Genomic DNA, 67179 nt, shown 5'->3' with positions numbered 1-67179 from the left:
TCAATCCTGAAACCCCTTGGGATGGTGGATTTGCTTTTAAACCACAGATAACTGTGCCTAATAAAATGACACCTTTACAAAAGGGAGTTCGTATGGCACAATTGCAGGGGAATGAAGATGCTTTAGTTCTCCCTGTGGCTATAACTCAAATCCCACCAGATCCTCAATTTCCACAAGGAAGAATACATTATGATTATAATGCCATAGCATTTAAAACCATAAAGGAGATAAAACAGGCATGTACCCAATATGGAACTGATTCTCCTTATACCATGGGACTAATTCAGGGACTTTCACAAGCTGAACAGTTAATTTCTTATGATTGGGAAATGATAGCCAGAACTTGCCTATCCACCTCATAATTTTTACAATTTAGGACCTGGTGGCAAGATGAGGCAAATCAACAAGCTTGCCAAAATGCAACAGCAAACCCACCAGTTGATATAACACTGGATCAATTAATGGGTAGTGGGGCACATTTTGGCATTCAAGCTCAGTTACAATGATGATCAATTACTCACTCAAGTGAGAATGATATGTTTAAAAGCCTGGGAGAGACTAAATCCACCCAGACAAGCCTTAATTTCATTTACCCAAATTAAATAATCAAATGGGGGACCTTATGTAGATTTTATTGCCAGGCTACATCAAAATTTAAATAAAACAGTCTCACAACCTGGTTTGAGAGATATGCTGATACAAGTTCTTGCTTATGACAATGCTAACTCAGAATGTAAAAAGGCGATTCAGCCTCTCAAAGGACATGGTGCCCCTCTAGAAGAATATCTTAAAAGTTTGCTGGTATACCTGTGGCAGATTCATTTTGATATTTGGCAAAACTAATACAATTATGTAAAGTTTAAAAATAAAATAAAATAAAAAAGTTTGCTGGGATATTGAGTCAGAACCATATAAAATGCAACTTCTGGCTCAAGCATTGTCTAAGGCTAATAAAAAGACAGATATGAAATGTCACCAATGTGAAAAATTAGGACACATTAAAATAGACTGTAAAGGAAGAAGAAGGTAGTCAGTTGATAAATTATACTATTGGCTCTGATGCCACTCCTATTTGTATTGGTTTTGGAAGTATATGTCTTAAAACAGGATATCAAAAGTGGCTGTCAGTTGTCAAAGAATCAAATGAGGATAAGACGTCCCTCTTTCTGTTAACTGCCCTTACTTTTTTAGAAAAAGAAGAAACCTCCAGCATGATGAATCCACCTGACCTTCCTGATTGTGTTCCTGAAATTAGCCATGGTATTGAAAATTGGTTAAGATGGAAATTATGTAAAGGATCAAAAGGTGACTTATTATTAAATGTTGCAGAAAGCTCCATTATCAATTTGGGACCCTGCTTCTGCTGCTGCTGCTGCTGCTAAGTTGCTTCAGTCGTGTCTGACTCTGTGCGACCCCAGAGACGGCAGCCCACCAGGCTTCCCCGTCCCTGGGATTCTCCAGGCAAGAACACTGGAGTGGGTTGCCATTTCCTGAGGAACCCCTAAATGTATAGAATCTAAAAAGTCTTCCCCATGGGTATATAATGAAAAGACAATTAGTACTTATGGTAGTCAACCCCTCATATGGCACGGGGTAGGATTAGCTCCCCCTGTGCCTCGTCTAGATCATTATCCTAGTTATGATGAATTATGGAAAATACCCATGGCATTAAAAGAACTAATTGCTTGGAAGGGACAATATACTGCATATATTTTAAATAACCCAAAAGCTACCTTTAATTTTACAAAAAACTCTACCCACACTATTCAGACTTGTGTAAGAATTCCTTTTGTTTTTATGATCAGACAAGCAAAATATGATTCCAATTTGGGATTAGTAACATGTATTAACTGTTCATTTCATACATGTATAAATAATACCATTCCTTTTGATGAAAGTTGGCAGAGTATTTACATTCTTAAAACCAGAACTGGCATATGGGTTCCGGTTGATTTACAACAACCTTGACAAGAAAGCCCTACGTTATATGTTATTTAAGAAATATTGAAAAATCTTAAACATGTTAAACATTTTCTGGGATTACTAATTGCTGCCATCTTAGACATTATTGCTATTACCACTATTGCAGCCATAGCTGGAATGGCTCTTCATAAATCTGTACAAACAGTTCATTTTGTACAAAAATGACATAAAGATGCTGATGTCCTTTGGACCACTCAACAAAAAACTGATGGAAAGTTGGCCTCCCAAGTGGCCAACCTTCAACAATCTGTTATTTTTTTAGGAGATCAATTAGTCAGTTTACAAAAACAGGTGAGACTAAGATGTGATTGGAACTATACTTCCTTTTGTGTAACGGCTTTCAAATACAATAAGACACAATTCAATTGGGATAAAGTTAAACAACAACTATTGAACCAAGGTAATATTTCTGTAGATATTCAAGATCTACAACAAGATATATTAAAAGCTTTTAATAAATATCTTGATGTAATTTCTGGATCATATTTTCTTGATACTGTTGCTGATAATCTTTCTTCTTTTAATCCCTTAAAACAGATCAAGACATTTGGATACCGAATTGCTCTGGTTATGGGAGTGCCATTAATTATGTATTTGTGTTTCTGTATAGTCTGGAGAAGAACGATCAAGTGACAAAGAAGCCAACAACAGCAACTAGCATTTCTCACCATTTCTCATCACGTGCAAAATCAAAAAGGGGGAGATGTAGGAGACAGGAAGAATAAAAGAAAAGCAAGCCCCGGCAAGGGCCACAAAAGAAATTTCTAATTATTGACAAACTGGATGCTATAAGGCATGAGACTCTTGGAACAAGTCCAGAGGGAACAGTTCATAATCTTGAAAACAAGATATGATCCTGGGGTCAGAAAACTGACCCCAGACTGTTTCTCAACTGGCATCTCAGAGTCACATGTTTTACGTTATGTGGTGGAAAATCTATACATAAGAATATTAGTCTTAGTTACTGATTTGTTATTTTTAATATAAATTTATTTATTTTAATTGGAGGTTAATTACTTTACAATATTGTATTGGTTTTGCCATACATCAACATGAATCCACCACAGGTGTACACGTGTTCCCCATCCTGAACCCCCCTCCCTCCTCCCTCCCCATACCATCCCTCTGGGTCGTCCCAGTGCACCAGCCCCAAGCATCCAGTATCATGCATGGATATTGATTACTGTTTCCTAATTACTCAATGGTTAATGATCATTTTGTTCTTGGGCCCTGAAGGCCACATGAGTTATAGTTTAACTCCCCGCTTATTATTTCTTTCACGGCTGAAAGTATAATAAAGCTGGCTTGGATTCAGTTTTGGCACCTTCACCTTGGAACGATGTAGGTCCCTGATCTTCACTTTTCTCTGAATTCTTGTGTCCCGTTTCTCATTCTCTTGCCATATCACGCTTCCGAAAACCCTGCTTGTTGAGCTGGTCTCGACACTGCCTCTTCCAGCAACATGACTTAACAACTGAAGGTAAAGATACACAAAACCGAGTTGATGCAGCGAGATGTCTCATCACTCACTGGACAGGATCCCAGATCAAAAAATTTCCTCCTCCCATCTTCCCCCAGTTGCCACCTCCACACACACTCAGGGCAGATGGCAGTCTCTCCAGCCTCCAAGTCAGAGCTGACCAGGAGCAACAACCCATTTATCACAGACTTTCCCTGAGTAGCCTGGAATGCCCACAAGCCCTGGTGGGGCTGAACAGCTTGGGGTGGGGGTTGGGCCCCCAGACCAGGAGGCAGAGGCCCTGGGTCACTGTTATCCCACACCCACCCCTTGGGGTCTGCAATCACAGGACTCCTGGCCCTCACCCACCAAGGGCACTAAACTGGAAGAGAAGGCCTACGGGGCCAGCTGACAAAGGCTTGATTACTATGCCCAGAGTTGTACTGCCTCTGAGATGAGGTTTCAAACCCGGAAAACACTGGTGGTCTCTTCCCCTCACCATCTCTGCAGGACAGGAAAACCAGGAAGCGACAGACACAGGGGCCATAGGTTGACTCCAGGACAAGGCCTGACCCGACACCTGACAGTCCCACAGCACCCGTTCTCCCCAGGAGGCCAGGCCATGTGTGACGGGGACACAGCGAGCTCATCTCTAACACACTCGCAGAGCCAGCTCTGACATAGAGCCAGGGCTGCATAAACAACCAAGGCCCCTTAACCGCACTCAGTTTCAAACCTGGGCAAGAGACACAAACTCCATGCTACCCACTAATCCACAGGCCCCAGTGGACTTAAGCTGGTGAACATGGAGTCTCACACACATGTGGATTTTTTTTCTTCTTCTTTTCCTTTGATTTAAAAACACAGTTCAGTGTTGGCTGGAGGAGGGTGTCCCTCTGGCAAAGTCATGAATGTTCCCCACAGAGTGGTTCTTTTCTAGAGAGCCAGCAAGTGCCCAGTATCTGTCCAGATTTCTAGTTATCACCTGCTGGCCTCTGTAACCCACAGATGCTGACGGACCAAGTACACTACAAGCTCTTGATTAAATCATGCCTTTCTGTTTAGAGAGGTGTCTGAAATGTGTCAACAAATGAAGGATTGAGCTCATTAGTCCACAAAGCTTGTTCTGAGAAACACTAGTCCCCAGAGATAGTCTACTAAAAGACATTTCCAAGGACAAGTAAAGTTGGGGATTGCGGTCCACAATGTCCTTCCCCTGGAGACACAGGACACATCAGCATACTAAGACACAGAGAGAAAGTCTGACAGTAAGAAAACCCAGTGAAAATGCCTGCTTTGTTTTGTTTTCCAAACTCACCAGACTGTTGAACCTCCTGTGGCCTAGCACTGGCTGTCTCTTTATGGCTGTTGTTTCCAGGGAGACACTGAGGGCCCCGATCTAGCATGCAGCTGCCCAGGTTACTCACCTCGAGCTAAGCCAACAGGAGTCGAACTAGACATCTACATTCTATCCTGAATCTGGGGTCTTTCTTGAAAGTCACTCTTCAGGTTGGCCTCTGGAATGGCCAGGTCACGCAGAGCTACCCTTCTCAGTGATGGTGTCCCCAGCACCTACCTCCTGACTGATCGACTGTCTCAGCTTCTGCAAACTGGAGGCAGATTTCTGCAAACCTGGCTGTGGCAGCAACTCTGGTGGCTGAGAGGCCATAACACTGGAACTGGACAAAGGCAGGACAGACGTGAGGATCAGACAGGCCATGGCTCAGGGTCCCTCCACATTCTGACCTCCTCTGGCGGATAAAAATACCTCCCCTCAGCAGACTCCTAGGCTGGCCAAGAGAATGAGAAACTGGACAACATGTGAGGTCTGCTCAGTGACCCCTAACAGGACAGCCAGTCCTCTGCCTTCCTTCACAGCCTTCTGCTTGCAAAGACTGAAAGCTCACTGTGAACAGCAAACAGGTGGACAACAAAGTGACGGAGGATCTGCCATGAGGGCGGCTACAACAGTGGTGGAAGGGGCCCCGATTCTCACTCCTGACCAAGGGTTCACAGCTCCTCGGACCGACCACTCTGAAACAGGAGACTTTCTTTTAACCTTCTTTTGGTTTATGAAAAAAAAAATACATGCTCAAGGTAAAAATAAACACATACAACACAGAATGCGTCACCATCTCATCCTCCAGAGAGAAACTCAAGCAGATTTTTTTCTACACATCAGCATAGTATTTTTTTAACACAAATGGGGTAACACCACACATACACCTCAGTAACTTGTGTTTTACTCAATCCCTGACATCTTTCTATGACAACACATGTGGATCCACCACTTTCTTCTAATGACACAGGTGGATGGCCAATCTCCAGATTCTCTTCCATGACAGATAAAACCACAACGAACTTTTCTGTGTATTTCTCTGTGCACACTGTGTGTAAGCAGTCCCACAATCTAAGTTTTCAGAAGCCAGACAGCTGGATTGAAATACTTTTAAAGTTTATAAGATTCTGTGGGGCTGCCCTCCAGCAAAGGTGCCTTATTTTTTGAGTGATGAACACAAAAGAGTTCTGAAGGAAGGTTTCTGCTGACTTGAGGCCACCCAGTCACTCTTTCTTTTCAACCTTCTATCCGACAAGCTTCAAGGAGGGCAGCGAGCCCCTGGCCAAAATTCCACCCAGTGCTGGTGGCTCATATGTAAGCCGAAGCCAAATTCTATGCAAATTCAAGGTTACTCAACCCAGTCCTCACCACGCATGAAGGCCAGGGACGCTCCTCTCACATCACCTTCTACCTGAAATAGATGCTTCCATGTGACATCACTTCTGGGTTCTCCAAACACGGAGTCCCAGCAGGTGAGGTCCCCCCACTCAGCCACCTCCCTGACCACCAGGGAGGGGAAAGCAGAGACACAGTGCCGGCATCTGCTGCCACCACCAACCCTCTTCACCTCTTGCTGGCAAACAAGCTTAAGCACACCGGCTTCGTTCAAGTTGCCTGATGCTATGCCGACAGTGCGTTAAGACTGGATAAAAGGAGGGAGCAAGGTTTTGTCCTCCCTCCAGAACTAGCAGTGGCAGAGGCATCTCACTGCTTACACGGAAACATGTAGCATCAGTTTCATTAGAGGCTGCAGTGTCTGTGACTGACAGGAATGATGACAGTAACACTGACATCTGCCATCCACCAGGCCCTGTGCCAGGCCCTGTGCCAAGCACATGACCATGTCCTCTCATCCATTTCCTGTAGACACCCCTGGAGCCAAGGGTTATTTGTACTTCACAGGAGGACACACTGATGGCCAGAAGTCAATGGTTTCCCAGCTTCCACAAGGCTAATAAACAGCCTGGCTAGAAATCACACAGCAGTGTCTGATTCTACAAGTCACACTATACCATGAATCATGATGATCCCTACACAGACTGTTAGGAAATGTTTATAATTTTTGGTTATTACCAATCAATCACCTGGCTGAATTATCTGTTCATTCTCTACATCTTGTCTGAAGGAACTGGAGGAAGCTTTGGGCCATTTTCAATTAGAGAAAAGGACCCTGGTTGGCAGGCCATGATCTGGACCACCTTTACGTTCTGGGTCCAGAGTATCAGCAGCCGGACCTCAGGGACACAGGGCACAAAGGTGGACGAGGCCAGACTGCTTTGGGCCATTTTCAATTAGAGTTTTAAAAAGACCCTGGTTGGCAGGCCATGATCTGGACCATCTTTACGTTCTGGGTCCAGAGTATCAGCAGCCGGACCTCAGGGACACAGGGCACAAAGGTGGACGAGGCCAGACTGCTCCATTTCCACTGTCTTCATATGGCCTCTGTGTGTGTTCACATGGCTTTCTTATAAACGTACCAGTCATTGGATTACGGCTACCATAAACAGTGTGAACTCATCTTAACTAATCACATCTGCAAAACCCTAATTCCAAATCAAGTCACATCCACAGGTTCCAGGGGTTGGGATGTCAACATCTTTTTCTGGGGGACACAATCCAACCCACAGCCACCCTCCACCACTTCCCACTTCACTCTGAGCACAAGCCCTCAGCATGTCCCCTGAGGCCTCCACATCCAGTCCCTGTCAGCTCTTGGGCCCTGTCCTGCTGCTGTCCTCTTCACCCACTATGCTCCAGCCACACTGGTCTCCTCACATGCCCAAACCTCCCTCAAGTCTTCACTCCGTCTCTGCTTCACAATGAAGCCGACCCCGACCACACAGTTGAAAATGGAAAACCACTCCTCCAAGCACTCCCTCTTCTGCTAAACTTCCAGCCAGGGATCTCACCACCTTTCCATAGGCTACCTAGTGTAGTTGTTTTTTCGTTTCTTGACAGTCTCTCCCGGTTGGACTGGAACCTCCATGGAGGACTGGAACTGTGTCCAGCAAAAAATGTTCCTTGAGTTACCGAATAAACAGAACTACTATACAAAATGTAGTAAAATATCCTTGTAAGATAGGAGTGGGGAAGTACTTCCTAAATATTGTTTCAAGCCCATAACAGATTAATATCAAGAATATACCAATATTTTTAATAATCTGCTTATCATCAACAAGATAACTACAATTCTTAGCTGTGGAAATGTGGAAAGGATACAAATAGCCTACTTATAGGAGATAAAATCCCCAAAGGTGGCAGAATATGGTAGGAGTTCAGATGGGTGCAGCATGCCAGGAAGCAGCCTGGTACAACTGAATCCAATAAAGCGTGCGTATCCGTGAACTCCAGCATTTCTGCTCCTGGGAAACTGTAACCAGTCCCCTCAGTGGGGGTGTATGAGGGTGTCCTCATCGTATCGCCTGTGGAGGCGGGAGTCAGAGCCACCTAGACATCCCACTGACTGTCCTTCTGCCCTAATGTCTGACCCTCAGGTGAGTCTGCTCAATTTATGAGTTTCCACTTGTGTATGGACGACAGCAGAAGTCAACAAGCTAGACCTTTGCTCAGTACATTTGTTGGGCTTTCCTTTCATATGTCTGACCAGAGTGTCCACATCTACTGTACGTACCCATGTGACTCTGGTTCTGCCCTGACATGGTATTCTCCAGGGATGATGGCAAAAACCTATTAATATCTGCTAAATCTACAACTAAAACCATTAACAGTGTGTGCTCATGGCTCCCCTTTTGTAGCACCCACAGGGGATCCTGGGACAGTGAGCTCATTTAGTCATCTCTAAGGTGCGTGTGAGGCTTTACTTCCCACTTAGCTTTTGTATAGGATCCCTAACCCAGTGCTGCACTGCCCTTAACATGGAGAAGCTGGCCTGCTCTCCTCTCATCATGTTGAGTTTATTTATGTATTTTTGTCTGTGCTTAGTGTTTGTTGATGCACACGGGCTTTCTCTACAGTGGCCAATAGTGGCCAGTGGCATCTACACTTCAGTTACTGAGCACAGGCTTCTCATCATGGTGTCTTCTCTTACTGCAGAACATGGGCTCTAGAGCACAGGCTCAGTACTTATGGGGCATGGGCTCAGTTACTCCGTGGCATGTTGGATCTTCCCAGACCAGGCATCGAACCATGTTCCTTGCATTGGCAGGTGGATTCCCGTCCACTGAACCCCCAGGGAAGTCCTCCTCATGTTTTATCTTGCTCTGTCCTGAACTGTAACCACTTCTCTAACCTCTGTTTTCTCCTGGATTAAAAGTATATGTGTATATGCGTGTATGGGCTCAATCATGTCTGACCCTTTGCAGCCCATGGACTGGAACCCACCTGGCTCCTCCGTCCATGGGGTTTTCCAGACAAGAATACTGGAGTGGCTTCCCATTTCCTTCTCCAGGGGATCTTGCCCACCCAGGGATTGAACTTGTGTCTGTTGTGTCTCTTGTGTTGGTAGGCAGATTCTTTACCCCTAGCGCCACCTGTCTTTCAAAAGCCTGAAAGAAAGTCTGTGGCTTTATAAACTGGGCAGCCTGAATCATTTCCTCTACAAGGAGTTCACTGACACAATCCATTCATGCCTGCTGCAAGTCCTTTTTCACTCCTTTCAAAGCGGTACAGCTTAGCATCTGCAGCCTTTGACACACCCCACTTGACATGTGTTTCAACCTAAATATCAGCTTTATTAGTGATAAAACTGATTGGGAAGAATATGGGTTTGGCTTTTGAGCCAAGTCAAGTTGCTGACTTCCTCCAGACTGGCTGAGACCTGGGGATGGCTGCCCTCAGGGAAATATGAACCCCGAGGATTGAGGATTGATACACCTTCCCAGGCTGCTGCCTCCCATGATCAGCTTCATTCTCTGTCACACTCTGACATGTGTGACAGACCCATTTTCTTCCATACATATTATCTCAGATTTGCTTTCTCATACTGAGTCAGACTATGTGTCACATGCACCCTTTCTGTAATATTCCTGTGTCACTATATAATGCTTTTCCCATCACATTTATTCTTTCTCACACCCGATCTCTTCTAGATTCTGACACTCTGTGTGCCACACACTCACGCTGTCATGGTATCTGTGAGAGAGTTAACTTAGGTTGCTAGGGAGACCAAGGTTCTTTAAGGAGGAGGTGAATAAGAACATTCTTTGGTTTTCACATTCTTTTTCCTTAGATACAGAAGCGTGGTAGGCAGCAGAATCTCTTGCTCAAGGAAGGATATACTTTTTTGAGCTCAGAACCTATGTTATGGGAGAAGGTCTGGGTAAAACTTCCATGGCCTTGAGCTCTGGGTTAACCCATTTCTTCTGGTTAATATCCTGCAAATGTCATCCCAGGATGTATGTTACGGGAAATGGTCTGGGCAAAATTTTCATAGCCTTAAGACATTCTTTCATCTGTTCTCAGAAGCTAGCAGAAAAGTATATAATGCTCTGCTTAAACTAGAGAATACTGGTGTGCGTTCCCATTTCCTTCTCCCGGGGATCTTCCCCACCCAGGGATTGAACCTGTGTCTGTTGCCTGTCTTGCACTGGCAGGCATATTCTTTACCACTAGTGCCACCTGTCCTTTGAAAGCCTGAAACGAAGTGCGTGGCTTTTCAAATTGGACCACCTGAACCACAGATACTATTTCTGTCCCATTCTGATATCTATGTTAGAATCTTTTTCTATCATTATCACTTTAATAAAATTTCTACTACACAAAGCTCTGAGTGACTGAAACTGTGTTTCTTTGTCTGGGAATTAAATTGTGTCTCTTGGTTCCAGAATTAAATATTCTCCTTTGGAGACCACAAATCTGGCGGCACCATTCACCATTCACTGTACACATTAAGTTATCACCTATTATCTTGGGGGCTCGTTACCTCTATACTATCATCTGCATCTTAATCTCTTCCTGTCATACTCTGTCCTTTGAAATTCCTGTCCCAAATACACATTCCCTCTGTCACACTCACTCAAAACCATTCACCTGTCACAGTGGTAAACTCTCTGAGAAACTCATTCTATCATACACTGTCTTTCCTTCATGCTTCTGTCACTGTCTTGTCACACATATTATTTGTCATTGGCATCATCATTTTCCTTTGCAGATCTCAGGATTCAGACCCAACTTAAGTCCCACGCTTGATGGAGCACTGCAGTCAACAGTTTTGAGAAATGGAGAAGCCAAAATGCACAAGACTTTGAGCCGCTGGTGTTGGTGAATGAGTGGGTGTGTGTGATTTGTGTGGAAGAGAGTTGCATACCAACATGTCTGAAAACTGACTTGATGGATGAACACATGGAAAGCACATGCATGGACTGTAGCAAGTGTTAGCTATCACTATGGATGAAGTGCACAGGTACAGATGTGGAGTAGGCAGAGGGAGGACGCTAGTGGGTCATGTGTCTTGGCCTCTTGCCCTCTACTCCATCGTAATCTAGTGAGCCCCCTTCTACAGCACTACTATCCTTACAAATGTCCCCCACAACCTGACAGTGGGCCCCTGAGGGAGAGATGTGTCCAGGCTCCCTGCTGGGGTCCTCTTGGCTGCAGAGCAGGGGACAGACACAGGCAGTAGACCATGTCTTCACACACCCTGAAACTGACTGGGAGCCAGAATCGACAGAAACTTGGAGGGTGGGAAGGTGGGACAGGGATGCCCCACCCACAGGGAAGGGTCAGCCACTGCTGGAGCCTCTCCCCTTCCACTACGGGTTGGGGAAGGCTGCTGGCCTTGGATTTGAAGGGCCAAGAGGACTCTCCAGCCAGGCGGAAGGGCTCCGAGGCCAGATTGAAGTACAACCCCTGATGCAGTCACCCCCTGTGGCGCCAGTGGTCCCTGGCAGATGTCCCCCAAGCCCAGACAGTGCTGCCCCAGCCCCGTCGTCACTCCTGGCTGTACCTTGCCTGTTGACTGGACCCCCTTCCAGACCAAGAAGCAGATCAGCACCCAGCAGGCCAGCAGAAACAGGGTCACCTCCCAGTTGAGGGCCCCTGGCACCTCCAGCCCTCTGGAGAGCCACAAGTCTGTTCCTGGAGAGGTAAAGCCCATGAGCATTGTGCAAGCAGAGGGCAAGAGATTGGGCAGTGTCTAGAGGCACATGGCTCTTCCCTCAGCCCTTGAGTCTAGCCAGTTCCTCCGGTGTTTTTGAAGGTCCCAGGGCATGCCCACAGCCTGGAATCCCTGCAGTCTGTGTGCCTGGACCCCCAGGCGGCCCAGCCTCATGCCATCCTCAGTGGGCCCAACAGCAGTCCCTACATCCCTCCCCAGGCAGGCAGGCACAGCCCGCTCTGCATCCCTAGTCTCAGGACTCCACGGCCGAGTCCCAGTGCACACCCATGTGCATGTACCTTTCTGCCGGCTGACTGCTGAAGATGCTGGCCAGCTCCAAATTTCCATCATCTCCTGTCTCAAGCAGCTTTTCCTGTTGCTTGGGACCAACCAGTTACAGGGTACTTTGTGCCCCTGTTTATCCCTAAGCCTAGGCCAAGAAAGAGCACCTAAGGTTAACCTAGGCAGTGCATCCTTCCCCAGGGCACTGATTCCTACACTGATTGCTGATTTATTATGGGGGCCTAACTGTTTGCTTATACTGGCCTTTGGGCACTCTTGGCCCTGCTGTTTTCCTCTGGCTGGAGGAGGAAGGTGTTTCAATATTTCTTATCAGATCAGATCAGATCAGTCGCTCAGTTGTGTCCGACTCTTTGTGACCCCATGAATCCCAGCACACCAGGCCTCCCTGTCCATCACCAACTCCTGGAATTCACCCAAACTCATATCCATCGAGTTGGTGATGCCATCCAGCCATCTCATCCTCTGTCGTCCCCTTCTCCTCTTGCTCCCAATCCCTCCCAGCATCAGAGTCTTTTCCAATGAGTCAACTCTTCACATGAGGTGGCCAAAGTACTGGAGTTTCAGCTTTAGCATCATTCCTTCCAAAGAAATCCCAGGGCTGATCTCCTTCAGAATGGACTGGTTGGATCTCCTTGCAGTCCAAGGGACTCTCAAGAGTCTTCTCCAACACCACAGTTCAAAAGCATCAATTCTTCGGTGCTCAGCTTTCTTCACAGTCCAACTCTCACATCCATACATGACCACAGGAAAAACCATAGCCTTGACTAGACGGACCTTTGTTGGCAAAGTAATGTCTCTGCTTTTCAATATGCTATCTAGGTTGGTCATAACTTTCTTTCCAAGGAGTAAGCATCTTTTAATTTCATGGCTGCAGTCACCATCTGCAGTGATTTTGGAGCCCCAAAAAATAAAGTCTGACACTGTTTCCACTGTTTCCCCATCTATTTCCCATGAAGTGATGGGACCAGATGCCATGATCTTCGTTTTCTGAATGTTGAGCTTTAAGCCAACTTTTTCACTCTCCTTTTCACTTTCATCAGGAGGCTTTTGAGTTCCTCTTCACTTTCTGCCATAAGGGTGGTATCATCTGCATATCTGAGGTTATTGATATTTCTCCCGGCAATCTTGATGCCAGCTTGTGTTTCTTCCAGTCCAGTGTTTCTCCTGATGTACTCTGCATATAAGTTAAATAAACAGGGTGACAATATACAGCCTTGACATGCTCCTTTTCCTATTTGGAACCAGTCTGTTGTTCCATGTCCAGTTCTAACTGTTGCTTCCTGACCTGCATACAAATTTCTCAAAAGGCAGATCAGGTGGTCTGGTATTCCCATCTCTTTCAGAATTTCCCACAGTTTATTGTGATCCACACAGTCAAAGGCTTTGGCATAGTCAATAAAGCAGAAATATATGTTTTTCTGGAACTCTTGCTTTTTCCATGATCCAGCAGATGTTGGCAATTTGATCTCTGTTTCCTCTGCCTTTTCATTCTGTGTCTGAATATATTTTCAAATACTGCACTTCCACAGTTTGCTGCCTTTGTCCTTGGTTTCAAGGGAATGTTCTGGGCTTCAGATAGTCTAGTAGTACAATGTAATTGAAAACAATTGACAAAATGGAAGAAAATTAAAATGTATTATATCTTGTCATGCATCATTAACTGCTGTCAGTATTTTGGAACATTTTCTTAGTTTTATAGTGGCATATATATGTGTGTGTGTATATATATATATAATTAACTTTTTCAAGGTCAGGATTAACTTTTTCATGAACTATTTTTATTTAACATATAAGCTTTTTCTAAAATTTCTTCAAAAACAAGTACTTGGATGCATATAAGAAGTTCTATAATGTAAGTGTTAAACATTTAATGTTTCCATTTTTCCCTATTAATGATTAAGTGCAATTCTTCTGTATAAGTCTCTGCCTGACTGGTTATGTCCTCAAGATAGATTGCAAAGGGTAGAATAACTGAGTTAAAATTCACTTTTCTGTTGATTTTTTTAAAAGTCTATTGGTCTAGAGTAGGTGGTTGCTACTCAAAAGTGTGCCCTCCCAGCAAAATTCTAGTTTGCCCACCACCACTTACCAGTAGGTCTGATTCCTCCCAAAGTAAAAAACTTAGCTTGCAGAAGATCAAACGACTCAGAAACACTAGAACTGTAACTTTATGGCCTACTGATCTTCTTTCAGATCAATGTAGAAAAGCTTGGGGACAATTAGTTAAGTCTTTGGGGGAGGATTTAACTCCCATCAATGTTTAGTGTATCTTGCTACCTCACCAAATTTTCTTATAGTTTTAGTAGTTCTGTGAGCTACATTGTATTTTCTACATATATGATCAGGTTATCCCCTGGAGAAGGGGGAAAGGCTATCTACTCCAGTATTCTGGCCTGGAGAATTACATGGATTGTATAGTCCATGGGGTTGTAAAGAACAGTATGAAAAGACAAAAAGATAGGACACTGAAAGATGAAATCCCCAGGTGGGTAGGTGCCCAATATGTTACTGGAATTCAATGGAGAAACAACTCCAGAAGGAATGAAGAGAAGGTGCTAGGGCAAAAAAAGATAAAAGAAAAACACCCAGTTGTGGATGTGACTGGGGATGGAAGCAAGGCCTGATGCTGTAAAGAACAATATTGCATAGGAACTTGAAATATTAGGTCCATGAATCAAGGCAAATTAGTTCAGTTCAGTCGCTCAGTTGTGTCCGACTCTTTGCAACCCCATGAATTGCAGCACACCAGGCCTCCCTGTCCCTCACCAACTCCCGGAGTTCAATCAGACTTATGTCCATCGAGTCGGTGATGCCATCCAGCCATCTTATCCTCTATTGTCCCCTTTTCCTCCTCCCCCCAATGCCTCCCAGCATCAGAGTCTTTTCCAATGAGCCAACTCTTCACATGAGGTGGCCAAAGTACTGGAGTTTCAGCTTTAGCATCATTCCTTCCAAAGAAATCCCAGGGCTGATCTCCTTCAGAATGGACTGGTTGGATCTCCTTGCAGGCCAAGGGACTCTCAAGAGTCTTCTCCAACACCACAGTTCAAAAGCATCAATTCTTTGGCGCTCAGCTTTCTTCACAATCCAACTCTCACATCCATACATGACCACAGGAAAAACCATAGCCTTGACTAGACGAACCTTTGTTGGCAAAGTAATGTCTCTGCTTTTGAATATGCTATCTAGATTGGTCATAACTTTCCTTCCAAGGAGTAAGCATCTTTTAATTTCATGGCTGCAATCATCATCTGCAGTGATTTTGGAGCCCCCAAAAATAAAGTCTGACACTGTTTCCACTGTTTCCCCATCTATTTCCCATGAAGTGATGGGACCAGATGCCATGATCTTCGTTTTCTGAATGTTGAGCTTTAAGTCAACTTTTTCACTCTTCACTTTCACTTTCATCAAGAGGCTTTTTAGTTCCTCTTCACTTTCTGCCATAAGGGTGGTGTCATCTGCATATCTGAGGTTATTGATATTTCTCCTGGCAATCTTGATTCCAGCCTGTGCTTCTTCCAGCCCAGCATTTCTCATGATGTACTCTGCATATAAGTTAAATAAGCAGGGTGACAATATACAGCCTTGACGTACTCCTTTTCCTATTTGGAACCCGTCTGTTGTTCCATGTCCAGTTCTAACTGTTGCTTCCTGACCTGCATACAAATTTCTCAAGAGGCAGGTTAGGTGGTCTGGTATTCCCATCTCCTTCAGAATTTTCCACAGTTTTTTGTGATCCACACAGTCAAAGGCTTTGGCATAGTCAATAAAGCAGAAATATATGTTTTTCTGGAACTCTTGCTTTTTCCATGATCCAGTGGATGTTGGCAATTTGATCTCTGGTTCCTCTGCCTTTTCTAAAACCAGCTTGAACATCAGGAAGTTCATGGTTCACGTATTGCTTAAGCCTGGCTTGGAGAATTTTGAGCATTACTTTGCTAGCATGTGAGATGAGTGCAATTGTGTGGTAGTTTGAGCATCCTTTGGCATTGCCTTTCTTTGGGATTGGAATGAAAACTGACCTTTTCCAGTCCTGTGGCCACTGCTGAGTTTTCCAAATTTTCTGGCATATTGAGTGCAGCACTTTCACAGCATCATCTTTCAGGATTTGAAATAGCTCAACTGGAATTCCATCACCTCCACTAGCTTTGTTCGTAGTGATGCTTTCTAAGGCCCACTTGACTTCACATTCCAGGATGTCTGGCTCTGGGTGAGTGATTTTTGCATTTCTTTTTCTTGGGAATGGTCTTCTCATGTACAATGACTCGAAACTCCATCCAGAGTTCATCAGGCACTCTCTCCATTGAATCTAGTCCCTTGAATCTATTTGTCACTTCTACTGTATGATCATTAGGGATTTAATTTCGGTCGTACCTGAGTGGTCTAGTGGCTTTCCCCACTTTCTTCAATTTAAGTCTGAATTTGGTAATAAGGGGCTCATAATCTGAGCCACAGTCAGCTCCCGGTCTTGTTTTTCCTGACTGTATAGACTTCTCCATCTTTGGCTGTAAAGAATATAATTGATTTGATTTCTGTGTTGGCCATCTTAGTGATGTCCACGTGTAGAGTCTTCTCTTGTGTTGTTGGAAGAGAGTGTTCGCTGTGACCAGTGTGTTCTCTTGGCAAAACTCTATTAGCCTGTGCCCTGCTTCATTCTGTATTCCAAGGCCAACTTTGCCCGTTTCTCCAGGTGTTTCTTGACTTCTTAACGTTTACATTCCAGTTCTCCATAATGAAAAGGACATCTTTTTGGGGTGTTATTTCTAAAATGTCTCAAAATTCTCCAAGCCAGACTTCAGCTGGTTTTTTGAAAAGGCAGAGGAACCAGAGATCAAATTGCCAACATCCACTGAATCAATGAAAAGAGTTTAAAAGAAAATTACAGAGACACATTGATTTCTTCTTTATTGACTCTGCCAAAGATTTTGACTTTGTGGATCACAAAAAAAAAAAAAAAAAAACCTGTAGGAAATACTGAAAGAGGTGGGAATACCAGACAACCTGACCTACCTCTTTAGAAATCTATATCAGGTCAGGAAGTAACAGTTAGAACTGGATATGGAACCATAGACTGAAACCAAATCAGGAACGGAGTATGTCAAAGCTGTATATTGTCACCCTGCTAATTTCACTTATATGCACAGTACATCATGAGAAATGCTGTGCTGGATGAAGCACAAGCTGGAATCAAGATTGTTGGGAGAAATATCAATAACCTCAGATATGCAGAAGACACCAGACTTATGGCAGAAACTGAAGAAGAACTAAACAGCCTCTTGATGAAAGTGAAAGAGGAGAATGAAAAAGCTGGCTTAAAGCACAACATTCTGAAAACGAAGATCACGGCATCCGGTCCCATCACTTCATGGCATATAGATGGAGAAACAGTGGCAGACCTTATTTTGGGGTCTCCAAAATCACTTCAGAAGGTGACTGCAGCCCTGAAATTAAAAGATGCTTACTCCTTGGAAGGAAAGTTATGACCAACCTAGACAGCATAATAAAGCAAACATTACTTTGCCAAAAACGTTCCATCTAGTCAAGGCTATGGTTTTTCCAGTAATCATGTATGGGTGTGAGTTGGACTATAAGGAAAGCTGAACACAGAGGAAGTGATCTTTTTGAACTGTGGTGTTGGAGAGGACTCATGAGAGTCACTTGAACTGCAAGGAGATCCAACCAGTCCATCCTAAAGGAGATCACTCCTTAGTGTTCACTGGAAGGACTGATGTTGAAGCTGAAACTGCAGTACTTTGGCCATCTGATGCGAAGATATGACTCATTTGAAAAGATCCTGATGCTGGGAAAGATTGAGGGCAGGAGGAGAAGGGGACGACAAAGGATGAGATGGTTGGGTGCCATCACCAAATCAATGGACATGAGTTTGGGGAAACCCCAGGTGTCTGTGATGGACAGGGAGGCCTAGTATTCTGTGGTCCATGGGGTTGCAACGAGTTGGACACGACTCAGAGACTGAACTTAACTGAAATTAAATGGAAACATTTTCCATGTACACGGATTGGAAGACTTAATATTGTTGACAGTACTCACAAAGTGGTCTACAGACAATGCAATCCTCATCAAAATCTCAACATCATTTTTTGCATAAATGGAAAATCTCATCCAAAAATTCATAGGGAACTGCACGGGACACCAACTTCATGGTGCTTTGTTATTCTGCCCCAAACTTCAATACTATGAGTTCCTCCATGTCCCTCCAGGGAGCCTACCTAATTGGGACAGCTGACCACTACTTTGGAGAGAAAATAATGCTAGATTCAGATGTCATTTATCACCAAATATATTCCTAATAGATTATAAAATGGAAAGCCCTAGAAGTTATTTTGAATGAACGTTTTCATAATTTTATAATAGGCAGGGCTGTTGGTTAAAAACAAATTTCAGACAGCATAATGAAAAAAAGATCACTTAAATCATATAAATTTAAATTGCTTTAACTTGTACATATAAAAAGACCATGTACAAAGATTCAATGAAGGAATGTGGAGGGAATGTGTTTTCCAATTATGACCAAGATTCGATATTTTAATCATGTAAAGAGCACTTAACCATCAGTATGAAAAATATTACTGCCCCAAATAGAACACTGGTAAACAATATGAATGGGCACTTCTCAAAGAAGAGATACCATTGGCCAAATGCCCAGATATTGTTCAATTACATTAAAATCGAAAGGAAAGTGGACTTGTATTGAGTTGTGACTTGAGTGACTAGATGGGCAAAGATGTACAAGATTGAATTTATTCCATTTGCAGTGGGATGTATGAAAATGATCACTGTCACACACAATTGCTTAGGATGTGAATGGATGCAACATTTTGGGGGGCATTTTGTTAATATGTATCAAATATTTTAAAGGGGCTTACTCTTTATCCCAACAATTCCTCTCCTAGAAAATCTAGTGCAGAAAAACAACAATACTAGGATATTCATTTTGGCATTGTTCATAATACTAAAAAATGAGAAACATCATGAAGGTATATATATATATATATATATATATACCTTCATGATATATATATATATATACACATATATATATACACACACACATATATATGGTACTGGTTAAAATAGCCATGGTATTTAAATTTGTGGATTTTCATATAGCCTGCTGCCCTTACCCTGCCTCCTGTGTGTTTGTATAGAGAAGCTTTAGAAGCACAAACAAGTGTAAGAAGCCATCATATTAAAGCTCCTCCACGAGGAAGAGAAGGCTGCAAGGAGTAGCTGCAGTGGAGCACAAGAAGCCACCAATAGGCCTACTCCGTCCATGGACGATGCAGAAAGGGGAGGTCTCCGGAGCGTGAAAGTCAGCTGAGCCAGTGGCCCCCTGACACCTGGGGTCTGATGTACACTCTATGTCTCCCCCACCATAGGTTTGAAAGAACCCCACAAAAAGAAGATGAAAGGTTTGCCAGAACCCGCCTCTAACCCTCGGGTGTCTGTCCTGGCACCTACCTGTTGAGTCCCCAGTGCCGAGTCTACTCGACTACAAGTCTTCTTGTGTCACCTGGGCTTGGCATGATAGGGTCCATGAGCCTGGTCAGAGGAGTCAGCTGCTCAGAGCCTGACTAACCCTGTTGGGTGTCACAGACACAGCTGCACTTGGGACCTGACACAGGAGAATACCAGGGGACCCAGACACCCTGTTGAGGCTCCTCTTGGATGCATGGCCAGTTTTGCTTCAGACTTTCTCTATTTCACCCTGTGCTTTTCACATGGTTGCCTTCAGGGCCTTATTGCTGCAATGGAGACTCAGAGGTTCAGCCATGACAAACCTTGTTCACCCACCTCTCACCACGAATATTCTGAGAATGAAGCCAGGAGCACACTAGAGCATTGATCCACTGAAGCAGGAGAGCAAAATCTGTGGGCATGAGGCAGGTGAAGGTAGCAATGAGAGTTCGGGAGTGCTGTTGGAAGAATGAATACCAAGGACCTTCAGGGATTCCTAGGAACTTTGGAGGGCAATTGTCAGAAGTACCAGGTAGAAACAAATGATGTAATTGCCCTTGGGAAGGAGAAATGTTTTCCTTTTTCCAGTGTGTTCCTCCCAACCCACAGGAAAGGCAGGGATTTAAAGTGAACTATATTTAGAAAAGGTGTTTCCCATTGTAAGCACTGGTTTCAAAAGTCACTGAGAGATCCCTTGTGGTGGGCCCATCCTTTACCATCCAACAAAGAGAGAAAACATCCCTCCTTCTCATATACCTGTTTGTTCAGTGATCAGAATTTAGTGACGAAGAAAAAAAGAGGCCAGTTGTGTGTTCCTATTGTAGTAGAGGACTGTTGTTGTTCAATCACTGAGTCATGTCCGACTCTGGGATCCCATGGACTGCAGCACGCCATGCTTCCAAATCCTTCACCATCTCCGAGAATTTGCTCAAACTCATGTCTATTGTGTCAGTGACTCCACCCAACCACCTCATCCTCTGTCAGCCCCTTCTTCTCCTGCCCTCAATCTTTGCAGCATCAGCATCTTTTCCAATTGGTCAGCTGTTTGCATCAGGTGGCCAAAGTATTAGAGCTTAAGTTTCAGCATCAATTCTTCCAATGTATCTTTAGGGTTGATTTCCTTTAGGATTGACTGGTTTGATCTCCTTGCTATCCAAGGAACTCCCAAGAGTCTTCTCCAACACCACAGTTCAAACATGTCAGTTCTTTGGCACTCAGGCTTCTTTACAGTCCTACACTTGCATCTGTACATGGCTGCTGGAAAAACCATAGCTTTAACAATACAGACCTTTGTTGGCAAAGTGATGTCTCTGCCTTTTAATATACTGTCTAGTTTTATCATAGCTTTCCTTCCAGGGAGCAAGGGTCTTTTAATTTCATGTCTGCAGTTACCATCCACAGTGTTTTTTAAGCCCGGAAAATAAAATCTGTTAGTGCTTCCACTTTTCCCCTTCTATTTTCCATGAAATGATGGGAGGGCTGTTCATCCCATACATCCGTTCATCCAGTGGTTCTCAAAGTGGTCCACAGGCTAGCATTTTCAGCATCATTGTATTGAATCTCATTCAGTAACAACAGGGAGTTTTCTGGCATTTTAAATTGTCCCATTCCTGCTCCCTTATCGTCAACTTTGGAGTCGCATTGAAAACCAAGGTCTTGTGCATTGCAAGCGGACTCTTAACTAACTGAGCTATGAGGGAAAACTGTATATCCCCACTAAAACTTGGACACAAATGTTCATAGTACTTTTATTCAAAGTACATATTCAGACACACATTGGATGATCCATTTATATAAAAAGCAACCACATCTAGAGTGAAACACCTCTAGGTTGCTGCAGGTTGGGTGTGACGGGAAAGGACAACCACAGGGATGATAACATTCTGTATGTTACTCTGGTGCTGGCTGCATGGGCACACACGATTTTCTCAAATCACCAAGGAACACACTTTAAATGGATGCAGTTCATTGTATGTGCTGTATTCTTAGCACGGTTGATAAAGCAGCTGCTTCCCACGCGACTTTGGGAGGCGGACAACAGGCTGTCCAAAGCTGAAGTGTTGGAGGAAGTGATAGAAAGAATCAAAATGTTGGGGATGTGTTGATGGTCTTTCTACTTTCAGAGAAGTCCTACAAAGAAAGAGGAACTCGGGCTAAGTGGGTGGTCTCCAAGCAGAGCTGGGAAGGGATGCAGTTCTTATAATGGTGATGCTTTCTGCCTGAGATCTGAAACCTTTGGTGATTGAGAGTCCAATAAATCAGAAACCTACAGGTGGAGAAAGCTTACCACCTCTGAAGGTTGAATGCCAGCAATTTGAAAAGGTGGCTTGGAATCAGTCTCCTGAGGAGGAGATGAGACTATGCAAACCAACCAAGCAGTGGAGGCCAACTTAAATGTGTTTCACCTGGATCTAAGCACACTATTTCATATGGCCTCAAGACAGCTCCTGGTCATTGTTAGAGAGGGGCAGAGGCCAATACAGAGACCAGTAAACAAAAGTCTTCAGGCTTAAGAACTCTCTAGATTCCCTGATAGCTCAGTTGGTATAGAATTCACCTGCAATGCAGGAGACCCTGGTTAGACTCCTGGGTCAGGAATATCCGTTGGAGAGGGGAAAGGCTACCCACTCCAGTATGCTTGGGTTTTCCTGGTGGCTCAGCTGGTAAAGAATCTGCGTGCAGTGTGGGAGACCTGGGTTCGATGCCTGGCTTGGAAAGGTACCCTGGAGGACATGGGAACCCACTCCAGCTTTCTTGCCTGGAGAATCCCTATGGAAAGAGGAGCCTGGTGGGCCACAGTCCATGGGGTCACAAAGAGTTGGACACGACTGAACTACTAAGCACAGCACATTAGGAACAATGTTTGGGAATAAATTTTCCAATTTAGGGGTGTTCCTAAGATGGAGGAATAGGATGGGGAATCCACTTTGTCCCACACAAATTCATTGAAATATCATTTGAATGCTGAGCAACTTACAACAAACAGCTTCTGAACCCTGGTGGAGGACACTAGGTACCCAGAAAGGCAGTTCATTCTCTTCCAAAGGAGGTAGGACAAAATATAAAAGTCAAAAAGAGAGGCAAAATGGTTAGGAATGGAGACCCATCCTGGGGAGGGTGTCGTGAAGGAGGAGAAGTTTCCAAACAGCAGGAATCCCTCTCACTGGCAGGTCTCTGGGAGTTTGGGAATCTCAGAGGGCAACATAACCAGGAGAGAGGAAAAAAAAAACACAGAGAATATGCACTTAAGCACAACTACCAACAGAGAAGTACCCCAGATGCTCACATCCACCACCTGTGAGTGGGAGCTGGACAGGAAGTCACTGACTGAGTGCTTAGGGTAAGGACTCGGCCTGAATGCCCTGATGACAACCTGAGGGAGCTATCGTGAGCTAGCAACCCAAACTCTGGGATAGCCAGACAAAGTTAAAACAAAAAAAAAAGAGAGAGAGAGAGACACAGAGAACTTTCCTGGGAAGATCTGTGACCTAATGAGCAGCCTGGCCTGCTCACAGAACAAAGAACTGAGTGAATACCAGAGGAGAGCTAGCAGCACTGGACTGGCTCCTTGCCCGCTGGAGGCAGAGAGACATGTGGATGACAGCCAGAGCCAGAAGGCAAGGGGCAATCTCAGTCTCAGAGATGGCATCCTCCACCAAACTGTGAGTAGGTTTCCAGTTGCTAACCACGTCTTCCTGGGATCCTGGATGTTTGACATCTGCCACGGGGGCCAGAGCCTGAGATCAGCTCTGCAGAAGAGACACTGCTGCGGCTGCTGCTAAGTCGCTTCAGTCGTGTCCAACTCTGTGCAACCCCATAGACGGCAGCTCACCAGGCTCCCCCGTCCCTGGGATTCTCCAGGCAAGAACACTGGAGTGGGTTGCCATGTCCTTCTCCAATGCATGAAAGTGAAAAGTAAAAGTGAAGTCGCTCAGTCGTGTCTGACTCTTAGCGACCCCATGGACTGGAGCCCGCCAGGCTCCTCCATCCATGGGATTTTCCAGGCAAGAGTACTGGAGTGGGGTGCCATTGCCTTCTCCAGAAGAGACACAGGGCACACCAAAGACAGTGCTTTCATGGTGCACCTGAGAAAGCAAGCCTCTGGGACCAGGGAGGTGATTAAGGTGCATGGCACACTTGGGAGTCTGTGCTTGCCAAGCACCTGTGGCCTGAGAAGTTCAGACCCAGGAAGGGCAAAAAGTAGATGCCCAACCAAGTCTGTGCCTTGCGGAGGGCCTAAGAAACTGAACCTGGGCATCTCAGTCCTGGGAAGTGCAAGAAGTGCAGGGCCCACTTTGGAGAGCACCCCTGCAGAGCAACCTGGAGACTGAACAGTGTAGACTGTTAAAGCACAGGCCTTCATTACCTGGGGCAAACTCCGTGTGGTACATGCACTGCGTGCACTCCACACATGCCAGTGATATTTGTTTGCAGTGTTCTTAAAGAGACAGAAATACCAGACCACCTGACCTGCCCCTTGAGAAATCTGTATGCAGGTCAGGAAACAGTTAGAACTGCATATGGAACAACAGACTGGTTCCAAATAAGGAAAGGAATATGTCAAGGCTGTGTATTGTCACCCTTTATTTAACTTATATGCACAATACATCATAAGAAACTCTGGGCTGGGTGAAGCACAAGCTGGAATCAACATGGCCAGGAGAAATAGCAATAACCTCAGATATGCAGATGACACCACCCTTCTGGCAGAAAGTGAAGAAGAACTAAAGAGCCTCCTGATGAAAGTGAAAGAGGAGAGTGAAAAAGTTGGCTTAAAGCTCAACATTCAGAAAATGAAGATCATGGCATCTGGTCCCATCACTTCATGGCAAATAGATGGGGAAACAGTGGAAACAGTGACAGGCTTTATTTTGGGGGCTCCAAAATCACTGCAGATGGTGATTGCAACCATGAAATTAACAGACATTTGCTCCTTGGAAGAAAAGTTATGACCAACCTAGACAGCATATTAAAAAGCAGAGACACTGCTTTGCCAAAAACATCCGTCTAGTCAAGGCTATGGTTTTTCCAGTAGTCATGCATGGATGTGAGAGTTGGAATATAAAGGAAGCTGAGTGCCAATGAATTGATGCTTTGGAACTGTGGTGTTGGAGAAGACTCTTGAGAGTCCCTTGGACTGCAAGGAGATCCAACCAGTCCATCCTAAAGGAAATCAATCCTTAATATTCATTGCAAGGGCTGATGTTGAAAGTGAAACTCCAATATTTGGCCACCTGATGCGAAGAACTGACTTATTTGAAAAGACCCTGATCCTGTGAAAGATGGAAGGTGGAAGGAAAAGGGGATGACAGAGGATGAGATGCTTGGATGGCATCACTGACTTATGCACATGAGTCTAAGTAAACTCTGGGAGTTGGTGATGGACAGGGAGGTCCGGAATGCTGCAGTCCACGGAGTCACAAAGAGTCAGAAACGGCTGAGCGACTGAACTGAAATGAATTGAACTCACTCCCTCAGAGCACAACTGAACAAGTGAGCCTAAATAAGTGACCACCTTTTCCCCCTTGTGTCAGGGCCTAAGTTAGACAATGAAGAGACTTGCAAAGAGAAAAAGCCAAAATAGAGAAGAGGGAACCGCTCTGGAAGTGATAGATGCAATAGATTAAAACGCTGTAGTTAGCATTGACTAAACATTGGAAGGGGCCTAAAGTCCTTAAGAAGAAGTATAACCTGGAATAAGGAACTATCTGAAACTTAACTGATCCCACACTGCCTTCAGCAGCTCCAGACCAATTCCAAGATATATTTTTACTATTACCATTTTTTAATTTTTTCTTTTAATTTCTTTATTACTCCTTTAATTTTCATGTTTATAACCTCCTATTATCTTGTAAAACAAAAGACCCTATTTTTTAAGACCCTATTTTTAAAGCCAATTTCATATATATATAAATAATAATTTGTTCTTGATTTTGTTTTCTGGTTTTAATATTGAAGTTCTAACCTCTACTTTGTCAACAAAGTTCTGTCTAGTCAAGGCTATGGTTTTTCCACTAGTCATGTATGGATGTGAGAGTTGTACTGTGAAGAAAGCTGACTGCTGAAGAATTGATGCTTTGGAACTGTGGTGTTGGAGAAGACTCTTATTAAGAGTCCCTTGGACTGCAAGGAGATCCAACCAGTCCATTCTAAAGGAGATCAGTCCTGGGTGTTCTTTGGAAGGAATGATGCTAAAGCTGAAAATCCAGTACTTTGAAAAATCTAATCCTTCCACTGTGGGTGGGGAAGACTGCTGGCCTTGGATTTGGAGGCCGCTGAGAGGCCTATCCAGCCAGGCAGTGAGGATCAAGCGGATGGATTGAAGTACCTGCCCAATCCTCGGGCAGTGGCCCTGATCCAGTCACCTCCTGTGGCATCAGGAGTTCCCTGGCAGACACAGACCACCTACCAGATAGAGGTGCTCCAGCCCCGTCAGCCCCCAGCTGCACTGTGTCTGTTGACTTGACCCCTTCCAGACACAGAAATAGACCAGCACTCAGCAGGCCAGCAGACACAGGGTTACCTCCCAGTTGAGGGCACCTGGCAGCTACAGCCCTCTGGAGAGCTGCAAGACCTTGTTCCTAGAGAGGGAAAGTCCGTGAGAGTTGTGCCAGGAGAAACCATGTGACTAGGGGTTTTCAGGACACCATTGCCCTTCCAGCAGCCCTTGTGTGAGGCTGTTCGGACCGGTGCTTCTGGTGGCCTGTGGTAAGCCCCTAGCCTAGATTCCATGCTGTTTGTGTGACTGCAGCCGCAACAGGCCCAGCCCCATGCCATCTCCAGTGAGTCCAACAGCAGTCCTCGCCTACATTCCCAGGCGGCCAAGCACAGCCCACTCCGCATCCCTAGTCTCAGGACTCCAGGACTGGTTTCCCGTACGCTGCCATGCAAAGGCATCTGCACATGAACAAAGCACACAAAGATGCCAGTGTGCATGCTTCTGAAACGTGCTCTCTTTCACACACACACACACACACGCCAAAGCGCATGACCCTGTGCACAAACACACTTACACTCACATATGCATGCACCTGATCACATGCTCTCTCACACACAGGTACACACACTTATGCTAGCACCCGTGCACAGGCAATCTCTATCTTTCTCGAGCACACACACACACAGACATGGACAGGCAGATGAACATATGCTGTACCTGCCTGGAGACACATAAACGGACATGTGAGCTAAGTGTTGGACAACAGAGGGACAGATCAGGCGTGATATAGTGGGGACCGGACAATCTCCCAGAGGTTGATGACAACTACCTGAGATCAGCAAGATAGTCACCTGTGAGCATGGCTGCGGAGAGAGGCATTGTCCAATTGAGCATGCGCACTGAGGAGCTGCCCCTCCCGCCCCGCCCCCCCACACACACACCCAGAGGCATCACCACTAAGCCGTTTACCAAGATTCCGGGCCAAGGCAGGGCTGACTTAGAGCACCCAGACCACGTGGGTGTGTGTCCACACAGACGGTAGGGGGCGACACAGCACACTAACGCATGAAATTTCAGCAGGGGGCGTCCATTGCCCGAGAGCCTCCAGTCATCGCGGGAACGATTGTTCCGTGGGAACCAATCGAGAGGCAGGACCAGGGTGAGTGTGCGCAGGCGCTCTGCCTATGCTGAGCTGCTGGTCGCAGTACACGCCTGGGTTCTGTAGGGAGGGTTCAGCCTTTCCGGCTGCGGAGGGAGCGGGAGAGGGTTCAAGATGGAGTCCGACGCGCACGGTGGAGGAGCCAGCAGGGCAGCCGATGAAGACCCTGGTGCCGCGGAATTTGCAGTGGGCACAGCACGTGGTAGCTGCAGCGAGCCGGGTGGTGCTGGTGGCCAGGATGACCCTGGCGACCCAGCTGGCCCTGGTGATGCCGTCAGCCGTGGAGTTCATGGAGGCGCTGGTGACCTGGCTGGTCGCAGAGGCCCCAGCGCTGCAGGAGAGTCAAGTGGTGCAGCTGGTGCCATTCTGCAGATCCCGGGGCCATCACACGCTCCAGGGCCTGGTGGAGCTACTCCACCTGGAGCCGCAGTTCTGAGTAATCGAGCCTTCCAGTTGTATCCTATTCCAGGAAACCCAGTGGGCCAGGCGGCCGCGGGGGCCAGGATGTGAGCTAGGGGTGGTTTGGGGGGGTGGCAAGCGGTGCTAAAGTGTAGGAGGAGGGTACTCTGGGGGGCTGGAGGATATGGGTCAGGGGTGGTCTGGCTGTGAGGGGAAGATAGTGAGGAAAAGCAACCTGAAGGGAACCAGAGAGTCGGGAGCTGATATCCAGGGTGTCTGCCCCGTGGCCTTGTGGTAGAATGCGTGTTTCCGTGAGCAGGGAGCCTGTCGTAGAGGCAAAATGAATAGTGTGGATGGTGGTGAGGAAAAGCAACCTGAAGGGTCCCAGAGGGTCGTGCGGTGATATCCAGGGTGTACTCAGGGTATGGGCTGAGAGGTCCGGACTTTCTAGGCGGCCTCCTTGTGGGAGAAGGCGGGTCTCAGTGGGCAGGGATCCTGACGTACAGGCAAAATGAGAAATGCAGATGGTGCCTTAACCTTATGTCCACCAGCAGCCTCACTGTGCCTTTCACATCACACATGGATGCGGGCCTTGTCCGCCACTTCCTGACTGCACGTACTCAACTGCGAGGGCCGATTTGGAAGGAGCTCGACGTTAATGGTCGCATGCTGGTTCTGTGAGTTCTAAAGGGGTCCGGGGCCGGGGAGAGGGTGGTGGGTGCTGGGTGGTGGCCAAGGCCAGTCTGGGCCCAGGAGGAGCCATAATGGACGGTTAAGCCTAAAGGAAAAGTGTGGTGCTCTGGGCTTGTCGGTGTGCGGGAACAGAGGGAGGACATGCTCCTCTTCCCCCTTCTCGGAGGAAAGTTGAATTTCATTTTCCCTCCCTTGTAGCCGATTGACTGCTGAAGACCCTGGCCTGCTCCAGAACTCCATCGTCTTCTGTCTGGAGCAGCTTTCCCTGGTGATGCGGTCCTTGCAGCGTTTGGGGGGCCCTGTTTCTCGGCACAGAAGAAGGTTTTAAACCCAGCCTATGTGCCCTAGCTTCAGGTGTCGTTCCCCAGGGCATTGCTTTTCTGCAGTACTTTGATCAGGCTTCATCTTATGTCTGTGCTGCTTTTTGGGGCTCAGTGTCTACATAGTTGTTTGGAGATTGTTAACTGCAGAAAATAAAACTGAGCTTTTGTGCTGTCTCTGACTTTATTTTTAGCTTCTGCACTTCCTCATACTGCATTTGTCTTTCAGTTGGAGGGGAGGTTCTGAGATCCAGATATTCGAGGACCACAACGTAATTGAAGACAATGTAAGAAGTGGGAGAATAAGAAAGTTGTATACTGTCATTCGGTATTAATTTTGGAATATTTTAGGATTTTATAGTTACATTAAATGTTAAGAGTTACCAGAGGCCTTCCCTGGTGGCTCAGATGGTAAAGAATCTGCCTGCAGTGTGGTAGACTGGGTTCAAACTCTGGGTTGTGAATATCCTCTGGAGAAGGTAATGGCAATCCACTCCAGTGTTTTTGCCTGGAGAAATCCTGGACAGTGGAGCTTGCAGGCTACAATTCATGGGGTTGCAAGGAGTTGGACTCCACAGAGCAAGTGCACTTTTCGCTTTTCATATAACACCTGAATGATGTTGTTTTTCAGTCTATAATTCATGGCCAATTATTCGTGCCCCCATGGACTGTAGCATACCAGTCTCCTTTGTCCTCCACCATCTCCTGGAATTTACTCAAATTCATGTCCATAGAGTGGGTTATGCTATCTAACCATCTCACCCTCTGTCTCCCCCTTCTCCTGTTGCCTTCAGTCTTCCCTTCAGTCAGCATCAGGGTCTCTTCCGGGTAGTTGGCCCTTCACATCAGGTAGCCAAAGTATAGGAGCTTCAGGATCAGCATGAGTCCGTCCAATGAATATTCAGGGTTGATTTCCTTTAGGATTGACTGGTCTGCTCTCCTTGCAGTCCAAGTCCTCTCAAGAGTATCCGTGTACCCTGAAACCTTGCTATATATATATATATATATATATATATATATATATATATATATAATTGTAATAGCTCTTTTCTACGTCCCACTGGACTTCATACATAGACAATCATTTTGTCTGTAAATAAATACACACTTCTTCCTTTCTTTCCAATTTATGCGTTTTAACTGATTTCTTTTAAAATGAAAGCTCCAACACTTTGGCCACCTGATTTGAAGAGGTGACTCATTGGCAAAAAAATGGTGGGAACGTTTGAAGGCAGGACGATAAGGGGACGATGGAGGATGAGATGGTTGGATGGCTATTAAAAAGAACACATGCGAATCAGTTCTAACGAGGTGGATGAAACTGGAGCCTCTTATACAGGGTGAAGTAAGTCACAAAGAAAAACGCCAATGCGGTATAATAATGCATATATATCGGATTTAGAAAGAGGGTAAGGATGACCCTATATGCAAGAAAGCAAAAGAGACACATAGATAAAGAACAGGCTTTTGGACTGTTTGGGAGAAGGCGAGGGTGGGATGATTTGAGACAATAGCATTGAAACACGTATATTACCACACGAGAAATGGATCGTCAGGCCAGGTTCGATGCGTGAGACAGGGCGCTCAGGGCCGGTGCACCGGGATGACCCTGAGGAATTGGATAGGGAGGGAAGTGGGAGTGGGATTCAGAATGTGGGACACATGTACACACATGGCTGATTCATGTCAATGTATGGCAAAACCCAGAACAATATTGTAAAGTAATGAGCCTCCAATTAAAATAAATAAATAAATGGAAAAAGAGGAAAGCCAAAAAAATTTGCAAAAATAGATGAAATCAACAAATTCCTTGAATGACCAAAATTCCCAAAACTAACTCAAGAAGAAAGTGAAAACCCTAGATATCCCTAGGTCTATCAAAGATTTGGAACAGAAAACTCCAGGCCCATGTGACTTAAGTAGTGAATGCTAGAAATACATAAAGGAGAAATATCACCAAACCCATACAAATTCTTTCATAGAGGTGATTTTAACAGTTCTCAAACCATTATGAGGCCAGCCTTCCAAAATACCAAAACTGGATGAAGACATTGCAAGAAAAGAAAACTATAGAACAATATTCTTCATTAAGCAAAAAAAATGAAATGTTAGCAAATTTAATCCAGCGAATATATACAGCATTAGGACCAAAAAAGATCTGTCCCGAGAGTGAAAGATTGGTTATGCATTAAAATATCTTCAACCAGCGTTATTCATCATATGAAGAAAACACAGGAGAAAAAAACCATATGATCATTTGGATAGATGCCATAAAAGCATTCGGCAATATTCGAGAACCACTATCTTAAAAACTCTTGGAAACCTAGGACTACAAAGAGACTTTCTTAATCTGATCAAGGTCACCTACAAAACTCCTACAACTAAAGGTGATAATGGAGGAAAATCTAATCCCTACACTGTGTGTGGGTGGGGAAGGCTGCTGGCCTTCGATGTGGAGGCCACCGAGAGGCCTATCCAGCCAGGCAGTGAGGATCAAGCGGACTGACTGAAGTACCTGTCCCCTCCTCGGGCAGTGGCCCCGATCCACTCACCTCCCGTGGCACCAGTGGTTCCCCGGCAGACGCACACCACCTATCAGATAGTGGCGCCCGAGCCCCGTCATCGCCCCCAGCAGCACTGTGTCTGTTGACTTGACCCCTTCCAGACACAGAAATAGACCAGCACCCAGCAGGCCAGCAGACACAGGGTCACCTCCCAGTTGAGGGCACCTGGCAGCTACAGCCCTCCGGAGAGCTACAAGACCTTGTTCCTGGAGAGGGAAGGCCCGTGAGACTTGTGCCAGCAGAGGCCACGCGACTAGGGGTTTCCTGGAGGCCGTTGTCCTTCCGGCAGCCCTTGTGTGAGGCTGTTCGCACCGGTGCTTCTGGCGGGCCTGGGTAAGCCCCTAGCCTGGATTCCATGCAGTCTGTGTGCCTGCAGCCCCAAGAGGCCCAGCCCCATGCCATCTCCACTGAGTCCAACAGTAGTCCTCGCTTCCCTCCTCAGGCGGCCAAGCACAGTCCACTCCGCATCCCTAGTCTCAGGACTCCAGGACTGGTTCCCCATCCACCACCATGCAAAGGCACCTGCGCATGAACAAAGCACACAGAGATGCCAGTCTGCATGCCTCTGACACGTGCTCTCTGTCACACACACACACACACCCATGTGCATGACCCTGTGCACAAACACACTTATACTCCCATGTGCATGCACCTGACCACATGCTCTCTCACACACAGGTACACACACATGTGCTAGCACCTGTGCATAGGCACTGTCTATCTTCCTCGGGCACACACACATACAAACATGGACAGGCAGATGCCCATGTGTTGCACCTACCTAGAGACACACGAATGCACACGTGAGCTACGTGTGGGACACCAGAGGGACAGACCAGGCGTGACATAAAGGGGCCCCACTGCCTTCCGGAAGTTGATGACAAGGACGTACGCTCAGCAGGACGGTCACCTATGAGCGTGGCCAGGATGGCAACGGCACAGACTTGGAGGTGCACAGGGACCAGGGCTCACTTGGGGTTTGCAGGCTTGGACAAGAAACAGTCACGTGCGCTGCGGAGTGTGGCAGTGTCTGCTTGACCATGCGCATGAAGGACCGGCGCCCCTCCCCCGGCCCCACCCCCCCCAACACACACACCCAGAGGCATCACCGCTAAGCCCTTTACCAGGTCTCCGGGCCAAGGCGGGGCTGACTTAGAGCACCCAGACCACGTGGGTGTGTGTCCACACAGGCGGTAGGGGGCGACACAGCACACTAACGCATGAAATTTCAGCAGGGGGCGTCCATTGCCCGAGAGCCTCCAGTCATCGCGGGAACGAATGTTCGGTGGGAACCAATCGAGAGGCAGGACCAGGGTGAGGTGCGCAGGCGCTCTGCCTATGCTGAGCTGCAGGTCGCAGTACACGCCTGGGTTCTGTAGGGAGGGTTCAGTCTTTCCGGCTGCGGAGGGAGCGGGAGAGGGTTCAAGATGGAGTCCGACGCGCACGGTGGAGGAGCCAGCAGGGCAGCCGATGAAGACCCTGGTGCCGCGGAATTTGCAGTGGGCACAGCACGTGGTAGCTGCAGCGAGCCGGGTGGTGCTGGTGGCCAGGATGACCCTGGCGACCCAGCTGGCCCTGGTGATGCCATCAGCCGTGGAGTTCATGGAGGCGCTGGTGACCTGGCTGGTCGCAGAGGCCCCAGCGCTGCAGGAGAGTCAAGTGGTGCAGCTGGTGCCATTCTGCAGATCCCGGGGCCATCACACGCTCCAGGGCCTGGTGGAGCTACTCCACCTGCAGCCGCAGTTCTGAGTAATCGAGCCTTCCAGTTGTATCCTATTCCAGGAAACCCAGCGGGCCAGGCGGCCGCGGGGGCCAGGATGTGAGCTAGGGGTGGTTTGGGGGGGTGGCAAGCGGTGCTAAAGTGTAGGAGGAGGGTACTCTGGGGGGCTGGAGGATATGGGTCAGGGGTGGTCTGGCTGTGAGGGGAAGATAGTGAGGAAAAGCAACCTGAAGGGAACCAGAGAGTCGGGAGCTGATATCCAGGGTGTCTGCCCCGTGGCCTTGTGGTAGAATGCGTGTTTCCGTGAGCAGGGAGCCTGTCGTAGAGGCAAAATGAATAGTGTGGATGGTGGTGAGGAAAAGCAACCTGAAGGGTCCCAGAGGGTCGTGCGGTGATATCCAGGGTGTACTCAGGGTATGGGCTGAGAGGTCCGGACTTTCTAGGCGGCCTCCTTGTGGGAGAAGGCGGGTCTCAGCGGGCAGGGATCCTGACGTACAGGCAAAATGAGAAATGCAGATGGTGCCTTAACCTTATGTCCACCAGCAGCCTCACTGTGCCTTTCACATCACACATGGATGCGGGCCTTGTCCGCCACTTCCTGACTGCACGTACTCAACTGCGAGGGCCGATTTGGAAGGAGCTCGACGTTAATGGTCGCATGCTGGTTCTGTGAGTTCTAAAGGGGTCCGGGGCCGGGGAGAGGGTGGTGGGTGCTGGGTGGTGGCCAAGGCCAGTCTGGGCCCAGGAGGAGCCATAATGGACGGTTAAGCCTAAAGGAAAAGTGTGGTGCTCTGGGCTTGTCGGTGTGCGGGAACAGAGGGAGGACCTGCTCCTCTTCCCCCTTCTCGGAGGAAAGTTGAATTTCATTTTCCCTCCCTTGTAGCCGATTGACTGCTGAAGACCCTGGCCTGCTCCAGAACTCCATCGTCTTCTGTCTGGAGCAGCTTTCCCTGGTGATGCGGTCCTTGCAGCGTTTGGGGGGCCCTGTTTCTCGGCACAGAAGAAGGTTTTAAACCCAGCCTATGTGCCCTAGCTTCAGGTGTCGTTCCCCAGGGCATTGCTTTTCTGCAGTACTTTGATCGGGCTTCATCTTATGTCTGTGCTGCTTTTGGGGGCTCAGTGTCTACATAGTTGTTTGGAGATTGTTAACTGCAGAAAATAAAACTGAGCTTTTGTGCTGTCTCTGACTTTATTTTTAGCTTCTGCACTTCCTCATACTGCATTTGTCTTTCAGTTGGAGGGGAGGTTCTGAGATCCAGATATTCGAGGACCACAACGTAATTGAAGACAATGTAAGAAGTGGGAGAATAAGAAAGTTGTATACTGTCATTCGGTATTAATTTTGGAATATTTTAGGATTTTATAGTTACATTAAATGTTAAGAGTTACCAGAGGCCTTCCCTGGTGGCTCAGATGGTAAAGAATCTGCCTGCAGTGTGGTAGACTGGGTTCAAACTCTGGGTTGTGAATATCCTCTGGAGAAGGTAATGGCAATCCACTCCAGTGTTTTTGCCTGGAGAAATCCTGGACAGTGGAGCTTGCAGGCTACAATTCATGGGGTTGCAAGGAGTTGGACTCCACAGAGCAAGTGCACTTTTCGCTTTTCATATAACACCTGAATGATGTTGTTTTTCAGTCTATAATTCATGGCCAATTATTCGTGCCCCCATGGACTGTAGCATACCAGTCTCCTTTGTCCTCCACCATCTCCTGGAATTTACTCAAATTCATGTCCATAGAGTGGGTTATGCTATCTAACCATCTCACCCTCTGTCTCCCCCTTCTCCTGTTGCCTTCAGTCTTCCCTTCAGTCAGCATCAGGGTCTCTTCCGGGTAGTTGGCCCTTCACATCAGGTAGCCAAAGTATAGGAGCTTCAGGATCAGCATGAGTCTGTCCAATGAATATTCAGGGTTGATTTCCTTTAGGATTGACTGGTCTGCTCTCCTTGCAGTCCAAGTCCTCTCAAGAGTATCCGAGTACCCTGAAACCTTGCTATATATATATATATATAATTGTAATAGCTCTTTTCTACGTCCCACTGGACTTCATACATAGACAATCATTTTGTCTGTAAATAAATACACACTTCTTCCTTTCTTTCCAGTTTATGCGTTTTAACTGATTTCTTTTAAAATGAAAGCTCCAACACTTTGGCCACCTGATTTGAAGAGGTGACTCATTGGCAAAGCCCCTAATGGTGGGAACGTTTGAAGGCAGGACGATAAGGGGACGATGGAGGATGAGATGGTTGGATGGCTATTGAAAAGAACACATGCGAATCAGTTCTAACGAGGTGGATGAAACTGGAGCCTCTTATACAGGGTGAAGTAAGTCACAAAGAAAAACGCCAATACGGTATAATAATGCATATATATCGGATTTAGAAAGAGGGTAACGATGACCCTATATGCAAGAAAGCAAAAGAGACACAGAGATAAAGAACAGGCTTTTGGACTGTTTGGGAGAAGGCGAGGGTGGGATGATTTGAGACAATAGCATTGAAACACGTATATTACCACACGAGAAATGGATCGTCAGGCCAGGTTCGATGCGTGAGACAGGGCGCTCAGGGCCGGTGCACCGGGATGACCCTGAGGAATTGGATAGGGAGGGAAGTGGGAGTGGGATTCAGAATGTGGGACACATGTACACACATGGCTGATTCATGTCAATGTATGGCAAAACCCAGAACAATATTGTAAAGTAATGAGCCTCCAATTAAAATAAATAAATAAATGTCAAAAGAGGAAAGCCAAAAAAATTTGCAAAAATAGATGAAATCAACAAATTCCTTGAATGACCAAAATTCCCAAAACTAACTCAAGAAGAAAGTGAAAACCCTAGATATCCCTAGGTCTATCAAAGATTTGGAACAGAAAACTCCAGGCCCATGTGACTTAAGTAGTGAATGCTATGAAATACATAAAGGAGAAATATCACCAAACCCATACAAATTCTTTCATAGAGGTGATTTTAACAGTTCTCAAACCATTATGAGGCCAGCCTTCCAAAATACCAAAACTGGATGAAGACATTGCAAGAAAAGAAAACTATAGAACAATATTCTTCATTAAGCAAAAAAAATGAAATGTTAGCAAATTTAATCCAGCGAATATATACAGCATTAGGACCAAAAAAGATCTGTCCCGAGAGTGAAAGATTGGTTATGCATTAAAATATCTTCAACCAGCGTTATTCATCATATGAAGAAAACACAGGAGAAAAACCATATGATCATTTGGATAGATGCCATAAAAGCATTTGGCAATATTCGAGAACCACTATCTTAAAAACTCTTGGAAACCTAGGACTACAAAGAGACTTTCTTAATCTGATCAAGGTCACCTACAAAACTCCTACAACTAAAGGTGATAATGGAGGAAAATCTAATCCCTACACTGTGTGTGGGTGGGGAAGGCTGCTGGCCTTCGATGTGGAGGCCACCGAGAGGCCTATCCAGCCAGGCAGTGAGGATCAAGCGGACTGACTGAAGTACCTGTCCCCTCCTCGGGCAGTGGCCCCGATCCACTCACCTCCCGTGGCACCAGTGGTTCCCCGGCAGATGCACACCACCTATCAGATAGTGGCGCCCGAGCCCCGTCATCGCCCCCAGCAGCACTGTGTCTGTTGACTTGACCCCTTCCAGACACAGAAATAGACCAGCACCCAGCAGGCCAGCAGACACAGGGTCACCTCCCAGTTGAGGGCACCTGGCAGCTACAGCCCTCCGGAGAGCTACAAGACCTTGTTCCTGGAGAGGGAAGGCCCGTGAGACTTGTGCCAGCAGAGGCCACGCGACTAGGGGTTTCCTGGAGGCCGTTGTCCTTCTGGCAGCCCTTGTGTGAGGCTGTTCGCACCAGTGCTTCTGGCGGGCCTGGGTAAGCCCCTAGCCTGGATTCCATGCAGTCTGTGTGCCTGCAGCCCCAAGAGGCCCAGCCCCATGCCATCTCCACTGAGTCCAACAGTAGTCCTCGCTTCCCTCCTCAGGCGGCCAAGCACAGTCCACTCCGCATCCCTAGTCTCAGGACTCCAGGACTGGTTCCCCATCCACCACCATGCAAAGGCACCTGCGCATGAACAAAGCACACAGAGATGCCAGTCTGCATGCCTCTGACACGTGCTCTCTGTCACACACACACACACCCATGTGCATGACCCTGTGCACAAACACACTTATACTCCCATGTGCATGCACCTGACCACATGCTCTCTCACACACAGGTACACACACATGTGCTAGCACCTGTGCATAGGCACTGTCTATCTTCCTCGGGCACACACACATACAAACATGGACAGGCAGATGCCCATGTGTTGCACCTACCTAGAGACACACGAATGCACACGTGAGCTACGTGTGGGACACCAGAGGGACAGACCAGGCGTGACATAAAGGGGCCCCACTGCCTTCCGGAAGTTGATGACAAGGACGTACGCTCAGCAGGACGGTCACCTATGAGCGTGGCCAGGATGGCAACGGCACAGACTTGGAGGTGCACAGGGACCAGGGCTCACTTGGGGTTTGCAGGCTTGGACAAGAAACAGTCACGTGCGCTGCGGAGTGTGGCAGTGTCTGCTTGACCATGCGCATGAAGGACTGGCGCCCCTCCCACGGCCCCACCCCCCCCCAACACACACACCCAGAGGCATCACCGCTAAGCCGTTTACCAGGTCTCCGGGCCAAGGGGGGGCTGACTTAGAGCACCCAGACCACGTGGGTGTGTGTCCACACAGGCGGTAGGGGGCGACACAGCACACTAACGCATGAAATTTCAGCAGGGGGCGTCCATTGCCCGAGAGCCTCCAGTCATCGCGGGAACGAATGTTCGGTGGGAACCAATCGAGAGGCAGGACCAGGGTGAGTGTGCGCAGGCGCTCTGCCTATGCTGAGCTGCAGGTCGCCGTACACGCCTGGGTTCTGTAGGGAGGGTTCAGTCTTTCCGGCTGCGGAGGGAGCGGGAGAGGGTTCAAGATGGAGTCCGACGCGCACGGTGGAGGAGCCAGCAGGGCAGCCGATGAAGACCCTGGTGCCGCGGAATTTGCAGTGGGCACAGCACGTGGTAGCTGCAGCGAGCCGGGTGGTGCTGGTGGCCAGGATGACCCTGGCAACCCAGCTGGCCCTGGTGATGCCGTCAGCCGTGGAGTTCATGGAGGCGCTGGTGACCTGGCTGGTCGCAGAGGCCCCAGCGCTGCAGGAGAGTCAGGTGGTGGAGCTGGTGCCATTCCGAAGATCCCGGGGCCATCACACGCTCCAGGGCCTGGTGGAGCTACTCCACCTGCAGCCGCAGTTCTGAGTAATCGAGCCATCCAGTTGTATCCTATTCCAGGAACCCCAGCGGGCCAGGCGGCCGCGGGGGCCAGGATGTGAGCTAGGGGTGGTTTGGGGGGGTTGCAAGTGGTGCTAAAGTGTAGGAGGAGGGTACTCTGGGGGGGCTGGAGGATATGGGTCAGGGGTGGTCTGGCTGTGAGGGGAAGATAGTGAGGAAAAGCAACCTGAAGGGAGCCAGAGAGTCGGGAGCTGATATCCAGGGTGTCTGCCCCGTGGCCTTGTGGTAGAATGCGTATTTCCGTGAGCAGGGAGCCTGTCGTAGAGGCAAAATGAATAGTGTGGATGGTGGTGAGGAAAAGCAACCTGAAGGGTCCCAGAGGGTCGTGCGGTGATATCCAGGGTGTACTCAGGGTATAGGCTGAGAGGTCCGGACTTTCTAGGCGGCCTCCTTGTGGGAGAAGGCGGGTCTCAGCGGGCAGGGATCCTGACGTACAGGCAAAATGAGAAGTGCGGATGGTGCCTTAACCTTATGTCCACCAGCAGCCTCACTGTGCCTTTCACATCACACGTGGATGCGGGCCTTGCCCGCCACTTCCTGACTGCACGTACTCAACTGCGAGGGCCGATTCGGAAGGAGCTCGACGTTAATGGCCGCATGCTGGTTCTGTGAGTTCTAAAGGGGTCCGGGGCCGGGGAGAGGGTGGTGGGTGCTGGGTGGTGGCCAAGGCCAGTCTGGGCCCAGGAGGAGCCATAATGGACGGTTAAGCCTAAAGGAAAAGTGTGGTGCTCTGGGCTTGTCGGTGTGCGGGAACAGAGGGAGGACCTGCTCCTCTTCCCCCTTCTCGGAGGAAAGTTGAATTTCATTTTCCCTCCCTTGTAGCCGATTGACTGCTGAAGACCCTGGCCTGCTCCAGAACTCCATCGTCTTCTGTCTGGAGCAGCTTTCCCTGGTGATGCAGTCCTTGCAGCACTTTGGGGGCCCTGTTTCTCGGCACAGAAGAAGGGTTTAAACCCAGCCTATGTGCCCTAGCTTCAGGTGTCGTTCCCCAGGGCATTGCTTTCTGCAGTACTTTGATCGGGCTTCATCTTATGTCTGTGCTGCTTTTGGGGGCTCAGTGTCTACATAGTTGTTTGGAGATTGTTAACTGCAGAAAATAAAACTGAGCTTTTGTGCTGTCTCTGACTTTATTTTTAGCTTCTGCACTTCCTCATACTGCATTTGTCTTTCAGTTGGAGGGGAGGTTCTGAGATCCAGATATTCGAGGACCACAACGTAATTGAAGACAATGTAAGAAGTGGGAGAATAAGAAAGTTGTATACTGTCATTCGGTATTAATTTTGGAATATTTTAGGATTTTATAGTTACATTAAATGTTAAGAGTTACCAGAGGCCTTCCCTGGTGGCTCAGATGGTAAAGAATCTGCCTGCAGTGTGGTAGACTGGGTTCAAACTCTGGGTTGTGAATATCCTCTGGAGAAGGTAATGGCAATCCACTCCAGTGTTTTTGCCTGGAGAAATCCTGGACAGTGGAGCTTGCAGGCTACAATTCATGGGGTTGCAAGGAGTTGGACTCCACAGAGCAAGTGCACTTTTCGCTTTTCATATAACACCTGAATGATGTTGTTTTTCAGTCTATAATTCATGGCCAACTATTCGTGCCCCCATGGACTGTAGCATACCAGTCTCCTTTGTCCTCCACCATCTCCTGGAATTTACTCAAATTCATGTCCATTGAGTGGGTTATGCTATCTAACCATCTCATCCTCTGTCTCCCCCTTCTCCTGTTGCCTTCAGTCTTCCCTTCAGTCAGCATCAGGGTCTCTTCCGGGTAGTTGGCCCTTCACATCAGGTAGCCAAAGTATAGGAGCTTCAGGATCAGCATGAGTCCGTCCAATGAATATTCAGGGTTGATTTCCTTTAGGATTGACTGGTCTGCTCTCCTTGCAGTCCAAGTCCTCTCAAGAGTATCCGAGTACCCTGAAACCTTGCTATACTCACTAATTAATTGTAATAGCTCTTTTCTACGTCCCACTGGACTTCATACATAGACAATCATTTTGTCTGTAAATAAATACACACTTCTTCCTTTCTTTCCAATTTATGCGTTTTAACTGATTTCTTTTAAAATGAAAGCTCCAACACTTTGGCCACCTGATTTGAAGAGGTGACTCATTGGCAAAGCCCCTAATGGTGGGAACGTTTGAAGGCAGGACGATAAGGGGACGATGGAGGATGAGATGGTTGGATGGCTATTGAAAAGAACACATGCGAATCAGTTCTAACGAGGTGGATGAAACTGGAGCCTCTTATACAGGGTGAAGTAAGTCACAAAGAAAAACGCCAATACGGTATAATAATGCATATATATCGGATTTAGAAAGAGGGTAACGATGACCCTATATGCAAGAAAGCAAAAGAGACACAGAGATAAAGAACAGGCTTTTGGACTGTTTGGGAGAAGGCGAGGGTGGGATGATTTGAGACAATAGCATTGAAACACGTATATTACCACACGAGAAATGGATCGTCAGGCCAGGTTCGATGCGTGAGACAGGGCGCTCAGGGCCGGTGCACCGGGATGACCCTGAGGAATTGGATAGGGAGGGAAGTGGGAGTGGGATTCAGAATGTGGGACACATGTACACACATGGCTGATTCATGTCAATGTATGGCAAAACCCAGAACAATATTGTAAAGTAATGAGCCTCCAATTAAAATAAATAAATAAATGTCAAAAGAGGAAAGCCAAAAAAATTTGCAAAAATAGATGAAATCAACAAATTCCTTGAATGACCAAAATTCCCAAAACTAACTCAAGAAGAAAGTGAAAACCCTAGATATCCCTAGGTCTATCAAAGATTTGGAACAGAAAACTCCAGGCCCATGTGACTTAAGTAGTGAATGCTATGAAATACATAAAGGAGAAATATCACCAAACCCATACAAATTCTTTCATAGAGGTGATTTTAACAGTTCTCAAACCATTATGAGGCCAGCCTTCCAAAATACCAAAACTGGATGAAGACATTGCAAGAAAAGAAAACTATAGAACAATATTCTTCATTAAGCAAAAAAAAATGAAATGTTAGCAAATTTAATCCAGCGAATATATACAGCATTAGGACCAAAAAAGATCTGTCCCGAGAGTGAAAGATTGGTTATGCATTAAAATATCTTCAACCAGCGTTATTCATCATATGAAGAAAACACAGGAGAAAAACCATATGATCATTTGGATAGATGCCATAAAAGCATTTGGCAATATTCGAGAACCACTATCTTAAAAACTCTTGGAAACCTAGGACTACAAAGAGACTTTCTTAATCTGATCAAGGTCACCTACAAAACTCCTACAACTAAAGGTGATAATGGAGGAAAATCTAATCCCTACACTGTGTGTGGGTGGGGAAGGCTGCTGGCCTTCGATGTGGAGGCCACCGAGAGGCCTATCCAGCCAGGCAGTGAGGATCAAGCGGACTGACTGAAGTACCTGTCCCCTCCTCGGGCAGTGGCCCCGATCCACTCACCTCCCGTGGCACCAGTGGTTCCCCGGCAGACGCACACCACCTATCAGATAGTGGCGCCCGAGCCCCGTCATCGCCCCCAGCAGCACTGTGTCTGTTGACTTGACCCCTTCCAGACACAGAAATAGACCAGCACCCAGCAGGCCAGCAGACACAGGGTCACCTCCCAGTTGAGGGCACCTGGCAGCTACAGCCCTCCGGAGAGCTACAAGACCTTGTTCCTGGAGAGGGAAGGCCCGTGAGACTTGTGCCAGCAGAGGCCACGCGACTAGGGGTTTCCTGGAGGCCGTTGTCCTTCCGGCAGCCCTTGTGTGAGGCTGTTCGCACCGGTGCTTCTGGCGGGCCTGGGTAAGCCCCTAGCCTGGATTCCATGCAGTCTGTGTGCCTGCAGCCCCAAGAGGCCCAGCCCCATGCCATCTCCACTGAGTCCAACAGTAGTCCTCGCTTCCCTCCTCAGGCGGCCAAGCACAGTCCACTCCGCATCCCTAGTCTCAGGACTCCAGGACTGGTTCCCCATCCACCACCATGCAAAGGCACCTGCGCATGAACAAAGCACACAGAGATGCCAGTCTGCATGCCTCTGACACGTGCTCTCTGTCACACACACACACACACACACCCATGTGCATGACTCTGTGCACAAACACACTTATACTCCCATGTGCATGCACCTGACCACATGCTCTCTCACACACAGGTACACACACATGTGCTAGCACCTGTGCATAGGCACTGTCTATCTTCCTCGGGCACACACACATACAAACATGGACAGGCAGATGCCCATGTGTTGCACCTACCTAGAGACACACGAATGCACACGTGAGCTACGTGTGGGACACCAGAGGGACAGACCAGGCGTGACATAAAGGGGCCCCACTGCCTTCCGGAAGTTGATGACAAGGACGTACGCTCAGCAGGACGGTCACCTATGAGCGTGGCCAGGATGGCAACGGCACAGACTTGGAGGTGCACAGGGACCAGGGCTCACTTGGGGTTTGCAGGCTTGGACAAGAAACAGTCACGTGCGCTGCGGAGTGTGGCAGTGTCTGCTTGACCATGCGCATGAAGGACTGGCGCCCCTCCCCCGGCCCCACCCCCCCCAACACACACACCCAGAGGCATCACCGCTAAGCCGTTTACCAGGTCTCCGGGCCAAGGCGGGGCTGACTTAGAGCACCCAGACCACGTGGGTGTGTGTCCACACAGGCGGTAGGGGGCGACAGAGCACACTAACGCATGAAATTTCAGCAGGGGGCGTCCATTGCCCGAGAGCCTCCAGTCATCGCGGGAACGAATGTTCGGTGGGAACCAATCGAGAGGCAGGACCAGGGTGAGGTGCGCAGGCGCTCTGCCTATGCTGAGCTGCAGGTCGCAGTACACGCCTGGGTTCTGTAGGGAGGGTTCAGTCTTTCCGGCTGCGGAGGGAGCGGGAGAGGGTTCAAGATGGAGTCCAACGCGCACGGTGGAGGAGCCAGCAGGGCAGCCGATGAAGACCCTGGTGCCGCAGAATTTGCAGTGGGCACAGCACGTGGTAGCTGCAGCGAGCCGGGTGGTTCTGGTGGCCAGGATGACCCTGGCAACCCAGCTGGCCCTGGTGATGCCATCAGCCGTGGAGTTCATGGAGGCGCTGGTGACCTGGCTGGTCGCAGAGGCCCCAGCGCTGCAGGAGAGTCAGGTTGTGCAGCTGGTGCCATTCCGAAGATCCCGGGGCCATCACACGCTCCAGGGCCTGGTGGAGCTACTCCACCTGCAGCCGCAGTTCTGAGTAATCGAGCCATCCAGTTGTATCCTGTTCCAGGAAACCCAGCGGGCCAGGCGGCCGCGGGGGCCAGGATGTGAGCTAGGGGTGGTTTGCGGGGGTTGCAAGTGGTGCTAAAGTGTAGGAGGAGGGTACTCTGGGGGGCTGGAGGATATGGGTCAGGGGTGGTCTGGCTGTGAGGGGAAGATAGTGAGGAAAAGCAACCTGAAGGGAGCCAGAGAGTCGGGAGCTGATATCCAGGGTGTCTGCCCCGTGGCCTTGTGGTAGAATGCGTATTTCCGTGAGCAGGGAGCCTGTCGTAGAGGCAAAATGAATAGTGTGGATGGTGGTGAGGAAAAGCAACCTGAAGGGTCCCAGAGGGTCGTGCGGTGATATCCAGGGTGTACTCAGGGTATAGGCTGAGAGGTCCGGACTTTCTAGGCGGCCTCCTTGTGGGAGAAGGCGGGTCTCAGCGGGCAGGGATCCTGACGTACAGGCAAAATGAGAAGTGCGGATGGTGCCTTAACCTTATGTCCACCAGCAGCCTCACTGTGCCTTTCACATCACACGTGGATGCGGGCCTTGCCCGCCACATCCTGACTGCACGTACTCAACTGCGAGGGTCGATTCGGAAGGAGCTCGACGTTAATGGCCGCATGCTGGTTCTGTGAGTTCTAAAGGGGTCCGGGGCCGGGGAGAGGGTGGTGGGTGCTGGGTGGTGGCCAAGGCCAGTCTGGGCCCAGGAGGAGCCATAATGGACGGTTAAGCCTAAAGGAAAAGTGTGGTGCTCTGGGCTTGTCGGTGTGCGGGAACAGAGGGAGGACCTGCTCCTCTTCCCCCTTCTCGGAGGAAAGTTGAATTTCATTTTCCCTCCCTTGTAGCCGATTGACTGCTGAAGACCCTGGCCTGCTCCAGAACTCCATCGTCTTCTGTCTGGAGCAGCTTTCCCTGGTGATGCGGTCCTTGCAGCACTTTGGGGGCCCTGTTTCTCGGCACAGAAGAAGGGTTTAAACCCAGCCTATGTGCCCTAGCTTCAGGTGTCGTTCCCCCAGGGCATTGCTTTCTGCAGTACTTTGATCGGGCTTCATCTTATGTCTGTGCTGCTTTTGGGGGCTCAGTGTCTACATAGTTGTTTGGAGATTGTTAACTGCAGAAAATAAAACTGAGCTTTTGTGCTGTCTCTGAATTTATTTTTAGCTTCTGCACTTCCTCATACTGCATTTGTCTTTCAGTTGGAGGGGAGGTTCTGAGATCCAGATATTCGAGGACCACAATGTAATTGAAGACAATGTAAGAAGTGGGAGAATAAGAAAGTTGTATACTGTCATTCGGTATTAATTTTGGAATATTTTAGGATTTTATAGTTACATTAAATGTTAAGAGTTACCAGAGGCATTCCCTGGTGGCTCAGATGGTAAAGAATCTGCCTGCAGTGTGGTAGACTGGGTTCAAACTCTGGGTTGTGAATATCCTCTGGAGAAGGTAATGGCAATCCACTCCAGTGTTTTTGCCTGGAGAAATCCTGGACAGTGGAACTTGCAGGCTACAATTCATGGGGTTGCAAGGAGTTGGACTCCACAGAGCAAGTGCACTTTTCGCTTTTCATATAACACCTGAATGATGTTGTTTTTCAGTCTATAATTCATGGCCAACTATTTGTGCCCCTATGGACTGTAGCATACCAGTCTCCTTTGTCCTCCACCATCTCCTGGAATTTACTCAAATTCATGTCCATTGAGTGGGTTATGCTATCTAACCATCTCACCCTCTGTCTCCCCCTTCTCCTGTTGCCTTCAGTCTTCCCTTCAGTCAGCATCAGGGTCTCTTCCGGGTAGTTGGCCCTTCACATCAGGTAGCCAAAGTATAGGAGCTTCAGGATCAGCATGAGTCCGTCCAATGAATATTCAGGGTTGATTTCCTTTAGGATTGACTGGTCTGCTCTCCTTGCAGTCCAAGTCCTCTCAAGAGTATCCGAGTACCCTGAAACCTTGCTATATATATATATATATATATATATATATATATATATATAATTGTAATAGCTCTTTTCTACGTCCCACTGGACTTCATACATAGACAATCATTTTGTCTGTAAATAAATACACACTTCTTCCTTTCTTTCCAGTTTATGCGTTTTAACTGATTTCTTTTAAAATGAAAGCTCCAACACTTTGGCCACCTGATTTGAAGAGGTGACTCATTGGCAAAGCCCCTAATGGTGGGAACGTTTGAAGGCAGGACGATAAGGGGACGATGGAGGATGAGATGGTTGGATGGCTATTGAAAAGAACACATGCGAATCAGTTCTAACGAGGTGGATGAAACTGGAGCCTCTTATACAGGGTGAAGTAAGTCACAAAGAAAAACGCCAATACGGTATAATAATGCATATATATCGGATTTAGAAAGAGGGTAACGATGACCCTATATGCAAGAAAGCAAAAGAGACACAGAGATAAAGAACAGGCTTTTGGACTGTTTGGGAGAAGGCGAGGGTGGGATGATTTGAGACAATAGCATTGAAACACGTATATTACCACACGAGAAATGGATCGTCAGGCCAGGTTCGATGCGTGAGACAGGGCGCTCAGGGCCGGTGCACCGGGATGACCCTGAGGAATTGGATAGGGAGGGAAGTGGGAGTGGGATTCAGAATGTGGGACACATGTACACACATGGCTGATTCATGTCAATGTATGGCAAAACCCAGAACAATATTGTAAAGTAATGAGCCTCCAATTAAAATAAATAAATAAATGTAAAAAGAGGAAAGCCAAAAAAATTTGCAAAAATAGATGAAATCAACAAATTCCTTGAATGACCAAAATTCCCAAAACTAACTCAAGAAGAAAGTGAAAACCCTAGATATCCCTAGGTCTATCAAAGATTTGGAACAGAAAACTCCAGGCCCATGTGACTTAAGTAGTGAATGCTATGAAATACATAAAGGAGAAATATCACCAAACCCATACAAATTCTTTCATAGAGGAGATTTTAACAGTTCTCAAACCATTATGAGGCCAGCCTTCCAAAATACCAAAACTGGATGAAGACATTGCAAGAAAAGAAAACTATAGAACAATATTCTTCATTAAGCAAAAAAAATGAAATGTTAGCAAATTTAATCCAGCGAATATATACAGCATTAGGACCAAAAAAGATCTGTCCCGAGAGTGAAAGATTGGTTATGCATTAAAATATCTTCAACCAGCGTTATTCATCATATGAAGAAAACACAGGAGAAAAACCATATGATCATTTGGATAGATGCCATAAAAGCATTTGGCAATATTCGAGAACCACTATCTTAAAAACTCTTGGAAACCTAGGACTACAAAGAGACTTTCTTAATCTGATCAAGGTCACCTACAAAACTCCTACAACTAAAGGTGATAATGGAGGAAAATCTAATCCCTACACTGTGTGTGGGTGGGGAAGGCTGCTGGCCTTCGATGTGGAGGCCACCGAGAGGCCTATCCAGCCAGGCAGTGAGGATCAAGCGGACTGACTGAAGTACCTGTCCCCTCCTCGGGCAGTGGCCCCGATCCACTCACCTCCCGTGGCACCAGTGGTTCCCCGGCAGACGCACACCACCTATCAGATAGTGGCGCCCGAGCCCCGTCATCGCCCCCAGCAGCACTGTGTCTGTTGACTTGACCCCTTCCAGACACAGAAATAGACCAGCACCCAGCAGGCCAGCAGACACAGGGTCACCTCCCAGTTGAGGGCACCTGGCAGCTACAGCCCTCCGGAGAGCTACAAGACCTTGTTCCTGGAGAGGGAAGGCCCGTGAGACTTGTGCCAGCAGAGGCCACGCGACTAGGGGTTTCCTGGAGGCCGTTGTCCTTCCGGCAGCCCTTGTGTGAGGCTGTTCGCACCGGTGCTTCTGGCGGGCCTGGGTAAGCCCCTAGCCTGGATTCCATGCAGTCTGTGTGCCTGCAGCCCCAAGAGGCCCAGCCCCATGCCATCTCCACTGAGTCCAACAGTAGTCCTCGCTTCCCTCCTCAGGCGGCCAAGCACAGTCCACTCCGCATCCCTAGTCTCAGGACTCCAGGACTGGTTCCCCATCCACCACCATGCAAAGGCACCTGCGCATGAACAAAGCACACAGAGATGCCAGTCTGCATGCCTCTGACACGTGCTCTCTGTCACACACACACACACACACACCCATGTGCATGACTCTGTGCACAAACACACTTATACTCCCATGTGCATGCACCTGACCACATGCTCTCTCACACACAGGTACACACACATGTGCTAGCACCTGTGCATAGGCACTGTCTATCTTCCTCGGGCACACACACATACAAACATGGACAGGCAGATGCCCATGTGTTGCACCTACCTAGAGACACACGAATGCACACGTGAGCTACGTGTGGGACACCAGAGGGACAGACCAGGCGTGACATAAAGGGGCCCCACTGCCTTCCGGAAGTTGATGACAAGGACGTACGCTCAGCAGGACGGTCACCTATGAGCGTGGCCAGGATGGCAACGGCACAGACTTGGAGGTGCACAGGGACCAGGGCTCACTTGGGGTTTGCAGGCTTGGACAAGAAACAGTCACGTGCGCTGCGGAGTGTGGCAGTGTCTGCTTGACCATGCGCATGAAGGACTGGCGCCCCTCCCCCGGCCCCACCCCCCCCAACACACACACCCAGAGGCATCACCGCTAAGCCGTTTACCAGGTCTCCGGGCCAAGGCGGGGCTGACTTAGAGCACCCAGACCACGTGGGTGTGTGTCCACACAGGCGGTAGGGGGCGACACAGCACACTAACGCATGAAATTTCAGCAGGGGGCGTCCATTGCCCGAGAGCCTCCAGTCATCGCGGGAACGAATGTTCGGTGGGAACCAATCGAGAGGCAGGACCAGGGTGAGTGTGCGCAGGCGCTCTGCCTATGCTGAGCTGCAGGTCGCCGTACACGCCTGGGTTCTGTAGGGAGGGTTCAGTCTTTCCGGCTGCGGAGGGAGCGGGAGAGGGTTCAAGATGGAGTCCGACGCGCACGGTGGAGGAGCCAGCAGGGCAGCCGATGAAGACCCTGGTGCCGCGGAATTTGCAGTGGGCACAGCACGTGGTAGCTGCAGCGAGCCGGGTGGTGCTGGTGGCCAGGATGACCCTGGCAACCCAGCTGGCCCTGGTGATGCCGTCAGCCGTGGAGTTCATGGAGGCGCTGGTGACCTGGCTGGTCGCAGAGGCCCCAGCGCTGCAGGAGAGTCAGGTGGTGGAGCTGGTGCCATTCCGAAGATCCCGGGGCCATCACACGCTCCAGGGCCTGGTGGAGCTACTCCACCTGCAGCCGCAGTTCTGAGTAATCGAGCCATCCAGTTGTATCCTATTCCAGGAACCCCAGCGGGCCAGGCGGCCGCGGGGGCCAGGATGTGAGCTAGGGGTGGTTTGGGGGGGTTGCAAGTGGTGCTAAAGTGTAGGAGGAGGGTACTCTGGGGGGGCTGGAGGATATGGGTCAGGGGTGGTCTGGCTGTGAGGGGAAGATAGTGAGGAAAAGCAACCTGAAGGGAGCCAGAGAGTCGGGAGCTGATATCCAGGGTGTCTGCCCCGTGGCCTTGTGGTAGAATGCGTATTTCCGTGAGCAGGGAGCCTGTCGTAGAGGCAAAATGAATAGTGTGGATGGTGGTGAGGAAAAGCAACCTGAAGGGTCCCAGAGGGTCGTGCGGTGATATCCAGGGTGTACTCAGGGTATAGGCTGAGAGGTCCGGACTTTCTAGGCGGCCTCCTTGTGGGAGAAGGCGGGTCTCAGCGGGCAGGGATCCTGACGTACAGGCAAAATGAGAAGTGCGGATGGTGCCTTAACCTTATGTCCACCAGCAGCCTCACTGTGCCTTTCACATCACACGTGGATGCGGGCCTTGCCCGCCACATCCTGACTGCACGTACTCAACTGCGAGGGTCGATTCGGAAGGAGCTCGACGTTAATGGCCGCATGCTGGTTCTGTGAGTTCTAAAGGGGTCCGGGGCCGGGGAGAGGGTGGTGGGTGCTGGGTGGTGGCCAAGGCCAGTCTGGGCCCAGGAGGAGCCATAATGGACGGTTAAGCCTAAAGGAAAAGTGTGGTGCTCTGGGCTTGTCGGTGTGCGGGAACAGAGGGAGGACCTGCTCCTCTTCCCCCTTCTCGGAGGAAAGTTGAATTTCATTTTCCCTCCCTTGTAGCCGATTGACTGCTGAAGACCCTGGCCTGCTCCAGAACTCCATCGTCTTCTGTCTGGAGCAGCTTTCCCTGGTGATGCAGTCCTTGCAGCACTTTGGGGGCCCTGTTTCTCGGCACAGAAGAAGGGTTTAAACCCAGCCTATGTGCCCTAGCTTCAGGTGTCGTTCCCCAGGGCATTGCTTTCTGCAGTACTTTGATCGGGCTTCATCTTATGTCTGTGCTGCTTTTGGGGGCTCAGTGTCTACATAGTTGTTTGGAGATTGTTAACTGCAGAAAATAAAACTGAGCTTTTGTGCTGTCTCTGACTTTATTTTTAGCTTCTGCACTTCCTCATACTGCATTTGTCTTTCAGTTGGAGGGGAGGTTCTGAGATCCAGATATTCGAGGACCACAACGTAATTGAAGACAATGTAAGAAGTGGGAGAATAAGAAAGTTGTATACTGTCATTCGGTATTAATTTTGGAATATTTTAGGATTTTATAGTTACATTAAATGTTAAGAGTTACCAGAGGCCTTCCCTGGTGGCTCAGATGGTAAAGAATCTGCCTGCAGTGTGGTAGACTGGGTTCAAACTCTGGGTTGTGAATATCCTCTGGAGAAGGTAATGGCAATCCACTCCAGTGTTTTTGCCTGGAGAAATCCTGGACAGTGGAGCTTGCAGGCTACAATTCATGGGGTTGCAAGGAGTTGGACTCCACAGAGCAAGTGCACTTTTCGCTTTTCATATAACACCTGAATGATGTTGTTTTTCAGTCTATAATTCATGGCCAACTATTCGTGCCCCCATGGACTGTAGCATACCAGTCTCCTTTGTCCTCCACCATCTCCTGGAATTTACTCAAATTCATGTCCATAGAGTGGGTTATGCTATCTAACCATCTCATCCTCTGTCTCCCCCTTCTCCTGTTGCCTTCAGTCTTCCCTTCAGTCAGCATCAGGGTCTCTTCCGGGTAGTTGGCCCTTCACATCAGGTAGCCAAAGTATAGGAGCTTCAGGATCAGCATGAGTCCGTCCAATGAATATTCAGGGTTGATTTCCTTTAGGATTGACTGGTCTGCTCTCCTTGCAGTCCAAGTCCTCTCAAGAGTATCCGAGTACCCTGAAACCTTGCTATACTCACTAATTAATTGTAATAGCTCTTTTCTACGTCCCACTGGACTTCATACATAGACAATCATTTTGTCTGTAAATAAATACACACTTCTTCCTTTCTTTCCAATTTATGCATTTTAACTGATTTCTTTTAAAATGAAAGCTCCAACACTTTGGCCACCTGATTTGAAGAGGTGACTCACTGGCAAAAAAATGGTGGGAACGTTTGAAGGCAGGACGATAAGGGGACGATGGAGGATGAGATGGTTGGATGGCTATTGAAAAGAACACATGCGAATCAGTTCTAACGAGGTGGATGAAACTGGAGCCTCTTATACAGGGTGAAGTAAGTCACAAAGAAAAACGCCAATACGGTATAATAATGCATATATATCGGATTTAGAAAGAGGGTAACGATGACCCTATATGCAAGAAAGCAAAAGAGACACAGAGATAAAGAACAGGCTTTTGGACTGTTTGGGAGAAGGCGAGGGTGGGATGATTTGAGACAATAGCATTGAAACACGTATATTACCACACGAGAAATGGATCGTCAGGCCAGGTTCGATGCGTGAGACAGGGCGCTCAGGGCCGGTGCACCGGGATGACCCTGAGGAATTGGATAGGGAGGGAAGTGGGAGTGGGATTCAGAATGTGGGACACATGTACACACATGGCTGATTCATGTCAATGTATGGCAAAACCCAGAACAATATTGTAAAGTAATGAGCCTCCAATTAAAATAAATAAATAAATGTCAAAAGAGGAAAGCCAAAAAAATTTGCAAAAATAGATGAAATCAACAAATTCCTTGAATGACCAAAATTCCCAAAACTAACTCAAGAAGAAAGTGAAAACCCTAGATATCCCTAGGTCTATCAAAGATTTGGAACAGAAAACTCCAGGCCCATGTGACTTAAGTAGTGAATGCTATGAAATACATAAAGGAGAAATATCACCAAACCCATACAAATTCTTTCATAGAGGTGATTTTAACAGTTCTCAAACCATTATGAGGCCAGCCTTCCAAAATACCAAAACTGGATGAAGACATTGCAAGAAAAGAAAACTATAGAACAATATTCTTCATTAAGCAAAAAAAAATGAAATGTTAGCAAATTTAATCCAGCGAATATATACAGCATTAGGACCAAAAAAGATCTGTCCCGAGAGTGAAAGATTGGTTATGCATTAAAATATCTTCAACCAGCGTTATTCATCATATGAAGAAAACACAGGAGAAAAACCATATGATCATTTGGATAGATGCCATAAAAGCATTTGGCAATATTCGAGAACCACTATCTTAAAAACTCTTGGAAACCTAGGACTACAAAGAGACTTTCTTAATCTGATCAAGGTCACCTACAAAACTCCTACAACTAAAGGTGATAATGGAGGAAAATCTAATCCCTACACTGTGTGTGGGTGGGGAAGGCTGCTGGCCTTCGATGTGGAGGCCACCGAGAGGCCTATCCAGCCAGGCAGTGAGGATCAAGCGGACTGACTGAAGTACCTGTCCCCTCCTCGGGCAGTGGCCCCGATCCACTCACCTCCCGTGGCACCAGTGGTTCCCCGGCAGACGCACACCACCTATCAGATAGTGGCGCCCGAGCCCCGTCATCGCCCCCAGCAGCACTGTGTCTGTTGACTTGACCCCTTCCAGACACAGAAATAGACCAGCACCCAGCAGGCCAGCAGACACAGGGTCACCTCCCAGTTGAGGGCACCTGGCAGCTACAGCCCTCCGGAGAGCTACAAGACCTTGTTCCTGGAGAGGGAAGGCCCGTGAGACTTGTGCCAGCAGAGGCCACGCGACTAGGGGTTTCCTGGAGGCCGTTGTCCTTCCGGCAGCCCTTGTGTGAGGCTGTTCGCACCGGTGCTTCTGGCGGGCCTGGGTAAGCCCCTAGCCTGGATTCCATGCAGTCTGTGTGCCTGCAGCCCCAAGAGGCCCAGCCCCATGCCATCTCCACTGAGTCCAACAGTAGTCCTCGCTTCCCTCCTCAGGCGGCCAAGCACAGTCCACTCCGCATCCCTAGTCTCAGGACTCCAGGACTGGTTCCCCATCCACCACCATGCAAAGGCACCTGCGCATGAACAAAGCACACAGAGATGCCAGTCTGCATGCCTCTGACACGTGCTCTCTGTCACACACACACACACACACACCCATGTGCATGACTCTGTGCACAAACACACTTATACTCCCATGTGCATGCACCTGACCACATGCTCTCTCACACACAGGTACACACACATGTGCTAGCACCTGTGCATAGGCACTGTCTATCTTCCTCGGGCACACACACATACAAACATGGACAGGCAGATGCCCATGTGTTGCACCTACCTAGAGACACACGAATGCACACGTGAGCTACGTGTGGGACACCAGAGGGACAGACCAGGCGTGACATAAAGGGGCCCCACTGCCTTCCGGAAGTTGATGACAAGGACGTACGCTCAGCAGGACGGTCACCTATGAGCGTGGCCAGGATGGCAACGGCACAGACTTGGAGGTGCACAGGGACCAGGGCTCACTTGGGGTTTGCAGGCTTGGACAAGAAACAGTCACGTGCGCTGCGGAGTGTGGCAGTGTCTGCTTGACCATGCGCATGAAGGACTGGCGCCCCTCCCCCGGCCCCACCCCCCCCAACACACACACCCAGAGGCATCACCGCTAAGCCGTTTACCAGGTCTCCGGGCCAAGGCGGGGCTGACTTAGAGCACCCAGACCACGTGGGTGTGTGTCCACACAGGCGGTAGGGGGCGACACAGCACACTAACGCATGAAATTTCAGCAGGGGGCGTCCATTGCCCGAGAGCCTCCAGTCATCGCGGGAACGAATGTTCGGTGGGAACCAATCGAGAGGCAGGACCAGGGTGAGTGTGCGCAGGCGCTCTGCCTATGCTGAGCTGCTGGTGGCAGTACACGCCTGGGTTCTGTAGGGAGGGTTCAGTCTTTCCGGCTGCGGAGGGAGCGGGAGAGGGTTCAAGATGGAGTCCGACGCGCACGGTGGAGGAGCCAGCAGGGCAGCCGATGAAGACCCTGGTGCCGCGGAATTTGCAGTGGGCACAGCACGTGGTAGCTGCAGCGAGCCGGGTGGTGCTGGTGGCCAGGATGACCCTGGCAACCCAGCTGGCCCTGGTGATGCCGTCAGCCGTGGAGTTCATGGAGGCGCTGGTGACCTGGCTGGTCGCAGAGGCCCCAGCGCTGCAGGAGAGTCAGGTGGTGGAGCTGGTGCCATTCCGAAGATCCCGGGGCCATCACACGCTCCAGGGCCTGGTGGAGCTACTCCACCTGCAGCCGCAGTTCTGAGTAATCGAGCCATCCAGTTGTATCCTATTCCAGGAACCCCAGCGGGCCAGGCGGCCGCGGGGGCCAGGATGTGAGCTAGGGGTGGTTTGGGGGGGTTGCAAGTGGTGCTAAAGTGTAGGAGGAGGGTACTCTGGGGGGGCTGGAGGATATGGGTCAGGGGTGGTCTGGCTGTGAGGGGAAGATAGTGAGGAAAAGCAACCTGAAGGGAGCCAGAGAGTCGGGAGCTGATATCCAGGGTGTCTGCCCCGTGGCCTTGTGGTAGAATGCGTATTTCCGTGAGCAGGGAGCCTGTCGTAGAGGCAAAATGAATAGTGTGGATGGTGGTGAGGAAAAGCAACCTGAAGGGTCCCAGAGGGTCGTGCGGTGATATCCAGGGTGTACTCAGGGTATAGGCTGAGAGGTCCGGACTTTCTAGGCGGCCTCCTTGTGGGAGAAGGCGGGTCTCAGCGGGCAGGGATCCTGACGTACAGGCAAAATGAGAAGTGCGGATGGTGCCTTAACCTTATGTCCACCAGCAGCCTCACTGTGCCTTTCACATCACACGTGGATGCGGGCCTTGCCCGCCACATCCTGACTGCACGTACTCAACTGCGAGGGTCGATTCGGAAGGAGCTCGACGTTAATGGCCGCATGCTGGTTCTGTGAGTTCTAAAGGGGTCCGGGGCCGGGGAGAGGGTGGTGGGTGCTGGGTGGTGGCCAAGGCCAGTCTGGGCCCAGGAGGAGCCATAATGGACGGTTAAGCCTAAAGGAAAAGTGTGGTGCTCTGGGCTTGTCGGTGTGCGGGAACAGAGGGAGGACCTGCTCCTCTTCCCCCTTCTCGGAGGAAAGTTGAATTTCATTTTCCCTCCCTTGTAGCCGATTGACTGCTGAAGACCCTGGCCTGCTCCAGAACTCCATCGTCTTCTGTCTGGAGCAGCTTTCCCTGGTGATGCAGTCCTTGCAGCACTTTGGGGGCCCTGTTTCTCGGCACAGAAGAAGGGTTTAAACCCAGCCTATGTGCCCTAGCTTCAGGTGTCGTTCCCCAGGGCATTGCTTTCTGCAGTACTTTGATCGGGCTTCATCTTATGTCTGTGCTGCTTTTGGGGGCTCAGTGTCTACATAGTTGTTTGGAGATTGTTAACTGCAGAAAATAAAACTGAGCTTTTGTGCTGTCTCTGACTTTATTTTTAGCTTCTGCACTTCCTCATACTGCATTTGTCTTTCAGTTGGAGGGGAGGTTCTGAGATCCAGATATTCGAGGACCACAACGTAATTGAAGACAATGTAAGAAGTGGGAGAATAAGAAAGTTGTATACTGTCATTCGGTATTAATTTTGGAATATTTTAGGATTTTATAGTTACATTAAATGTTAAGAGTTACCAGAGGCCTTCCCTGGTGGCTCAGATGGTAAAGAATCTGCCTGCAGTGTGGTAGACTGGGTTCAAACTCTGGGTTGTGAATATCCTCTGGAGAAGGTAATGGCAATCCACTCCAGTGTTTTTGCCTGGAGAAATCCTGGACAGTGGAGCTTGCAGGCTACAATTCATGGGGTTGCAAGGAGTTGGACTCCACAGAGCAAGTGCACTTTTCGCTTTTCATATAACACCTGAATGATGTTGTTTTTCAGTCTATAATTCATGGCCAACTATTCGTGCCCCCATGGACTGTAGCATACCAGTCTCCTTTGTCCTCCACCATCTCCTGGAATTTACTCAAATTCATGTCCATAGAGTGGGTTATGCTATCTAACCATCTCATCCTCTGTCTCCCCCTTCTCCTGTTGCCTTCAGTCTTCCCTTCAGTCAGCATCAGGGTCTCTTCCGGGTAGTTGGCCCTTCACATCAGGTAGCCAAAGTATAGGAGCTTCAGGATCAGCATGAGTCCGTCCAATGAATATTCAGGGTTGATTTCCTTTAGGATTGACTGGTCTGCTCTCCTTGCAGTCCAAGTCCTCTCAAGAGTATCCGAGTACCCTGAAACCTTGCTATACTCACTAATTAATTGTAATAGCTCTTTTCTACGTCCCACTGGACTTCATACATAGACAATCATTTTGTCTGTAAATAAATACACACTTCTTCCTTTCTTTCCAATTTATGCATTTTAACTGATTTCTTTTAAAATGAAAGCTCCAACACTTTGGCCACCTGATTTGAAGAGGTGACTCATTGGCAAAGCCCCTAATGGTGGGAACGTTTGAAGGCAGGACGATAAGGGGACGATGGAGGATGAGATGGTTGGATGGCTATTGAAAAGAACACATGCGAATCAGTTCTAACGAGGTGGATGAAACTGGAGCCTCTTATACAGGGTGAAGTAAGTCACAAAGAAAAACGCCAATACGGTATAATAATGCATATATATCGGATTTAGAAAGAGGGTAACGATGACCCTATATGCAAGAAAGCAAAAGAGACACAGAGATAAAGAACAGGCTTTTGGACTGTTTGGGAGAAGGCGAAGGTGGGATGATTTGAGACAATAGCATTGAAACACGTATATTACCACACGAGAAATGGATCGTCAGGCCAGGTTCGATGCGTGAGACAGGGCGCTCAGGGCCGGTGCACCGGGATGACCCTGAGGAATTGGATAGGGAGGGAAGTGGGAGTGGGATTCAGAATGTGGGACACATGTACACACATGGCTGATTCATGTCAATGTATGGCAAAACCCAGAACAATATTGTAAAGTAATGAGCCTCCAATTAAAATAAATAAATAAATGTCAAAAGAGGAAAGCCAAAAAAATTTGCAAAAATAGATGAAATCAACAAATTCCTTGAATGACCAAAATTCCCAAAACTAACTCAAGAAGAAAGTGAAAACCCTAGATATCCCTAGGTCTATCAAAGATTTGGAACAGAAAACTCCAGGCCCATGTGACTTAAGTAGTGAATGCTATGAAATACATAAAGGAGAAATATCACCAAACCCATACAAATTCTTTCATAGAGGTGATTTTAACAGTTCTCAAACCATTATGAGGCCAGCCTTCCAAAATACCAAAACTGGATGAAGACATTGCAAGAAAAGAAAACTATAGAACAATATTCTTCATTAAGCAAAAAAAAATGAAATGTTAGCAAATTTAATCCAGCGAATATATACAGCATTAGGACCAAAAAAGATCTGTCCCGAGAGTGAAAGATTGGTTATGCATTAAAATATCTTCAACCAGCGTTATTCATCATATGAAGAAAACACAGGAGAAAAACCATATGATCATTTGGATAGATGCCATAAAAGCATTTGGCAATATTCGAGAACCACTATCTTAAAAACTCTTGGAAACCTAGGACTACAAAGAGACTTTCTTAATCTGATCAAGGTCACCTACAAAACTCCTACAACTAAAGGTGATAATGGAGGAAAATCTAATCCCTACACTGTGTGTGGGTGGGGAAGGCTGCTGGCCTTCGATGTGGAGGCCACCGAGAGGCCTATCCAGCCAGGCAGTGAGGATCAAGCGGACTGACTGAAGTACCTGTCCCCTCCTCGGGCAGTGGCCCCGATCCACTCACCTCCCGTGGCACCAGTGGTTCCCCGGCAGACGCACACCACCTATCAGATAGTGGCGCCCGAGCCCCGTCATCGCCCCCAGCAGCACTGTGTCTGTTGACTTGACCCCTTCCAGACACAGAAATAGACCAGCACCCAGCAGGCCAGCAGACACAGGGTCACCTCCCAGTTGAGGGCACCTGGCAGCTACAGCCCTCCGGAGAGCTACAAGACCTTGTTCCTGGAGAGGGAAGGCCCGTGAGACTTGTGCCAGCAGAGGCCACGCGACTAGGGGTTTCCTGGAGGCCGTTGTCCTTCCGGCAGCCCTTGTGTGAGGCTGTTCGCACCGGTGCTTCTGGCGGGCCTGGGTAAGCCCCTAGCCTGGATTCCATGCAGTCTGTGTGCCTGCAGCCCCAAGAGGCCCAGCCCCATGCCATCTCCACTGAGTCCAACAGTAGTCCTCGCTTCCCTCCTCAGGCGGCCAAGCACAGTCCACTCCGCATCCCTAGTCTCAGGACTCCAGGACTGGTTCCCCATCCACCACCATGCAAAGGCACCTGCGCATGAACAAAGCACACAGAGATGCCAGTCTGCATGCCTCTGACACGTGCTCTCTGTCACACACACACACACACACACCCATGTGCATGACTCTGTGCACAAACACACTTATACTCCCATGTGCATGCACCTGACCACATGCTCTCTCACACACAGGTACACACACATGTGCTAGCACCTGTGCATAGGCACTGTCTATCTTCCTCGGGCACACACACATACAAACATGGACAGGCAGATGCCCATGTGTTGCACCTACCTAGAGACACACGAATGCACACGTGAGCTACGTGTGGGACACCAGAGGGACAGACCAGGCGTGACATAAAGGGGCCCCACTGCCTTCCGGAAGTTGATGACAAGGACGTACGCTCAGCAGGACGGTCACCTATGAGCGTGGCCAGGATGGCAACGGCACAGACTTGGAGGTGCACAGGGACCAGGGCTCACTTGGGGTTTGCAGGCTTGGACAAGAAACAGTCACGTGCGCTGCGGAGTGTGGCAGTGTCTGCTTGACCATGCGCATGAAGGACTGGCGCCCCTCCCCCGGCCCCACCCCCCCCAACACACACACCCAGAGGCATCACCGCTAAGCCGTTTACCAGGTCTCCGGGCCAAGGCGGGGCTGACTTAGAGCACCCAGACCACGTGGGTGTGTGTCCACACAGGCGGTAGGGGGCGACACAGCACACTAACGCATGAAATTTCAGCAGGGGGCGTCCATTGCCCGAGAGCCTCCAGTCATCGCGGGAACGATTGTTCGGTGGGAACCAATCGAGAGGCAGGACCAGGGTGAGTGTGCGCAGGCGCTCTGCCTATGCTGAGCTGCTGGTGGCAGTACACGCCTGGGTTCTGTAGGGAGGGTTCAGTCTTTCCGGCTGCGGAGGGAGCGGGAGAGGGTTCAAGATGGAGTCCGACGCGCACGGTGGAGGAGCCAGCAGGGCAGCCGATGAAGACCCTGGTGCCGCGGAATTTGCAGTGGGCACAGCACGTGGTAGCTGCAGCGAGCCGGGTGGTGCTGGTGGCCAGGATGACCCTGGCAACCCAGCTGGCCCTGGTGATGCCGTCAGCCGTGGAGTTCATGGAGGCGCTGGTGACCTGGCTGGTCGCAGAGGCCCCAGCGCTGCAGGAGAGTCAGGTGGTGGAGCTGGTGCCATTCCGAAGATCCCGGGGCCATCACACGCTCCAGGGCCTGGTGGAGCTACTCCACCTGCAGCCGCAGTTCTGAGTAATCGAGCCATCCAGTTGTATCCTATTCCAGGAACCCCAGCGGGCCAGGCGGCCGCGGGGGCCAGGATGTGAGCTAGGGGTGGTTTGGGGGGGTTGCAAGTGGTGCTAAAGTGTAGGAGGAGGGTACTCTGGGGGGGCTGGAGGATATGGGTCAGGGGTGGTCTGGCTGTGAGGGGAAGATAGTGAGGAAAAGCAACCTGAAGGGAGCCAGAGAGTCGGGAGCTGATATCCAGGGTGTCTGCCCCGTGGCCTTGTGGTAGAATGCGTATTTCCGTGAGCAGGGAGCCTGTCGTAGAGGCAAAATGAATAGTGTGGATGGTGGTGAGGAAAAGCAACCTGAAGGGTCCCAGAGGGTCGTGCGGTGATATCCAGGGTGTACTCAGGGTATAGGCTGAGAGGTCCGGACTTTCTAGGCGGCCTCCTTGTGGGAGAAGGCGGGTCTCAGCGGGCAGGGATCCTGACGTACAGGCAAAATGAGAAGTGCGGATGGTGCCTTAACCTTATGTCCACCAGCAGCCTCACTGTGCCTTTCACATCACACGTGGATGCGGGCCTTGCCCGCCACATCCTGACTGCACGTACTCAACTGCGAGGGTCGATTCGGAAGGAGCTCGACGTTAATGGCCGCATGCTGGTTCTGTGAGTTCTAAAGGGGTCCGGGGCCGGGGAGAGGGTGGTGGGTGCTGGGTGGTGGCCAAGGCCAGTCTGGGCCCAGGAGGAGCCATAATGGACGGTTAAGCCTAAAGGAAAAGTGTGGTGCTCTGGGCTTGTCGGTGTGCGGGAACAGAGGGAGGACCTGCTCCTCTTCCCCCTTCTCGGAGGAAAGTTGAATTTCATTTTCCCTCCCTTGTAGCCGATTGACTGCTGAAGACCCTGGCCTGCTCCAGAACTCCATCGTCTTCTGTCTGGAGCAGCTTTCCCTGGTGATGCAGTCCTTGCAGCACTTTGGGGGCCCTGTTTCTCGGCACAGAAGAAGGGTTTAAACCCAGCCTATGTGCCCTAGCTTCAGGTGTCGTTCCCCAGGGCATTGCTTTCTGCAGTACTTTGATCGGGCTTCATCTTATGTCTGTGCTGCTTTTGGGGGCTCAGTGTCTACATAGTTGTTTGGAGATTGTTAACTGCAGAAAATAAAACTGAGCTTTTGTGCTGTCTCTGACTTTATTTTTAGCTTCTGCACTTCCTCATACTGCATTTGTCTTTCAGTTGGAGGGGAGGTTCTGAGATCCAGATATTCGAGGACCACAACGTAATTGAAGACAATGTAAGAAGTGGGAGAATAAGAAAGTTGTATACTGTCATTCGGTATTAATTTTGGAATATTTTAGGATTTTATAGTTACATTAAATGTTAAGAGTTACCAGAGGCCTTCCCTGGTGGCTCAGATGGTAAAGAATCTGCCTGCAGTGTGGTAGACTGGGTTCAAACTCTGGGTTGTGAATATCCTCTGGAGAAGGTAATGGCAATCCACTCCAGTGTTTTTGCCTGGAGAAATCCTGGACAGTGGAGCTTGCAGGCTACAATTCATGGGGTTGCAAGGAGTTGGACTCCACAGAGCAAGTGCACTTTTCGCTTTTCATATAACACCTGAATGATGTTGTTTTTCAGTCTATAATTCATGGCCAACTATTCGTGCCCCCATGGACTGTAGCATACCAGTCTCCTTTGTCCTCCACCATCTCCTGGAATTTACTCAAATTCATGTCCATAGAGTGGGTTATGCTATCTAACCATCTCATCCTCTGTCTCCCCCTTCTCCTGTTGCCTTCAGTCTTCCCTTCAGTCAGCATCAGGGTCTCTTCCGGGTAGTTGGCCCTTCACATCAGGTAGCCAAAGTATAGGAGCTTCAGGATCAGCATGAGTCCGTCCAATGAATATTCAGGGTTGATTTCCTTTAGGATTGACTGGTCTGCTCTCCTTGCAGTCCAAGTCCTCTCAAGAGTATCCGAGTACCCTGAAACCTTGCTATACTCACTAATTAATTGTAATAGCTCTTTTCTACGTCCCACTGGACTTCATACATAGACAATCATTTTGTCTGTAAATAAATACACACTTCTTCCTTTCTTTCCAATTTATGCATTTTAACTGATTTCTTTTAAAATGAAAGCTCCAACACTTTGGCCACCTGATTTGAAGAGGTGACTCATTGGCAAAGCCCCTAATGGTGGGAACGTTTGAAGGCAGGACGATAAGGGGACGATGGAGGATGAGATGGTTGGATGGCTATTGAAAAGAACACATGCGAATCAGTTCTAACGAGGTGGATGAAACTGGAGCCTCTTATACAGGGTGAAGTAAGTCACAAAGAAAAACGCCAATACGGTATAATAATGCATATATATCGGATTTAGAAAGAGGGTAACGATGACCCTATATGCAAGAAAGCAAAAGAGACACAGAGATAAAGAACAGGCTTTTGGACTGTTTGGGAGAAGGCGAGGGTGGGATGATTTGAGACAATAGCATTGAAACACGTATATTACCACACGAGAAATGGATCGTCAGGCCAGGTTCGATGCGTGAGACAGGGCGCTCAGGGCCGGTGCACCGGGATGACCCTGAGGAATTGGATAGGGAGGGAAGTGGGAGTGGGATTCAGAATGTGGGACACATGTACACACATGGCTGATTCATGTCAATGTATGGCAAAACCCAGAACAATATTGTAAAGTAATGAGCCTCCAATTAAAATAAATAAATAAATGTCAAAAGAGGAAAGCCAAAAAAATTTGCAAAAATAGATGAAATCAACAAATTCCTTGAATGACCAAAATTCCCAAAACTAACTCAAGAAGAAAGTGAAAACCCTAGATATCCCTAGGTCTATCAAAGATTTGGAACAGAAAACTCCAGGCCCATGTGACTTAAGTAGTGAATGCTATGAAATACATAAAGGAGAAATATCACCAAACCCATACAAATTCTTTCATAGAGGTGATTTTAACAGTTCTCAAACCATTATGAGGCCAGCCTTCCAAAATACCAAAACTGGATGAAGACATTGCAAGAAAAGAAAACTATAGAACAATATTCTTCATTAAGCAAAAAAAAATGAAATGTTAGCAAATTTAATCCAGCGAATATATACAGCATTAGGACCAAAAAAGATCTGTCCCGAGAGTGAAAGATTGGTTATGCATTAAAATATCTTCAACCAGCGTTATTCATCATATGAAGAAAACACAGGAGAAAAACCATATGATCATTTGGATAGATGCCATAAAAGCATTTGGCAATATTCGAGAACCACTATCTTAAAAACTCTTGGAAACCTAGGACTACAAAGAGACTTTCTTAATCTGATCAAGGTCACCTACAAAACTCCTACAACTAAAGGTGATAATGGAGGAAAATCTAATCCCTACACTGTGTGTGGGTGGGGAAGGCTGCTGGCCTTCGATGTGGAGGCCACCGAGAGGCCTATCCAGCCAGGCAGTGAGGATCAAGCGGACTGACTGAAGTACCTGTCCCCTCCTCGGGCAGTGGCCCCGATCCACTCACCTCCCGTGGCACCAGTGGTTCCCCGGCAGACGCACACCACCTATCAGATAGTGGCGCCCGAGCCCCGTCATCGCCCCCAGCAGCACTGTGTCTGTTGACTTGACCCCTTCCAGACACAGAAATAGACCAGCACCCAGCAGGCCAGCAGACACAGGGTCACCTCCCAGTTGAGGGCACCTGGCAGCTACAGCCCTCCGGAGAGCTACAAGACCTTGTTCCTGGAGAGGGAAGGCCCGTGAGACTTGTGCCAGCAGAGGCCACGCGACTAGGGGTTTCCTGGAGGCCGTTGTCCTTCCGGCAGCCCTTGTGTGAGGCTGTTCGCACCGGTGCTTCTGGCGGGCCTGGGTAAGCCCCTAGCCTGGATTCCATGCAGTCTGTGTGCCTGCAGCCCCAAGAGGCCCAGCCCCATGCCATCTCCACTGAGTCCAACAGTAGTCCTCGCTTCCCTCCTCAGGCGGCCAAGCACAGTCCACTCCGCATCCCTAGTCTCAGGACTCCAGGACTGGTTCCCCATCCACCACCATGCAAAGGCACCTGCGCATGAACAAAGCACACAGAGATGCCAGTCTGCATGCCTCTGACACGTGCTCTCTGTCACACACACACACACACACACCCATGTGCATGACTCTGTGCACAAACACACTTATACTCCCATGTGCATGCACCTGACCACATGCTCTCTCACACACAGGTACACACACATGTGCTAGCACCTGTGCATAGGCACTGTCTATCTTCCTCGGGCACACACACATACAAACATGGACAGGCAGATGCCCATGTGTTGCACCTACCTAGAGACACACGAATGCACACGTGAGCTACGTGTGGGACACCAGAGGGACAGACCAGGCGTGACATAAAGGGGCCCCACTGCCTTCCGGAAGTTGATGACAAGGACGTACGCTCAGCAGGACGGTCACCTATGAGCGTGGCCAGGATGGCAACGGCACAGACTTGGAGGTGCACAGGGACCAGGGCTCACTTGGGGTTTGCAGGCTTGGACAAGAAACAGTCACGTGCGCTGCGGAGTGTGGCAGTGTCTGCTTGACCATGCGCATGAAGGACTGGCGCCCCTCCCCCGGCCCCACCCCCCCCAACACACACACCCAGAGGCATCACCGCTAAGCCGTTTACCAGGTCTCCGGGCCAAGGCGGGGCTGACTTAGAGCACCCAGACCACGTGGGTGTGTGTCCACACAGGCGGTAGGGGGCGACACAGCACACTAACGCATGAAATTTCAGCAGGGGGCGTCCATTGCCCGAGAGCCTCCAGTCATCGCGGGAACGAATGTTCGGTGGGAACCAATCGAGAGGCAGGACCAGGGTGAGTGTGCGCAGGCGCTCTGCCTATGCTGAGCTGCAGGTCGCCGTACACGCCTGGGTTCTGTAGGGAGGGTTCAGTCTTTCCGGCTGCGGAGGGAGCGGGAGAGGGTTCAAGATGGAGTCCGACGCGCACGGTGGAGGAGCCAGCAGGGCAGCCGATGAAGACCCTGGTGCCGCGGAATTTGCAGTGGGCACAGCACGTGGTAGCTGCAGCGAGCCGGGTGGTGCTGGTGGCCAGGATGACCCTGGCAACCCAGCTGGCCCTGGTGATGCCGTCAGCCGTGGAGTTCATGGAGGCGCTGGTGACCTGGCTGGTCGCAGAGGCCCCAGCGCTGCAGGAGAGTCAGGTGGTGGAGCTGGTGCCATTCCGAAGATCCCGGGGCCATCACACGCTCCAGGGCCTGATGGAGCTACTCCACCTGCAGCCGCAGTTCTGAGTAATCGAGCCATCCAGTTGTATCCTATTCCAGGAACCCCAGCGGGCCAGGCGGCCGCGGGGGCCAGGATGTGAGCTAGGGGTGGTTTGGGGGGGTTGCAAGTGGTGCTAAAGTGTAGGAGGAGGGTACTCTGGGGGGGCTGGAGGATATGGGTCAGGGGTGGTCTGGCTGTGAGGGGAAGATAGTGAGGAAAAGCAACCTGAAGGGAGCCAGAGAGTCGGGAGCTGATATCCAGGGTGTCTGCCCCGTGGCCTTGTGGTAGAATGCGTATTTCCGTGAGCAGGGAGCCTGTCGTAGAGGCAAAATAAATAGTGTGGATGGTGGTGAGGAAAAGCAACCTGAAGGGTCCCAGAGGGTCGTGCGGTGATATCCAGGGTGTACTCAGGGTATAGGCTGAGAGGTCCGGACTTTCTAGGCGGCCTCCTTGTGGGAGAAGGCGGGTCTCAGCGGGCAGGGATCCTGACGTACAGGCAAAATGAGAAGTGCGGATGGTGCCTTAACCTTATGTCCACCAGCAGCCTCACTGTGCCTTTCACATCACACGTGGATGCGGGCCTTGCCCGCCACATCCTGACTGCACGTACTCAACTGCGAGGGTCGATTCGGAAGGAGCTCGACGTTAATGGCCGCATGCTGGTTCTGTGAGTTCTAAAGGGGTCCGGGGCCGGGGAGAGGGTGGTGGGTGCTGGGTGGTGGCCAAGGCCAGTCTGGGCCCAGGAGGAGCCATAATGGACGGTTAAGCCTAAAGGAAAAGTGTGGTGCTCTGGGCTTGTCGGTGTGCGGGAACAGAGGGAGGACCTGCTCCTCTTCCCCCTTCTCGGAGGAAAGTTGAATTTCATTTTCCCTCCCTTGTAGCCGATTGACTGCTGAAGACCCTGGCCTGCTCCAGAACTCCATCGTCTTCTGTCTGGAGCAGCTTTCCCTGGTGATGCAGTCCTTGCAGCACTTTGGGGGCCCTGTTTCTCGGCACAGAAGAAGGGTTTAAACCCAGCCTATGTGCCCTAGCTTCAGGTGTCGTTCCCCAGGGCATTGCTTTCTGCAGTACTTTGATCGGGCTTCATCTTATGTCTGTGCTGCTTTTGGGGGCTCAGTGTCTACATAGTTGTTTGGAGATTGTTAACTGCAGAAAATAAAACTGAGCTTTTGTGCTGTCTCTGACTTTATTTTTAGCTTCTGCACTTCCTCATACTGCATTTGTCTTTCAGTTGGAGGGGAGGTTCTGAGATCCAGATATTCGAGGACCACAACGTAATTGAAGACAATGTAAGAAGTGGGAGAATAAGAAAGTTGTATACTGTCATTCGGTATTAATTTTGGAATATTTTAGGATTTTATAGTTACATTAAATGTTAAGAGTTACCAGAGGCCTTCCCTGGTGGCTCAGATGGTAAAGAATCTGCCTGCAGTGTGGTAGACTGGGTTCAAACTCTGGGTTGTGAATATCCTCTGGAGAAGGTAATGGCAATCCACTCCAGTGTTTTTGCCTGGAGAAATCCTGGACAGTGGAGCTTGCAGGCTACAATTCATGGGGTTGCAAGGAGTTGGACTCCACAGAGCAAGTGCACTTTTCGCTTTTCATATAACACCTGAATGATGTTGTTTTTCAGTCTATAATTCATGGCCAACTATTCGTGCCCCCATGGACTGTAGCATACCAGTCTCCTTTGTCCTCCACCATCTCCTGGAATTTACTCAAATTCATGTCCATAGAGTGGGTTATGCTATCTAACCATCTCATCCTCTGTCTCCCCCTTCTCCTGTTGCCTTCAGTCTTCCCTTCAGTCAGCATCAGGGTCTCTTCCGGGTAGTTGGCCCTTCACATCAGGTAGCCAAAGTATAGGAGCTTCAGGATCAGCATGAGTCCGTCCAATGAATATTCAGGGTTGATTTCCTTTAGGATTGACTGGTCTGCTCTCCTTGCAGTCCAAGTCCTCTCAAGAGTATCCGAGTACCCTGAAACCTTGCTATACTCACTAATTAATTGTAATAGCTCTTTTCTACGTCCCACTGGACTTCATACATAGACAATCATTTTGTCTGTAAATAAATACACACTTCTTCCTTTCTTTCCAATTTATGCATTTTAACTGATTTCTTTTAAAATGAAAGCTCCAACACTTTGGCCACCTGATTTGAAGAGGTGACTCATTGGCAAAGCCCCTAATGGTGGGAACGTTTGAAGGCAGGACGATAAGGGGACGATGGAGGATGAGATGGTTGGATGGCTATTGAAAAGAACACATGCGAATCAGTTCTAACGAGGTGGATGAAACTGGAGCCTCTTATACAGGGTGAAGTAAGTCACAAAGAAAAACGCCAATACGGTATAATAATGCATATATATCGGATTTAGAAAGAGGGTAACGATGACCCTATATGCAAGAAAGCAAAAGAGACACAGAGATAAAGAACAGGCTTTTGGACTGTTTGGGAGAAGGCGAGGGTGGGATGATTTGAGACAATAGCATTGAAACACGTATATTACCACACGAGAAATGGATCGTCAGGCCAGGTTCGATGCGTGAGACAGGGCGCTCAGGGCCGGTGCACCGGGATGACCCTGAGGAATTGGATAGGGAGGGAAGTGGGAGTGGGATTCAGAATGTGGG

The 67179-nt window shown here is 48.7% G+C and overlaps 7 protein-coding genes across 36 annotated transcripts; all 7 read left to right on the top strand.

The window, feature by feature from the left end:
• Positions 1–27188: 27188 nt before the first annotated feature.
• On the top strand, positions 27189–39602 carry LOC129639368 (EKC/KEOPS complex subunit LAGE3-like). Of its 9 annotated transcripts, none has more exons than XR_008708360.1 (3): positions 27189–27651; positions 38725–38847; positions 39062–39359. XR_008708360.1 is itself a non-coding variant. In XM_055564487.1 (3 exons), the coding sequence occupies exons 1-3, from the start codon at positions 27330–27332 to the stop codon at positions 28633–28635; spliced, it is 594 nt and encodes a 197-aa protein (XP_055420462.1). In that variant the 5' UTR covers positions 27190–27329; the 3' UTR covers positions 28636–28807. The 9 variants fall into 9 exon arrangements, 8 of the variants coding, with proteins under 8 accessions (XP_055420462.1, XP_055420460.1, XP_055420461.1 ...); XM_055564487.1 differs by lacking the exons at positions 38725–38847; positions 39062–39359 and adding exons at positions 28169–28291; positions 28506–28807 and having other exon boundaries at positions 27190–27670; XM_055564485.1 differs by lacking the exons at positions 38725–38847; positions 39062–39359 and adding exons at positions 28166–28291; positions 28506–28807 and having other exon boundaries at positions 27191–27670.
• LOC129639369 (EKC/KEOPS complex subunit LAGE3-like) lies at positions 32513–34096 on the top strand. Of its 3 annotated transcripts, none has more exons than XM_055564489.1 (3): positions 32513–33010; positions 33458–33580; positions 33795–34096. In XM_055564489.1, exons 1-3 carry the CDS (start codon positions 32619–32621, stop codon positions 33922–33924), a joined length of 645 nt encoding a protein of 214 aa, XP_055420464.1. In that variant the 5' UTR covers positions 32513–32618; the 3' UTR covers positions 33925–34096. The 3 variants fall into 3 exon arrangements, with proteins under 3 accessions (XP_055420464.1, XP_055420466.1, XP_055420465.1); XM_055564491.1 differs by having other exon boundaries at positions 32514–32959; XM_055564490.1 differs by having other exon boundaries at positions 32517–32959; positions 33455–33580.
• A 3425-nt stretch (positions 39603–43027) lies between the features above and the next one.
• Positions 43028–44633, top strand: LOC129639359 (EKC/KEOPS complex subunit LAGE3-like). 2 transcript variants are annotated; one of them, XM_055564465.1, is made up of 3 exons: positions 43028–43493; positions 43992–44114; positions 44329–44633. In XM_055564465.1, the coding sequence occupies exons 1-3, from the start codon at positions 43153–43155 to the stop codon at positions 44456–44458; spliced, it is 594 nt and encodes a 197-aa protein (XP_055420440.1). In that variant the 5' UTR covers positions 43028–43152; the 3' UTR covers positions 44459–44633. The 2 variants fall into 2 exon arrangements, with proteins under 2 accessions (XP_055420440.1, XP_055420439.1); XM_055564464.1 differs by having other exon boundaries at positions 43044–43493; positions 43989–44114.
• A 3678-nt stretch (positions 44634–48311) lies between these two features.
• LOC129638925 (EKC/KEOPS complex subunit LAGE3-like) lies at positions 48312–50163 on the top strand. 5 transcript variants are annotated; one of them, XR_008708093.1, is made up of 3 exons: positions 48312–48331; positions 49286–49408; positions 49623–49920. XR_008708093.1 is itself a non-coding variant. In XM_055563673.1 (3 exons), exons 1-3 carry the CDS (start codon positions 48446–48448, stop codon positions 50076–50078), a joined length of 621 nt encoding a protein of 206 aa, XP_055419648.1. In that variant the 5' UTR covers positions 48426–48445; the 3' UTR covers positions 50079–50163. The 5 variants fall into 5 exon arrangements, 4 of the variants coding, with proteins under 4 accessions (XP_055419648.1, XP_055419650.1, XP_055419649.1 ...); XM_055563673.1 differs by lacking the exons at positions 48312–48331; positions 49623–49920 and adding exons at positions 48426–48837; positions 49973–50163; XM_055563675.1 differs by lacking the exon at positions 48312–48331 and adding an exon at positions 48426–48786.
• A 3413-nt stretch (positions 50164–53576) lies between these two features.
• LOC129638929 (EKC/KEOPS complex subunit LAGE3-like) lies at positions 53577–55428 on the top strand. Of its 5 annotated transcripts, none has more exons than XR_008708096.1 (3): positions 53577–53596; positions 54551–54673; positions 54888–55185. XR_008708096.1 is itself a non-coding variant. In XM_055563678.1 (3 exons), the coding sequence occupies exons 1-3, from the start codon at positions 53711–53713 to the stop codon at positions 55341–55343; spliced, it is 621 nt and encodes a 206-aa protein (XP_055419653.1). In that variant the 5' UTR covers positions 53609–53710; the 3' UTR covers positions 55344–55428. The 5 variants fall into 5 exon arrangements, 4 of the variants coding, with proteins under 4 accessions (XP_055419653.1, XP_055419652.1, XP_055419655.1 ...); XM_055563678.1 differs by lacking the exons at positions 53577–53596; positions 54888–55185 and adding exons at positions 53609–54102; positions 55238–55428; XM_055563677.1 differs by lacking the exon at positions 53577–53596 and adding an exon at positions 53616–54102.
• A 3422-nt stretch (positions 55429–58850) lies between these two features.
• On the top strand, positions 58851–60697 carry LOC129638940 (EKC/KEOPS complex subunit LAGE3-like). 4 transcript variants are annotated; one of them, XM_055563704.1, is made up of 3 exons: positions 58851–59371; positions 59820–59942; positions 60507–60697. In XM_055563704.1, exons 1-3 carry the CDS (start codon positions 58980–58982, stop codon positions 60610–60612), a joined length of 621 nt encoding a protein of 206 aa, XP_055419679.1. In that variant the 5' UTR covers positions 58851–58979; the 3' UTR covers positions 60613–60697. The 4 variants fall into 4 exon arrangements, with proteins under 4 accessions (XP_055419679.1, XP_055419678.1, XP_055419681.1 ...); XM_055563703.1 differs by lacking the exon at positions 60507–60697 and adding an exon at positions 60157–60454 and having other exon boundaries at positions 58876–59371; XM_055563706.1 differs by lacking the exon at positions 60507–60697 and adding an exon at positions 60157–60454 and having other exon boundaries at positions 58878–59320.
• A 3417-nt stretch (positions 60698–64114) lies between these two features.
• On the top strand, positions 64115–65966 carry LOC129638948 (EKC/KEOPS complex subunit LAGE3-like). Of its 8 annotated transcripts, none has more exons than XR_008708105.1 (3): positions 64115–64134; positions 65089–65211; positions 65426–65723. XR_008708105.1 is itself a non-coding variant. In XM_055563713.1 (3 exons), the coding sequence occupies exons 1-3, from the start codon at positions 64249–64251 to the stop codon at positions 65879–65881; spliced, it is 624 nt and encodes a 207-aa protein (XP_055419688.1). In that variant the 5' UTR covers positions 64229–64248; the 3' UTR covers positions 65882–65966. The 8 variants fall into 8 exon arrangements, 5 of the variants coding, with proteins under 5 accessions (XP_055419688.1, XP_055419691.1, XP_055419689.1 ...); XR_008708104.1 differs by lacking the exon at positions 64115–64134 and adding an exon at positions 64229–64480; XR_008708103.1 differs by lacking the exon at positions 64115–64134 and adding an exon at positions 64229–64480 and having other exon boundaries at positions 65086–65211.
• The last annotated feature ends 1213 nt before the right edge of the window (positions 65967–67179 follow it).

Source organism: Bubalus kerabau, chromosome X (genome assembly GCF_029407905.1).
Source record: "Bubalus kerabau isolate K-KA32 ecotype Philippines breed swamp buffalo chromosome X, PCC_UOA_SB_1v2, whole genome shotgun sequence".
In the NCBI taxonomy this organism is placed as follows: domain Eukaryota; kingdom Metazoa; phylum Chordata; class Mammalia; order Artiodactyla; family Bovidae; genus Bubalus; species Bubalus kerabau.
The sequence above is the reverse complement of the archived record's forward strand: the minus strand, read 5'-3'. Positions and strand labels throughout refer to the sequence as shown.

Coding starts and splice junctions, on each gene's coding strand:
- LOC129639369 (XM_055564489.1), top strand. CDS start 32,619: ATGGAGTCCGACGCGCACGGTGGAGGAGCCAGCAGGGCAGCCGATGAA. Junction 33,011..33,457: donor GCGGCCGCGGGGGCCAGGAT/GTGAGCTAGGGG, acceptor GTCCACCAGCAG/CCTCACTGTGCCTTTCACAT. Junction 33,581..33,794: donor AATGGTCGCATGCTGGTTCT/GTGAGTTCTAAA, acceptor CCTCCCTTGTAG/CCGATTGACTGCTGAAGACC.
- LOC129639368 (XM_055564481.1), top strand. CDS start 37,885: ATGGAGTCCGACGCGCACGGTGGAGGAGCCAGCAGGGCAGCCGATGAA. Junction 38,277..38,721: donor GCGGCCGCGGGGGCCAGGAT/GTGAGCTAGGGG, acceptor TATGTCCACCAG/CAGCCTCACTGTGCCTTTCA. Junction 38,848..39,061: donor AATGGCCGCATGCTGGTTCT/GTGAGTTCTAAA, acceptor CCTCCCTTGTAG/CCGATTGACTGCTGAAGACC.
- LOC129639359 (XM_055564464.1), top strand. CDS start 43,153: ATGGAGTCCAACGCGCACGGTGGAGGAGCCAGCAGGGCAGCCGATGAA. Junction 43,494..43,988: donor AGTAATCGAGCCATCCAGTT/GTATCCTGTTCC, acceptor TATGTCCACCAG/CAGCCTCACTGTGCCTTTCA. Junction 44,115..44,328: donor AATGGCCGCATGCTGGTTCT/GTGAGTTCTAAA, acceptor CCTCCCTTGTAG/CCGATTGACTGCTGAAGACC.
- LOC129638925 (XM_055563672.1), top strand. CDS start 48,446: ATGGAGTCCGACGCGCACGGTGGAGGAGCCAGCAGGGCAGCCGATGAA. Junction 48,838..49,285: donor GCGGCCGCGGGGGCCAGGAT/GTGAGCTAGGGG, acceptor GTCCACCAGCAG/CCTCACTGTGCCTTTCACAT. Junction 49,409..49,622: donor AATGGCCGCATGCTGGTTCT/GTGAGTTCTAAA, acceptor CCTCCCTTGTAG/CCGATTGACTGCTGAAGACC.
- LOC129638929 (XM_055563677.1), top strand. CDS start 53,711: ATGGAGTCCGACGCGCACGGTGGAGGAGCCAGCAGGGCAGCCGATGAA. Junction 54,103..54,550: donor GCGGCCGCGGGGGCCAGGAT/GTGAGCTAGGGG, acceptor GTCCACCAGCAG/CCTCACTGTGCCTTTCACAT. Junction 54,674..54,887: donor AATGGCCGCATGCTGGTTCT/GTGAGTTCTAAA, acceptor CCTCCCTTGTAG/CCGATTGACTGCTGAAGACC.
- LOC129638940 (XM_055563703.1), top strand. CDS start 58,980: ATGGAGTCCGACGCGCACGGTGGAGGAGCCAGCAGGGCAGCCGATGAA. Junction 59,372..59,819: donor GCGGCCGCGGGGGCCAGGAT/GTGAGCTAGGGG, acceptor GTCCACCAGCAG/CCTCACTGTGCCTTTCACAT. Junction 59,943..60,156: donor AATGGCCGCATGCTGGTTCT/GTGAGTTCTAAA, acceptor CCTCCCTTGTAG/CCGATTGACTGCTGAAGACC.
- LOC129638948 (XM_055563711.1), top strand. CDS start 64,249: ATGGAGTCCGACGCGCACGGTGGAGGAGCCAGCAGGGCAGCCGATGAA. Junction 64,641..65,085: donor GCGGCCGCGGGGGCCAGGAT/GTGAGCTAGGGG, acceptor TATGTCCACCAG/CAGCCTCACTGTGCCTTTCA. Junction 65,212..65,425: donor AATGGCCGCATGCTGGTTCT/GTGAGTTCTAAA, acceptor CCTCCCTTGTAG/CCGATTGACTGCTGAAGACC.